This window comes from Gymnoscopelus braueri (genome assembly GCF_963280865.1).
Source record: "Gymnoscopelus braueri genome assembly, chromosome: 17".
Classification (NCBI taxonomy): Eukaryota; Metazoa; Chordata; class Actinopteri; order Myctophiformes; family Myctophidae; genus Gymnoscopelus; species Gymnoscopelus braueri.
Genome location: NC_137617.1, coordinates 6920055 through 6992143, shown reverse-complemented (window position 1 = coordinate 6992143; position 72089 = coordinate 6920055). Strand labels below are relative to the sequence as shown.

The following is a 72089-nucleotide window of genomic DNA, read 5'->3' as shown; positions in this document are numbered from 1 at the left end:
ATAACACATTGGTTCTCAAACTTGTTTTGTCTCAGGACACCCCTGTAAATAACTTTTTCATCCACGGCACCCCTGAATTACATTGTTACTTTAGAGCACCTTACTGTACCTTTATGTGATATTACAGTACGTAAATAAAGTACACAAATATGTAAATCTTTCCCCCTAAGATACAGTATGTCACAAGGTGAACTTGAGAGATTAGGACAGATTGTAAACAACTTTATTTAACTTTGTTTAACCACTTGAACCCCAGTATCCCTATTCTGGGTGGAACATTCACCAAAAATAGCCAATCTACAAGCTCACAACGCGTCCCGCTCCCAACGGGATGCTTTGTGAGCTTGTAGATCGGCTATTTTTGGCAAAGAGATTTGATGTAGATCAAAAAAGAATGCACAAAGTACAGTGAAACTCAGGTCCGTTTTACTTAACACATTGACTGCCAGAGTTTATTCATAATGTACTCACCCCTGTGCCAGCAATTTGCGTGTTTTTTAATTTTTCTTTTATTTTGTAATTTTTTATTCAAATAAATTCTCTGATTATGGTGTTAAGCACATACGACAGTTCCACCAGTAGAGAGCAGCAAATCCACACATTGATCACCTCGCTCGCCCCCTCCCAAACAGGCCCACGTCATATCCGGTCATTCACAGCATGTTATGTTTTCGACAATCCCTGATCCGCTGATCGGCCTGAAAACGATCTGATACACTACGACGATGACTGTTAGTCACCCGGACCAAAGAAAATAGAAGTTGAGCTGTCCGAAAAAAACGTGTTTTTCCTTATTCTGGCCGAAAATGACCGGAGAAAAACAATGTGACCCGGAAATGAATTTTTTTTTTTACATCCGGCTCCGGGTGAGTGTGACGTAAGTGGAAAACGAAAGTGTTGATGAGAAATAAACAGAGCCGTGCGATCACAGATTAAACAATGAAAATTCAAAAGAACGCATCAATGCGTTCTTTTGAATTGCTGGCACGCAAGCGATGGATTTGAAAGAACGCATCGATGCGATCTTGGCAATCAATGTGTTAAGTACAGAGCAGTGTTAGGCAACAGGCCTAAATTTGCAACCAAACTGTAGATCCTTTTAATCAAAACGTTTGCGAAGCACTCTACCATCATGTCAAAATATAGAATTTACTGTAAGAATGTTTTTATCAATGTTAGGAGTGCTTCACAGGCATGTGTTTCATAAAGTCTCTCTCCATATCTAAATAGAGACCTTAGAGCTTCTATTCAATGAAAGAGCTTGTTTAGCTCTGTTCAAAAGGGAGTATGTCTGTCTGTCTCCCCAGGTGTTCTTTTTTTTGTACTTAATCCATTAAGACTGGGAACGCACCTGTGTCATTTTAAGATTTCTTTGGGTATTCAAAAATAGCAGATATACAAGCTCATAGCGCTGCACCGAGTGCCGCGCTATGAGCTCAGATCTTCAATTTATTGAAAAATCGCTGAAGATTTGCGCAAATCTTTCAATATATATGTTTTAAAGCAAACATTTTTAACTCCGATCTATGCTTCTGGGGGTCCCTGGAACAACATATTTTAAGATGGGGGTCCGTGGCCAAGTACATATCAATTTGGGGGTCTTTTACGTGGAAAAGTTGGAGCAACACTGCATAATAGCAACATACTGTTAGGATTTAGAAAACATTTTTAGAATGTATTTGGCCGTGGACCCCCATCTCAAAATGTTTTGCTCCAGGGACCCCCCAGAAACAAAGATTTGAGTTACAAATGTTCACTTTAAAAATATATATATATTCAAAGATTTGCACACATTTTCAAGATATTTCAAAAATAGCAGATCTACAAGCTCATAAGCTCTGCACTCTGCACTATGAGCTTGTAGATCTGCTATTTTTGAATAGCAAAATATATCTACAATGACACAGATGTGTTCCTGGATTGAATGGGTTAATTAGCTAAACATCCTCATTCATTGGTGTGTCCTTCACTAAATGATTACCCCAAGTATTTCTATCTGTACCTTTGATTAGAAATACTCTGTTACAAGTAAAAGTCCGGTAATCAAAATGTACTTGAGTAAAAGTACAAAAGTATTTTCATCAAAATATAAGTAATACATAAGTTCAAAATGTATAAATAAATTATAAAAAATATTTTGAAAATATCAAAAGCTCACAATGCGTCGTGATGCGACACATTGTGAGCTTGTAGATCGGATATATTCAAACGGCCGAAATGTATACAGGACTGAAGTGGTTAATATATGTTTTGTGATAATAATCTAAATCAGCAAAGTAACCAGTAACTAAAGTTGTCAAATAATTGTAGTGGAGTAAAAGTACAATATTTGCCTCTGAGATGTAGTGGAGTAGAAGTAAAAGTATTGGAAATGGGAAATACTCCTGTAAAGTAAAAAATCCTCAAAAGTGTACTTTAGTATAGTACTTGAGTAAATGTACTTGGTTACTTTAAAACCACTGCCAAGCTGGCCCGCTGGGCTTCAGTTGCCACTCTTGCCCACGGCGTGTGTGTTTCATCACCGAGTGTGTAACTTCCTCAAACAAAGCTGACCTGTTGGGCTGCAGTTTAGTTTGTTGTCACTATGTATCAGCGCTGGTATGTCTTCTATCTTCTATCTCTATCGTATGTTCTGGTCATGAACTTGACCGTTTGTTTTATGTTGTTTTAGTCCCTGTGTCCCTCTCCCTCGTGTTGTCTGTCTACCCCTGGCTGTGTGTGTGTGACTGGACCACGCAGAGAAGTGTGTCCGTGGGCATTAACTGTGCGTTTTGCCGTTGAATGTCGCTGTGGGTTTAAATCTGTCTGTCTCTGTTTTGTCTCATTGATTTTAAGCACTATTGAATAGTGGGCTGAAACTGTCGCTTGTGTTTCCAGGGCTTGGTGAAGAGGAACACAATGCTGCTGCTTTGCCTGGGTGTAGTTTCACCTCCTGACCATCAGCCCTGGTTTTGGGTTTAATTTTGGTCCTTTTATTATGTTGTGTGAAACCCCCGGTCGCCTCTATCACGGTCTATTACCTGTGATAATTAGACATGTATTTTAATTAGTGCTGTCAAACGGTTAAAATGTTTAATTGCGATTAATCTCATGCTTTGGCATAGTTAATCGTGTGATTAATCGCAAATAAGTAATCCGCTTTTTATCTGTTCGCAATATACCTTAGAGGTATATTTTATACCCCTATTAACATGGGAGTGGAAAATATGCTTGGTATATACAAAAGTATGTTTATTTATTATTGGAAATAAATTAAAAAGCCAAAAGAAACCATCAAATGGTACTGCATTGGCATAGACATAAGCTGCAGCAGATGGGTATTATGATCTGTTTAATTTACTAATAAGAGTACTGTAGTGTCCACCTTTATGCTTATAATTTTGTATTATATATATATATTTTTTTACATTAACACTAAATGATGGACCTCATATACAGGATTCTACAAAATAAAACAAACATAAATTGAGCAGAGGATATTGTGGCCTCCCTGTCACTGTAGCATTTAGCTCCCTATTGAAAGTAGCTGAAGAAATAAATGTAATACCTAATGAGTTGTGGGGTAACAACAGTAAAGGTACTGTAACATCTACTGTACAATGACCATGGAAATCAACAACACATAACAGCAAACCATAAGGAGCATGCTCACAGACATAGAGAGCTGTGTCCTAAACTACGGATACTCCAAATGGCAAAAATAATAAATATGCGATAAATTGCGATTAAAATAATTAATCGAGATTAACATAATGGTGAATTAATTAATTAAGTTAACTTTGACAGCCCTAATTTTAATCCAATGTATTAGACTGTGCCGCACTAATGTATTGTTCCCACTCTTTTTAGTTCTGGTCCTGAGGCCCCAAGTCAGGACCAGGTGATGCCCGCTTCAGTGGTGGTGGAATCCCCTTTTCTTTTGTGTTCTGATTAGAATATTTTACAATGTTCTTTGTGTGTGCTGTGGCTTGGGGTGCCACTGCCCTGGGCTGGTTAACCAGTTCTCCCTTCCCCTTGGCAAGCCTCAGCATCGACCCATTGTAGAGGTGCAATGTATATTGTTGTTTAAACACAGTCATTGTCATACCATTTTAACCTATTCATTGATGCATCACTGTTGCTATTCCCTTTTGTAAATTGAATAAAAGTGAATTCTATTTTAGTACCTTATCCACATATCTGCCGTATTAAGTACAACAAACTGTGTGAGGAGTTATAGTGTGTTCTCAGGTGGTTTACTTTAGATTACTAAAACTATTTCCCAGGGCACAATCCCCTAGGTGGCGCACACACACACACACACACACACACACACACACACACACACACACACACACACACACACACACACACACACACACACACACACACACACACACACACACACACACACACACACACACACACACACACACACACACATACTGTACATCCATGCACCGTTTCTGTATGAACTCTAGACCCAGACCGGATCAGCAAACTGATCCCAGTCTATTATCATTCAGTAGCGAGCACTGCCAAACCCATCCCAGTGAAACAGCTGATATATATTATTTGTCACACAGACCGCTTTCAAGAGGCTACATTTGTACTTACTGTAAAGGAGTAGTTCACCCAAAAAATGACTTATTTTCTATCAATTACACACCCCACAAAGCCTTGAATTCATGGAGATTTATTTTTTTGTCGCATTCCTAAGCCAATATTTTGATGACCGCCGGAAAGATGCTAATGTCTGGTAGGAGACAAAGAGTCTCCATTGAGTCTCCACCGGTCATCTAAATATTGGCTTAATGCAACAAAAACTAAAACATCTCCATGAATTCAAGGCTTTGTGGGGTGTGTAATTGAGAGAAAATAAGTAATTTTTTGGGTGAACTACTCCTTTAATGAAGACATTTTAAAAGGTTTCATCAGCATCATCTTATGATGATATAATATACAGTCATATACAGTTCTATTGTACAACGTAACACCAACAAACATGTTTGGTTTTCTTGTTCAGTCCTTACCTGTCAATGAGTTATGTCTGTCAACGATTGTTGTCTGTAGATTGAGATTTAGTCTAGTTGTTTAGTAGATGAACTGTAGTCACACAGCATCAGATACAAGTTTCTATTTCCTGTTCAGAAAAAGTGCCGGTTTGGGCGGCGAGAGAGAGAGAGAGAGAGAGAGAGAGAGAGAGAGAGAGAGAGAGAGAGAGAGAGAGAGAGAGAGAGAGAGAGAGAGAGAGAGAGAGAGAGAGAGAGAGAGAGAGAGAGAGACAGACAGACAGACAGACAGACAGACAGACAGACAGACAGACAGACAGACAGACAGACAGACAGACAGACAGACAGACAGACAGACAGACAGACAGACAGACAGACAGACAGACAGACAGACAGACAGACAGACAGACAGACAGACAGAGAGAAATGGTAAACACATGCTGCACTACTGATGTTCAAGTTGCTAAGATTCTACAGAACAGCACGTGTGTGCACACACACACACACACACACACACACACACACACACACACACACACACACACACACACACACACACACACACACACACACACACACACACACACACACACACTCTCTGCAGCTCCATTCCATCTACACGGCCTCATAAATTTAACTCCATAATTCATTAAATTGTTTTTATTCATTACCGTCCTCTGTATTTTAACCATGTTAGATCCATCAGAAACACCCGTCCTTGGTTCTGGTGACTGACATTGTCCTTCTAATATGTGAGGAGACCGTGTTTTTTAATTACTTTTTAAATGTATTATTATTTATTTCTTTGGGTTTTCTTTTTTAATACAATATACAAATTAAATTAAATAAATGAAAGAAGTAAGGAGGGCAGTATGAGTCACCAGAACCAAGGATGGGTGTTTTTGATTAATCTAACATGTTAAAAATGGAGTTTGAAGTTATGATGGGTTTGTATAGGTAGGGGCCGTGTCTGATAAAATGAATATCAAATATCTAAATGCTGAGTCAAGCAGCTTAAAAACTGTCTGGGGGGCTCATAAAAGCCTGAGTAGACGATAAAATGACCCATTTTTGTTTAAGTGAAATAGTGAAAGTGAAAGTGAAATAAATAAATAAGTAATATTTCATTAGTGCACTGTTCCCCAGTTTTGGAATTAAGTTTTTTCTTCATTTTTTCAGTTTCAGATTTTTATATACTAAGGATGAAAAGATTATTGATAGATATTTGATTTCCCCTATATTTTGAAATTGACAAATTATAGATGTGAACACATCTGTGCACTTACAATTCATAAATAAAAACGTCTATTCTCCCAACTCTTTCTAACTTTCTCACAGTACCAGAAGTCCCTTTGCGTACCACATTTAAACATATCAGAGGATGTAGAATTAAATGTATTAACAGTGTACATTCTGTACATTCAATACATTCTTGTTATTAATTTGTCTTGAATTAGTCTTACATTTTCATTAGTGGATTTTCATTAGTGGTATTTACTATTTGGCATACCACTAATGGAGTTGTCATTGAAAGATTAATGTGTCAGATAGAAGGTGATACAGGGACAATAAGTTGGATATTAATAAGACGTTCAGATGGAGAGGCCTTTTATATTAGCAGCAGAAGGCATAAACACAATTATGAAAGCAGTTCACGAAGCTTCATTCCATAAGCGTTAAACCAGCTGGAATGTAATCACTGTACACAGATCACACTGAAAAGTTGACACAGATCTGATCTACCAGCAGGTGTGTCTTGCCTATGAATTTTAGACAAGTCACCAAAACAGGAGTTTCATACATGGACTGCCCAGGGAACCGCCCCTCACACACAGTGATGTGAATTTCCATTGACTCTCATTGATCCTTCTCATCAAGCTAAGAAGCTAAGTTAGCTCCATTGAATCATGTTGATGTTTTTAAATCAAAAATATCAATATTCAAGTATTTAGTATGATAACATTTAAAAGTTATATTATAAGTGATTCTGCCACCCATCAGTATGTAACTCAGACAGCAGCTCACTGGGTTGTGCCTCACAGGCCTCAAGGCCTCGATGTCTGCCTTGTTGTTCTAACCTCATGTCACCAGGCTTTCTGCAGTGTTGTGGAAAGATTAGTTTCTATTTACTGTTCAGAGCTCTGATCCGGTCTGCCCGCCTACTGTATCCTGTAATTTGCACACACACACACACACACACACAACACACACACACACACACACACACACACACACACACACACACACACACACACACACACACACACACACACACACACACACACACACACACACACACACACACACACACACACACACACACACACACACAGTACATGCATCACCGTTTCCCTATCCGTTCTACAGACACAGAGTGGATCAGCTCCCTGCAAAGCAAACTGGTCCCAGTCTATATTGTTCAGTATCACACACTGCCACACCCATCCCAGTGAAACACCTGATATACTGTATTATTTGTCTTCACAAACGGCTTTCAATAGACTATGCATTTGTATTAAATTAAGACATTTTAAAAGAGTTTATCAGCATCATCTTATATACTAGTATAACATACAGTCATATCGAGTCACATACAGTTCTATTGTACATTGAAACACCAACAAACGTGTGTTTGATTTTCTGGTTTTCTTACCTGTCAATGAGTTCTGTCTGTCTACGGTTCTGGTCTGTAGATTGAGATCTAGTCTATTCTTGTTGAATGTCTTGTAGTTGAACTGTAGTCACACTGCGTCAGATACAACTTTCATGTCCCTGTTTGGAATAAGCCGTAGAGAGAGAGAGAGAGAGAGAGAGAGAGAGAGAGAGAGAGAGAGAGAGAGCACAGCTGTGTGTGCGGCTCTATGTGTGTATTCACATACAGTAGATGCAAGTTGATACTTGATAATACAAAGGGGAGAGGAGACAGAGAGAGGTTGTCAAACTGGTTTCCTACCCACACAGATTAAACAACAACTTGTCATGTTTACATATGACACGACATCAGTGGTCGAAAAAGTACTAAATGTTTTTACTTAAGTAAAAGTATCAATACTGCAGTGTAGAAATACTCTGTTACAAGTAAAAGTCCGGTAATCAAAATTTACTTGAGTAAAAAGTACTAAAGTATTAGCATCAAAATATACTTAAGGTACCAAAAGTAAAAGTACTCATTATGCTCATTAAGTTGTCAAATAATTGTAGAGGAGTAAAAGTAGGCTACAATATTTGCCTCTGAGATTTAGTGGAGTAGAAGTAAAAGTATTGAAAATGGGAAATACTCCAGTAAAGTAAAAATTCCTCAAAAGTGTACTTAAGTACAGTACTTGAGTAAATGTAATTAGTTACTTTACACCACTGCACGACATCGTGTTTGCATGAAAAACAAGCAAAATATATTTTAATTAACAAATTTTTAGAATTTGTCACCTGATCATGTCTCCACCAGAGCATGTCCATGATGGTCACTGCTTTCATCATGTGTGTCCGTGTCTCTGTGTCGTCTGCATTGTGGCCATGTTGTTTTCATCAGTAGTGGAAGAAGTACTAAATCACAGTACTCTACTCCTGGTCAAACTAAGTTGCTCTGTCAAATTTCTACTTTGTAATTTTGTACTTTGTACAAAAATGTGTCATAAAACTACTTAAAGGTTTAATGACATTCACTTTTACACCACATTCAAAGTCTTTGTCCTGGTCCTTCAAAAGTGTACAAAAAGTTTTAAGTGAAAATTCCATTCCAGTGATCCACTGTAGGTGTTTTTGTCTCACATTTCTAAAGCCTTTTCAACTGCAATGAAAAAATAAATCTTTGCCTGCGGGTGTCGCTGGTGAGGGATTTTGCCTGTCAATCATCGCCTCTGCTCCGCCCCCCCCCCCAAAGGAAAGGATAGGGGAGGGGAGGGGCGAGGAGGAGAGTGGGCGGGATTAATCGACAGTGACCTCACTGTCGAAGGGCCAAGCCCAGATTACTTTTCAGCCTAATTATTCAGAAAACCCCAGACCACAGAAAATCCACTGAATGTTCAAAGTTCAATCTTTTTTGGTGTAATTGAGGTCATAAAACCCCCCAAAAAACATGAAAAATAAAAAAAGTGAAAATGAATGTCATGATACCTTTTAAGTATTCAAAAGTACAAATCACAAAGTGTATGTCTTTTTTACCCAGTTTTCCAAAAAAAATAATAATAGTGAAAATAGCAGATCTACAAGCTCACAACGTGTTGTGAACTTGTAGATCAGCTATTTTCACTATATTTGAAATAGGCCTTAAATGGTTAATTCATGTGCTTTTTCCCTTCCTACAAATGTAGTGGAGTCAAAAATACCATATTTGACTTTGAAATGTAGTGGAGTGAAAGTAAAGTAAAGTACAGATAATTTTTTTTTAACTTAAGTGCAGTTTTCAAGTAAATGTACTTTGTTAATGTCCACTCTAATGGGGCCCATGACTGCTGGGGCTCCAGGGCTTGCCTAATGGGTAAGTCCAGCTCTGCTACCACTGTTTATGGTCCGGCGGCTAAGCGTTATATTGTGCACTTTACGATAAAAACATGGTGATTTCTCCATTTTCGGTCCTGACTATTACACAGAAGTCTGTGACTGGCACGGTTGGCCATTTAGGTCGTCAGTAATTCTGTCAGAGAGGCCATGGCCACTCTGGCCACAACTTGGGGGTACCACGTCCGCACACGTCATTGGCTGATTCTGTAATTAAGGAAGATGTGTATAATATGTATATATGTATGTAATTATGTTCGCTAAAATGTTATCTTATTTAGTTCCCTGGATACCACATACATGTAGCTAAGTACTGTAACTGACAGCATGTTGTAAACAGTACCACTGTATTCTCTATCCTTGAAAATAGACACTGAATCATGACCTAGGTGGTCTAGAACATGAGTTAGTGGTAGAATAAGAGACACTGAATGAAAGAAAGTCTAAATGAATGAAAGAATAACATACATGTAGACATTATTCATAATCCTTTTTTTTACTGTACTTCAAAGAAAACATACATTAAGATAAATAACAATCATAGAGAAGTTACATACGCAAGTGGTGTGCATAATTTGAGAATTCTGTGTGAAACAGTAAAAAAAAATCAAACAAAACGTTTCTTCCTACAAATAACCCAAGAGATCACAAAACACACACACACACAAAGACACACACACACGCGCACGCACGCACGCACGCACGCACGCACGCACGCACGCACGCACGCACGCACGCACGCACAGACCAAAAAGCGTCATATATGTACATAATTGTTCATAGTTTCTAGGTTTAGATTACTTAAGATACATACACCTCCTATACAGTAAATATCCTGCTTTAGTAACATGGGATTTTCCAAACATTTCCTCTCAAGGGTGGAGCAGCAGAGCAGCAGCTGTAGCAACCGTATAAAAAGTCGAATATTTCACAAATACCACACGTACATTCTATGAAAACATGAACTGTGTTTGTATGAACTGTGTGGGATTTCAGAATGATCCCATGCCATCTCACACTTGTTGTACATGTTGTATGTATTTCCTGTCAGTATCCTGCGTATGAAATGTGCAGCTATACAATAAAAGTTTGACTTGCCTTGACTTTTTAATACACAAAAACAAAATGCTACTTACAACTAAAATGTACATCAAGACTAAACATTAGCATGAGAAGACAATACTCTAAGTCTAGGCTTTCATGAGAGTGTACAAGTGTAACCAAATGGACCCTTATATGTCCATTTGGTTATATTTGTACACACTAAGAGTTAAAGGTAGGGTAAGTGATATGTTTTGGTTAAAACAGAAAGGTTTTTGTTAAAAGGTTAAAGCACTATATTCTGATAGTAATCATTGTTATAAAGTGTTTGTTCGGTAAAGTGGGTCTCCCTGTCTCTCTAGATCTTTAATAAACAGAAAATACATTTTCAGGTAGGTGACAAAATCAGAAGAGAGTACTCATGTATCAGCTTAATTTGTATAATGTTCCAGTTCCAATTGTGTGTGCTAATTTCTTTGTGTCATCACTTCCACTTTCACTTGTGTCATCATGTAAAGTGTCTTGAGACAACTTGTTGTGATTTGACACTTTAATAAAATTGAATTGAATTGAATTGAATTGAATCACTTCCAATTTCACTACAGAGCAACATGTTCACATACAAAGAAAAACACTGGACTACACTACAGTGCTTTTAGTGTAAATTAAAAAAAACTGTCTTAGTTACAACTTCAGACAAGACAACTGGTATGGTACTGGTAGACAATACTGTAGCCTACTTCAAGTATTTTCTTTGAGCAGAAGTAAACAGTTAAACAACAAAGTGCTTTTAACACTAGTGTCAATTAAAGACAAAGACTGGCTCAGAACTTTAAAATAAAATATGTCAGCGAGACGGAAATTATTTTTATTACTCCACAGTGCTCTCTACAGATCTGGAGGATTTGCTTACCATCAACCAAAATCTGTAGAGGGCACTGTGGAGTAATAAAAATAATTTCCGTCTCGCTGACATATTTAATTTTCTGCCCAAAAAGTGTATTTTACAGAGTAGGTGGGGTGCTGAGAGGCCCGCGCATTCAGAGAATAGACTTTCAACAACACAAAACAGCCTTTGCTTCGGTGAGTAGCGAAATGGTTTAGTTTATTTTCACTACTCTTGAGCGCTGGCAGGGCAGTGGAATTCCTTGTACATGCGCAGAGCGAGGGGTCTTCCAGGGCGTTAGAGGGAACTCACTAACGCTCTGAACCAGGGCTAAGGCAAAACCTGCCTTCCCTGAATTAGGGTCTTTGGCCCCATATGTATATTTTAAGATGATGATCCCACGTGCTGTCCAGCCTTTCTGCTTCAATGTCACTGTAAGATGTGCTACCATGTGTTTTTAGTGTTTTGAGAATGCTTAGGTCTTTGGTGTTGGTAATAACCATGTTGGTACCGCTGGCCAGTGTACTATCGGAGCCATCCCCACCTCTCCCAATTCCAGCGTCTCAATGTCCTTATTAATCTTTCTGAGCTTTAGTTTAGCCCCTCCCCACTCCCATGCCTCTTGCACCACTGCTTTAGCTGGTTCTCCCCTAGGTGTCCCCTGAGTTTGCAAATATATTGCATAGCCAACTTTAGCCTCCGACTCTCCAGTGTGTCTCTCCCATTTCAAATTGTAAAGGCAGAATCTAGGTTGTACGGAGGGCTCCACAACACTCTCAATGCCTTTGCTTGCAGTACATCTAGTTTCCTCAAATGAGTTTTGGCTGCTATTCCATAACACAAACATCCATAGTCAGCACCCCACAAACTTCCAGAGAGACTCATCACATTAATCACCTTTTCACACTTTCCTACAATACAGTCTACGTGCTTATTCCATATCATCAAAATGTACTCCTGATAATTTAAAGTCCTTAACCCTCTCTTTTTCCTGCCCATACATAAATAAACCCTCACCCTTATTTGTCTTCTTACCAAACACAGCTTTTTTCCACTGAAGACTGTCAAACGTATACTGCAGCTCACCCTTTATATACCCCATGGCCCCTCCCACCAGACAGACCAAATAATCAGGGTGATCTACAATATGTCACTTCTGTTCACTAGAAATAAACCGGCACAAAAATACATTATGTACATTTAATTTAAGTCATAGATATTTGAACTTTCAGTGTCCAGTGTCCCTCTTTGACACATTCAAAACCTTGTCCACAGACAGTTGGTTTGGCCCAACTTGGTCCCAATCAGTGGTTGGCTACAGGTGTGTTTACGGGCAAACCTATATAATCACCTGAACCACCTGAAGAGCCACTGTGAGAGATATGATTGTGATTGGTTTGTTATTGTTTTCTTGAATAAATAACTTTAAATGTTGTCGTTTCTGTTTCTGTCTATACACTACCCAGCAAGTGTGCACCCTTGAAAGGCATGTGCCATGTACAGCAAAAAACAAAACAAAACATTGACAGTGACAGTGTGTGGTCACACTGTCACACATTACATAACACATTATTTTAAACAATCTGTATCATGATACAATCTAACTAGAACTTCTGCAGTGGTTGGAGGTGGACTCCCTGCCCTGATATTTAGATCCTGTGGTCAGGTAGGACACCTACTGGTTGACAAGAGGTACTGCATACAACTCAAAGAAAAACTAGCATTCCCAGACATGCTCTCCATTATAGTTCAACAGTCAAAATGTCAGCTCTCTCATGGGGGACCAGCGCTGGAACAGATGTCCTGACTCCTGGCCCTCCCAGCTGTGCACACATCTGTATCTGAAGTGTTAGCAAACACATACCATGCTTGAAAACAGTGCTATCAAAGCTACTCATCTAGTAAATACACTATTCCCAACTGTAAACACAACAACAAACATAGCAGCAGCCCCATAAACTCATATACAGTAATAGTTAATAATACTATGGTGTTAATGTAGCAGTAAAACACTTTTAAAGATGTTTTGGGTCGAAGCAAATGTCACCTATTACAAACTACAACTCCTTTATACCAGAAGGTGTACCCTGATGAAAACACACACCTTTATGTCTGTTAATTGACCAAATCTGTGTGTCTATTAATCATTGATATAGATAGGAAACAGATTAGAACAAAATCATTTCCAGTATTGTACTTTTACATGAAGCAGTGATTTATTTCCTGATAGATGAAACAGAACACTGTACATTAATATACAGGATTCTACAAACAACATGGAACACTAAAAGATAAACTTGAGCAAATGTAATAATGTTGAAATACATTTATCTCTTCAATGAAAGCTAATTGTAAATGTATAAATTATAACATGTTTAGATCAGAGCCTGACCCAGTGACCCATGTGGGATTTTTTAGACCAATAGAGATTTAAGAAAGGGAAAATATTCACCAGCAACATGTCATCCTTCACTGAAATAGCAAACATCAGCCTGATGATATACTGTATCAGTCGGGCTCTAGTTTAGATACATGTTCTTCCGTACTTAGAGCTGATTCATTTACTATACAACATATAGAAATAAATACATGATAAAATAAATGTATACATTTCTTTTTTAAAGAAAAATATAGAAAAACAAAGAGAAAACAAAGGTGTTAGTCATCATCAGCAGATACATCAAGATATCAGAAAGGCCCAAATCAACATGGACCAGACAGACGTCCCTGTCTCTGCTCCACCACCCAGAGATGTTCCAGGATGAAAGGAGTGAAACATCAGTGAAGGCTGATGACCCTGCAGCACCATGACACTGGAGGAGGTGTGTCAGGCAGCAATGCCCAGCAAGTGGTCCTACTTGTGCTTACATCTAATTTATTATTATAATATGCACCAACCAATGTAGACATATGTTCTTATTAACCCATTAAGACCTGAGGCCGATTCTACAAATGTCTTCTAAATCCTAATAGTTTTCTGACAAAAAAATGTCATGTGAAGGAACCCCCAAAATTATATATATTTGGCGACGGACCGCCAGCTCAAAATATTTAGTTTCCAGGGACCCCCCTGATTCGACAGAATCAATAAACCGAGAAGAACAACAATGCACGTGACATAGTGTAAGCTTGTAGATCTACTATTTTGGCATGTGACACTGGCATGCATCAAAGTATAAATCAAGCCTAAAGTTTCATCTATGAAACATCTTCATCTCTCACACTCATCACATCAGTGTCTGCCTGGCTGGGAGCTATACTCATGGTGTCATATCCTGAAGGTTGGTCCAGGATGTCTCTTCAGCCAATCAGAGACCTTGGCAGGTGACCTGCAGTATGAACTTCCTGTTTCAGACGGTGTTACACCACTCACTGGAACAGAAGACAACAGACAGCAAGACATTTACAATGATAATAAAAACACACCTGGATGTGAAAACCCTGCAGCCCAGCACAACATCTCTACATGTCTCTGTTCCTCACCATGATGTCATTTTGACCTTTGACACACAAAAGTTTATCATCTTTTCAGAGCAGACTACTGATCATTCCCTCCCAGTTTCATGAAAAGTCACCCACCCATTCTTCTGAAATGTGCACATGCACGCACGCACACACACACACACACACACACACACACACACACGATTACAAAATCATCGCTGTCGAGCAGAAGCCGTATTTCCTTATTTCGACTTTTTATGTTATTAGTGAAAATGGTCTGTCTGTGAGTTTTATAAATATCGATCCAATCAATGAAAAGTATTTACAAGAGATTTTTGTGACTCAATAACTACTTAGATCAGTGGTTCTCAACCTTTTCAGGCTGTGACCCCCCAAAATAATCATATTTGAACTGGGGACCCCCCACCCTGATAAGCACTTAAATGTAGGAGTTGAGGCATTACATTTAGTTTGACATATGTGAGCGGGTACAGTGCTTTAAGTTTAGGCAGCAAGGGGGCATTTTTCATTTTTCATTTTATTACAGATTGTTGAAGTACAGAATATAAGCTTTCATATGATGTATCATTCATTGAAATTGGAACACATTTGAAGAATATGTGGCCATTTGAATCTTGTCATCTATAATAGTCCAAACTGAGATAATCCCTTCTAAAGAATGTCCACTTCTAAGCACCTCTCAGCTCCAGGTAATGGGCGTGAACAATGGGTAATTTATTCAACCTAGCCACTCCTCTAATCACTCCCCCATTTTCGGATTTTTACTGTGGAAAGTAACTAAGTACATTTACTCAAGTACTGTACTTAAGTAATTTTTTTTAGGTATTTTATACATAGGCTATTTGAAAATAGCCGATCTACAAGCTCACAATGCGCATTGCAACGTGTTGTGAGCTTGTAGATCAGCTATTTTCAAACATTTGAGTACTTTTACTTTAGGTACTTTAAGTATATTTTGATGCCAATACTTTTGTACTTTTACTTTGATTGAACTCAAGTAACATATTGAGCACAGGCCTTTTACTTTTTATATTGTGGTATTGCTACCACCAAGTGCTTCTTCCACCACTAAATTTGACCCACTGGTAGTCGACTAGTCGAGGTTTACCTATTAATCATAAAGACACGCACCAGCTAGGTCCGGGATTAACTCCAACCTGGTGTTTGCACTCTCCATATACAACCCGTACATCTACATAAACATTCAGATTTCAAATATAAAGTGCTTACCTCATGACCACGGATGTTACCATTCACTTCGGGTGGGTCTAAGTACCCGTATCTTCCATATTGTTCAATAAAAAGCATTTTAATCCGATCGGCGGCCATTTTCTCATAGAGTTATAACGTATCAGGAGTGCAATACACCCCCCAACCGATACGGCCGCGTAGTTGGAAAAAAAACGGAGATGGTCATCAATTGGATCAAAGTGCTTTTTATTGAACAATACGGAAGATACGGGTACTTATGAGGGCCCGTACATAATTATAACACCCGTGGCCATGAGATAAGCACTTTATATTTGAAATCTGAACGTTTATTTAGATGTACGAGTTGTAAATGGAGAAATGCAAACACCAGGTGTATGTTCTGCCATGACTCTTGGCGGCGAGCTAACAATGCTAAGCTCCTAGCCTCGTTACTCCACCGTTGTTTTGTCCACATCTTCAGTGAAATACTTCCATACGAAAGTCGAGCGGCCTGTTGTTTAGCTGGGGCTGCCCTCACCTAGCTGCTGTGTTCGCTACAATGTTATATTGTTTATACAACTAGATTCTGTCCCGAAAAAGACTAACGCAATACTGGCCGCTTCCTAGCCCTGGTCCAGAGCGTTAGTGAGTTCCCTCTAACGCCCGCCCTGGAAGACCCAGGGCTCTGCGCTTGTACAAGGAATTCCACTGCCCTGCGAGGGCTGCAACAGTAGTGAAAATAAACCAAAACCATTTCGCTACTCACCGAAACAAAGGCTGTTTTGCGTTGTTGAAAGTCTATTCTCGGATGTGGGAAGCCTCTCAGCACCCCACCTACTCTGTAAAATACACTTTTTGGGCAGAAAATAAAATATGTCCCCGTCTCAAATTATTTGTATTTACTCCACTGCGCCCTCTACAGATCTGGACAATTTGAACTTACCATTTACTTTTATTTTATTTTCTGCCCAAAAAGTGTATTTTGCAAAGTAGGTGGGGTGCTGAGAGGCTTCCCACCTCCGAGAATAGACTTTCAACAACACAAAACAGCCTTTGTTTCGGTGAGTAGCGAAATGGTTTTGTTTATTCTCACTACTCTTGAGCCCTCGCAGGGCAGTGGAATTCCTTGTACAAGCGAAACTGATGGGCGGGATTAGGCTTGTAACCGGAGAACAATGGGCCAACGACCAACCAAAACCACTCATGCTAATGTTGTCCCTGCAAGTTAAAACCACTCTCCGCCCCCACAAGACCGACAGAAACACACAGAAACACTGCTGTGTTTGTAATGTAATTTAAACCACTTAATGATTCTAAAACAGATATCTGTTGGGATTGAAAGCTTCCTCAACATTCGAACTGTGTTAATATGAAACAAAACCATTATTTAGCTAGTTTCTACTGTTTTTCAACTCGCGAGTTGATGCCCGAAACACCAGGCCTGCTCACATATGGGGACACCCCTGGGGGTCCCGACCCACAGGTTGAGAACCACTGACATAGAGTACTGAAGTCCTGACGTCACTCCCGTTACCCCTGGGTCACAGAGGTATTTTTAGTACTGGAAATCCCATAGAGAAATCTTAGATTGCATCATAAGAACTGTGTTCCAAAAATAGATATCACCTCAGCCATTTTGTCAGGAATGTGACTTTGTGTCGTGTATGATGTTGAGTTACATTTGATATCGTCTGTGTTTGGAGAAAAACATAAAAAATTACCCTTTGGATAAATTAGTACCTTTTCACCGTCAGTTGATGCTTCATATCCATAAGAGTAAAATCACAGAGGGGATTTCTTTATTTTTTTAACACAGTTCTTATATGACACAATCTAAGATTTATAGGATTCCTAATACAAAAAATAACTCTGTGACCCAGGGCGATAGCGGCATCTAGCGGCAGTAATGTCACACTTCGGTGCTCTATTGGATCCATTGAAATACATTTTATTTTTTCCCATTTCCTGAAAAGTAACAGTATTGAACATACAAGGTTTACACCTGACATGATGTACTTGATATTGATACTCACTGCTTGGAGGCTGAAACTGCTTGCTGTTCCTTCTTCTGACAGCTGGTAGGGATGATTCTACTGGCTCCTTCACCACAGACTTGAAATAAAATAAAATATAACAAGAAATAAGAAAGAAATAAGAATGTAAATGTGTGATTAATGTCAGACTAAAGTTTCATCTATGAAACATCTTCATCTCTCACTCTTACATCAGCATCAGTCTGGGTAGGAGCTTCACTCATGGTGTCATATCCTGAAGAGCGTGTTCCACCACTCACTGGAACAGAAGACAACAGACAGCAAGACATTTACAATGATAATAAAAACACACCTGGATGTGAAAACCCTGCAGCCCAGCACAACATCTACATGTCTCTGTTCCTCACATATGAACCATGATGTCATTTTGACCTTTGACCTTCAGAGCTGCCTATACTGATCATTCCCTCCAAGGTTCATGAAAATGCGGCCATCCATTATCATGCAAATGTCTACACACACACACACACACACACACACACACACACACACACACACACACACACACACACACACACACACACACACACACACACACACACACACACACACACATACTCACTATCGGGAGGAAAGTCCTTGCTCTGTGCATCCTCTTGGTCAATGTTGCTCCTTCTCCTGACAGCTGGCAGGGTTGGTTCTTCTGGCTCCGTCACCACAGACTTCAACATCCTCTCTATGATCTCCTGCTCTCTGTTCTTCCATTGAACTTCTGTTATTCCTTTTAGTCTTTCAAACAGTGGCATCTGTCCAAAATGTCCTCTGTTCCTCATCACCATGTCTTCTATTTTCTCCATCAGCTCTTCTACCTCTGAAATGTCCCACTCGTTGAACTGGAGAACATGGTATCTGTAACCACATTTCTCCAGGATTCACCTCAGAGGTTCTCCTTCAGACTCTATGTACTCCTCAACACGTCTCCCTCCCAGCCACCATCCCTCTGTGAACAGAACCAGAGTGTGTCTCCAGACTCTGTCCCCCAGCAGCTCCATGTGTTCCTCCACTGATCTCCTGTCAGCTTCAGAGAAACTGTAGCTGACATCAACAGTCAACAGGACAGCATGGGGTTCAGGAGAACACAGAGTCACACCGTGTAGAAGGATGTCTTTGGTCTTCTGTGATGGAGGTGTAGTCGACCAGTCTGGACAGTTCACCACACTCACTTTTCTTCCAGCAAATCGTCTCTGTTTTATGACACATTCTGTCAGTTTAGTCTGGGTTTTAAACTCCTGGAATATGAGTTTTACTGTATGTTAGTCATTATAATCAAAACAGTCACTCTATTCTGTCTTCACTGGAGTTCCTCTTCAAGCTTACCAGAAATGAACTCTCTGAATGTATTATTCTCCATCACTTTGCCTAACAGTGCCACAGTAATAGTAGCAGATTTGCCCGAAATGCCCCCTATACCCGCATATCAGTATAAATACCTCGAAAAACGTAGTGACACCCACAGTCACGAAACTAGAGGGAGCGTAAACAACAATCTGGTACCACCCACCCATAAAACAAACATGGGCAAATTCTCCTTCTACAGCACAGCCACCAAGGTATGGAATAGTCTAACCCCATCCCTCAAAAAATGCAGTTCGCTGGGCTCATTCAAAACAGCCCTAAAAACGAATCTTTCTGGAGTCCAAAAGAGGAGCTAGTACCAGTTTCCCTGTAGACAGACGACCCTCCCCCTTTTTTGTATATATTTTTGGGCGGTGAAACCGCCCCTATAAGTGAGGTTTGGATATTTGTACAACAAATCCTGCGCTGTGATTGGCCAAAAATGTACCCCGCCTAACCCTGCACCGTGATTGGCCAATCACAGTCTATTCAGGACTGTGATTGGTCCATCATAAAGAGTGTTTCAATAAATGTATTTATTTTTTGTACATGATTGGTTGACTCCATTCAGTATTGTGATTAGCTAGCAAGACACCGCCCACTTCACACAGGGTGTGATTTTTATGCTTTTATGCTTTTTTTGTACATAGTTTTTTCCACTATTTTTATGTTGATTTTTGAACTGTTTGGTTGCTACTATATATGTCTATGAAATTAATTCAAGGACCCCAACGGAAACAAGTCCGCAAGGACTTTTTTGGTCGGACCTTTTAGACAAAAGTATTGTAAATGTAACTGTGTTGTTTTACATTCTTTTACCTAATACAAATTTCAATCAATCAATCAATCAATATGGGATTAATATCATGCCATAATCTGAGTTATGAAACTGAAAAAAGCTTGAAACTCTGTGTTTGAAAGCTTGACGTACAGGTGTGCATAAGTCAAATTTTACCTTCTCCAAAGAATATATTAAGAGCATTTTATTAAACAGAGAGCATCATTATTCAACTTTCATTTGTAGTTGAGTAATATTTAATCAGGAGTATCTTTACTTTGATTCAAATACTGGGTTTGAGTACTGTGTCCAAACCAACACAGTACTCAAAGCTACTGAATGTTAGTAAACAGAATAAATAACGGTGACAGTTAACTAGGGCTGCAAACAGTATGAATTATTTCCGTATTTATTATCGATTACATTATTCAATTCATCAAATAATGAAGTTGTGCAGATTTGTTTCAATATAAAGAAATAGTATACGTCACTGCATTGATTAACCATTTAAGAGTTATTTAATACTTCGTCACACAACAATATTGTGCAAAGATAGTGAAAATAGCAGATCTACAAGCTCACAACATGTCACGATGCGACGGGTTGTGACCTTGTAGATACATGTATAATTTTTTTATAGTTTTTAAAAACGTTTTTGAAACTTTAAACCTATAAAGACATGCTCAAAATAGGTAATGATTGTTAATTTATTGTTTTATTAAATACATTGATTAGTTTGCTGCCCTACAGTTAGCTAGCACACAGTCTTGCATTAAAGATTACAGACATGATGAGAATCTACATGTGTTGGACTCCATGTTCATTTAAAAATGAACGTCTTTGTTTATTGATCACTGACAGTTCATTGATCACATGATCAATGAACATTCATGACAGCAGATACTTTTACATTATCTTCAGAAAACATATTTGATCGCTTTACTGTTTTCTTACTTACTTTGAGTGAGGTCATTCATACATTCAACATCACATTCATATAATATTACTCACCTTGAATGGAGTTTGTTTAAACACAGCCTCCTGCAGTATGTGATTTCCAGCGTTGCTCCTCTGATCCTGTTCTCCACCAACCAACATCACCTTCACATCTGGTAGACTCTGATGTTCTCCTGACACACACACACACACACACACACACACACACACACACACACACACACACACACACACACACACACACACACACACAAACACAAACACAAACACAAACACACACACACACACGTTCAATTTGCGCTGATTTAGGATTGGATTCAGAGATACATATATGTATAACAATTCTGACTAAAGTGACCACAGAACAGTAAAAAAGAATGTATCAACTAAAAAAAGTGCTCCTCGGAGCACAGGTCTCCGCCAGGTCAGGTAGGATAGTGTGGGGCAACAATGTTTGGAATTCGCCAATCAGGCTGGAATGTGAAAAATCAGGCGGATCGGACAGATCCGTCTTGATCAGTTGACTATAGAGATCATGTGTACCGATTTGCGTGATGTTTGGATAACATCTGAAGGAGTAATATTAAAAAAAAATGTTTTATATAAGTTGGCCTCCTGGTGGCGCTATAATAGGGCAATGTTGAAAGGGTGGCATTTGTTTGTCAACGTAGTGCAAATGTGCGTGCGAAGTTTCACCGCAATCGGACTCTGCGTTCATGATTTGCAACATTTTGTTCAAAACGGGCCACTCCTGCAAACTTTAGATGTCAATCTTAGCCAATCAGGATGGAATATGAAAAATATAACAGATCCTTCTTGATCACATGACTATAGAGATCATGTCTACCGATTTGCGTGAAATTTGGATAAAATGTGAAGGAGTAATATAAAAAAAATATTTTATATAAGTCGGCCTCCTGGTGGCGCTATAAAAGGCAGATGTGAAAAATGCAGGGCAAAGGTTTTTCCCTGACCTCTAGGGAGTGCACATACAAAGTTTTACACAGATCGGTGCAGTTATAGGTAAAAACAGTCATCAGCATGTTATAGCGCCACCATGAGGCTGATTTGAAAATGTTCAAGTGGCATTTCTTCCTCGGCATAGTGGGAATGTGCGTGCCAAATTTCACGGAAAGTGCAAGCTGTGTTCATGATTTGAGGCATTTTTTCAAAATGGAGCACTCCTGCAAACTTTGGAAGCCATTTTTAGCCAATCAGGATGGAATATGAAGAATCTGAAAGACCCGTTTCGTGTAATGACTATAGAGATACTGTGTAATGATTCGTGTGACATTTGGGCAAAATCTGTAGGAGTACTGTCAAAAAAAATGTTTTGTAAAAAGCGGCCTCCTGGTGGCACTATAACAGGCCCATGTGAATAATCTGGGCCGTAAAGGTTCTGAATTGGCATCCAGGGAGTGTGTGTGCACAGTTTCGCTGCGATCAAGCCAACGGTGCCGGAGATTACCTGTTCACAGACGGACACACACGGACGGACGGACGGACGGACACACACACACGGACGGACGGACAGGGTGCAAAACATACTCTCTCAAGAGACAATAATGTAAAGTTATACTGAATAATGATCAACTATGCAAATGAGTTGAAAATACATAAATTAAATCACCAATGTGTCAATCTATTGGTCATTAGATCAGTTCAATGGAGGAAGTGATGACACTTCGCTACATTTGTGGTCATGTGTTTGTTCTGTCTTTGGTTTGCATCTGGTCCTAATGATTGGTTCTTTTCTGTCCTGTGTAGGAGGAGAAGGCCAGCCTGCCAGGGGTGTGTCTATGGGACAAAACACACCTGACTCCACTCGTCCCTGGAGTATTTAAGCAGGCTGGCCAAGGCCATTTTATCCCTCTCCTACCAGGCAACCGTTTTGTTTGGTTGCTTTAGCACTTGCAAATACACTACACTTCCACACATCCATACATGCACTACACTACTGATACCACTGACTACTCACACTACTTTGTATATTGTTGTAAAGTTTGTTGGTTTAAGTTAAAATAAAATAACTTTTAAGTTAAATCCTGTGTGTCGTCTCCCACTTTTTCATGATTTGAGTCAGTTCATGTCAGGAAGAAGTACTCAGATATTTTACTTGAATAAAAGTAGAAATACCACAGTGTACAAAAAGTCCTGCATTGAAGATTTGACTTAAGTGAAACTTCAAAAGTATTAGGATCAAAACACTAAAAGTAAAATGACTCATTATGCAAAATGGCCCATATCAGAATAATAAATATTACTTTATTGCATTATAATTATTGATGCTTTAATGTGTGTCTGGTAAAGGAGGAGATTATTTTAACTACGTTAATAATGCTACCCCTCATCATTATACTGTAGTCCTATCTTATCTTAATCTAATAATGCTCCTAATGTATGTATTTCTTATCATATATTATTTATCTCAATTTACATACAGTACTTGAGTAAACGTACTTAGTTACTTTCGATCAATGGATCCGTTATAACAGGGCTCTTCAATGTTTTTCAGGCCAAGGACCCCTTAGCTGATAGAGAAATGAAGCAGGGACCCCCAATACATATATGTTGGATTCATGTTAATGTGTACTTTCAGACATTTAACCATTTAAACCCTCAATACTGAGTAAACTTGACCTGTGACTCTGTACTTGGTCATCTCTTTTTTCCCCCTCTGTCTACACCAAACCTCTTTGCTGAAAATAGCCGATCTATAAGCTTGTACAGTAGATCTGCTGTTTTTGGCTAATGTTCCCCTCAGAATAGGGACGCTAGGGTTCAAGTGGTTAGTGTAAAAAAAGGTTCCAATAACAGAAACATTTGGCCCCCTATAGTAACTCTGAGGACCCCCTGTTGAAGACCCATGCGTTATAACATTACGTTTATTTGTACAGCATCTTTTTATATAGAATGTGGCGCAATGTTGAGAATTTACATTATTAATCAATATAAACATGGTCATGGACAGAGACTGACACGCACGCACGCACGCACGCACGCACGCACGCACGCACGCACGCACGCACGCACGCACGCACGCACGCACGCACGTACGCACGCACACACGGTCGCATGGTTGCACGCACGCACAAACGCACGCCCGCACACACACCCACATTTGATAAACATCACCTTCAAACAGAGCTTTCAGAGCAGTCCTTTGTCTCTGTGTCTTGGTCAGGAATGTCTGGACATGTTCCTCTGTGATCTTCTTCCTCTCTGACAACGTCTCTGAAACATCTCCATCATCTTCATAGTGTCCACCTCTGTTTCCTGTCACCATCTCCTCTATCTTCCCCAGCAACTCTGTGACCTGAGTGTCATCTGTCTTCTGATTGTTGAAGACATGATACCTGTTCCTACATTTGTCAACAAGCCAGCGGAGGTCTTCTCCTTCAGCCTCAATGTGCTGCTCAATGCTTGTGTCTCCCAGACAGTCTCCATAGTTGAACAGTACTATAGCATGACTCCACATGCTCTGTGACAGGAGTGGCATGTGTTCCTCTAATGCTACTCTCTGTGTTTTGGTGAAGGCTCTATTAAGAGGAACCATCACAAGAACAGCATGTGGTCCAGGAGGACAGAGAGACACACTGTTCTGGATCTCCAGTTTGTCCATCTCTGAGGTGTCCTGTAGTGGACTGTTGTAGTACCAGCCTGGTGAGTCCACCACTGTCACATGTCTCCCTGATACTTCATCATGTCTGACCTTACACTGCACTGACCTCTGATTAACTTTAAAACCACTTCCTCCCAGAATGGTGTTTCCTGCTGAACTCTTTCCAGAATGCTGCCTTCCCAACAACACAATCCTGAGGTCAGTCAGTCCTGTCAGAGAAAGACATTGTTTACTTTGACTTTGACTTTGACTTTAAGCACTTAAGACATATCATTATTTCATAATTCATGACATGACAAATAGTGAAAATAGCAGATCTACTAGCTCACAACACAATGTGACATGTTGTGAGCTTGTAGATTTGTTTGGAAATTTCCACCTACAGTATAACGACATGCCCAAATTAGGCATGCCAAGATTTATATGATTAAGAAACAAGGCTACAATGTCGAGGTCTATATGTTGTTCTTAATATCTAATCTAATCTGTCTAAATATCTAATGGAATTTCAAAAACAAACAAACAATTACAGCATAAACATGTCTTCAGTGTACAGTGCAGAACAAATGTCCACCAGGAGACATCATAGAATAATAATAATGTGCATTACTACCTAGACTAGACTCATGGAACTGTGTGTGTGTGTGTGTGTGTGTGTGTGTGTGTGTGTGTGTGTGTGTGTGTGTGTGTGTGTGTGTGTGTGTGTGTGTGTGTGTGTGTGTGTGCGTGTGCGTGCGTGCGTGCGTGTGTTTGTGTGACAGACATGAACTCATAGACCTCCTTACAGAGAATAATGAAATGTTATTTTGACAGTAATACAAAACATACCAGTATCTTTTGGAAGTCCAGTTGTTTGTATCTGAGCGTCTGCCCGTCTCCTTTGTTCTGCTCTTCTGCTGATAGTTCTCTCCATCTCCTTCAGTTCCTCTGACACGTGTTTTTCTGTCTCATATTGACAACCATTACTAGCCACCATCTGATCTATCTTCTCCATCAGCTTTCTGACCAGACTTCTATCTCCTCTGTCAGTAATGTTAAGAACATGGAAGCGACCTTCACATTTCTCAGTAAGATATCTTAAGTTAGGATCAGATTTAATGAGATCAGGTCTCATTTTGTTTTTATCAGCTACAGTGAACACTACAACAGTGTGTTTCCACACTCGGTCACTGAGGAGAAGACTCAAATGCTCCTCTACTGACATAGCTGTTCCTACATATGTGTAGTCCAATGGCATCACTAGGACGAAGGCATGGGGTCCTGGAGGACACAGATACACACTGTGTTGGATTTCTAACTGAGTCAGTCTTAGGGTTAGATCTAGGGGATAAGGTGACCTCCATGCTGGAGTGTCAACCACAGTGACCTGTCTACCAAACACTACCTCTTGTCTCATGACACTCTTGACTGTTCTTCTGTTTGTTTCAAAAACATCTCTGCCCAGGATGATGTTTCCTACTGAACTCTTTCCACTGGGTTTACCTCCACGTCCTCTTCCCCCGATCAGAACAATTCTCAGTTCTGTTGGTTCGCTGTTCTTCCCTGGTTGGAAAAATAAATATAATATTCATAAAGATCACAGATGTAACTAAGGGCAGGTACACACTGTAGGACTTTTAAAGTGGTCGGGGGTCGTCTGATCGTTAAGCATTTCACACTACAGGAGTCTATTTCTTGAAATCGTCTCTCACATATCTTTGTGGTTTTCACACTATACGATTGATCACCGACTAGGGATCACACACTGTAGGATAGTTCACTAGGATGCTAAAAGTCAATTCATTTTAACCGACGTCTCATGAAAACGTGCACAGCTCCCGTGATATGCGCGAGACCGAGACAGGACGCTATTGATTGTTGAAATTAAATAATTAATTCTCTATTTCTCTGTATGTATCTCTCTCTCTCTCTCTCTCTCTCTCTCTCTCTCTCTCTCTCTCTCTCTGAAACAAGTCAACCAGCTTAAAAGTGCGCAATGAAACTCAGTAACAGCGTTTCCATGTCCGCTTATTATAAGCGACTTTGGGCTTGTTTTTCTGTAGAGTTGCTTGTAAATATTGGTTGTTGCGGGGTGCGTTTTTGGGGCTTATTTGTGTAGTTGCTTATTTGGCCTTGTTTCCTAATGTTGTTTAAACCAGTGGTTTAAACAACACATAATATGTATTTGTCCGCAGACCCCCCCTTCTGAAAATATGTTGTGCCATCATAGACCCCCATACAAGATTTGTGTGGATTTGGAAAATATTCCACAATTTTCTCAAGATTTGTCTTTGAAAATAGCTGCGACGCGTTGTGAGCTTGTAGACCGGCTATTTTCAAATATCCAATGTATTTGTAAATAGGTTTAAAGTGCTCAAGTGGCCTTTTCTTGGGCTTGTTTTCATAGACCTGGTTGCTTATTTCTCTCGCAACATCTGGCAATGCTGTTCAGACACAGCGTGTGTCACACGCATGCTGCACTCACAGACACACACACACACACACACACACACACACACACACACACACACACACACACACACACACACACACACACACACACACACACACACACACACACACACACACACACAGAGCTCGCTCTCTGTGTCTGTCTCTGTCTCTCTCTCTCTCTCTGTACAATTCCTCTAAAATAAACAGCCCACCAGGCTCGCTCACTCTCTCATTTTGTTTTATAATGTTAACTTAATACAGGACTGGACGGTAATATTGCGGTAGGGACTGTTTGTTGTGGTCAGATCCAGCGACGCTCCCCTAGCCACGGTGGCTGTAGCGTGGATCTCCTCGCAGACCCTTTCATACTGTATGATACTGTCTGATCTCCTGTCTGCGACAAGGCCGAATAACTAACCAGATAGATATTTGAAAACGGTCGCAAAGCCATCCCAGAGCGGATGATCGTGGCCAGATCGTGTCGCTGTGCCTTTCACACACAGCGAGCATTATCTCGCCGATCAAAGGCCGATCTGCGTCAGATCGGGAGGTTTTGTCGGCGAGCGCCAAAAAAGGTCGCAGACAGCATTATCGGACCAAATATCCTGCAGTGTGTACCTGCCTTAAACCAGTGTCATTTTGCTGGTTTCATGTGTTTTAATAGAACTCACCTCTGATGGAAGCTGAGGTTCCACTGGCCATCCTGTCTACAGCTGTTGTTTGAACTGTAAAACAGTAACATACAGTAAGTCACAATAATCTGCTGTTATTATAGTTTTGTTGTCATTAGTGTTATATCACACATTTGACAATATAATGAATTACTAAAAAACTATTTGACCAGCGGTTCTCAAAGTGGGGTCCAGGGACCATCTGGGTTCCTTGAGGGGGTTCCAAATAGACCCTTACAGGTCTGTAATTCTGAGAGTGTATACTAATGGAACCAAATGGACTCTTGCGGGTCCATTTGGTTCCATTTGTACACTCTCAGAGTTATGGGGGTCCTTGATATTGAAAAAGTTTGAGAACCACTGCTATAGACTAACAGACTGTAAATGTGTCTCCATCAACCAACATGTAATAGTTCTCTGACAGACAGAATGTCAACATTAGTGTGTTGACACTACTGATTGAACTATTTAGAGCCTGGATTCACACATTCAGCTTCAGCTAGACTAATTATTACACTTACAGTACAACAATTTAGACTGAACTGACCACAGAGCTGTGTGCGTGCATGTGTGTGTGTGTGTGTGTGTGTGTGTGTGTGTGTGTGTGTGTGTGTGTGTGTGTGTGTGTGTGTGTGTGTGTGTGTGTGTGTGTGTGTGTGTGTGTGTGTGTGTGTGTGTGACGTCATTGAAATAGTGCTGCCCCTGTGAAAAATCCTTAATACACCACTGGTTGTGATATAATTGTACAGAGACTACATAGATGTGATTATTCTTAGTTCATAAATGATTATACCACAGCTATCAGATTGATCACGTTTGATAGAAGTAGACAATACGTCAAAGAGGTTACATTTACAGTAGAACAGTGATAAAAAATCTGCTATTTTCACTAGTTCCCAGGGAGACATCAAACTTGTTTTTGGGTCTGGAGCTAAAACGTTTGTGAACCACTGGTCCCTACTGGGCCTCGGCACAGTAAGGGTTACTAAGATGTGATTGGACACTAGCCTGCATTTGAAATTAGCAAGAGGTCAAAAGGTCAATAGCGACATCAACTTCAACAGTTGTTCAGGATTAGATATATATATAAATATGCTCATAAAAACCATGCAGCCACAAGACACAATAAAATAATAAACATTTCAAATCAAGTCAGATCAGATCAGGACAATGTCCAACAGGTAAAGTGGCAGGTAGCCTACAATAAAACAAGATTAAACATCAACCAAACTTCTCTGGCCTGAAGGTATTATAGTATTATATTTGTTTTATACATTGTGCTAGCAGTAGGCTACTAATCCTTGTAGGGTTGGTTTTAAATGCACGTGTCCGGGAGGCGATCAAATGGACCTATTCAAATCGTTTTTACATTCACCCTTCATTTTGAGTCAAAACCATAAGGCCCAGGTTCAAATAAAATAAAAGAAAAGAAAAAAAAACGTTTAAGAAAGTGTTTTGACTAATATTGCTTGAGAAATATAGAGACGTTAGCCATTACAATAAAAATAATTAATCTGTGTAATCTGTTTATTTGTTTTATATGCCGCGGAGAGGGATGAAGTGGTTCGAACTTTTAAATTCGGCTCTTCACCTGCTGTCCACCTTTACAACACTTACAGTATGTAACTTATAGTATTTATTGATTTATTTATTGATATAGTCAGATATCAATTGTAATTCTATGTTAAAAGATGTCCATTTCTCATATTGAGGATGCTTACTTGCCTACAAGGTGTGCCGTTGAAGTTACAAGTCCTGACTAAACTTCAGTCCTGCAGTGTCAGCCTGCACTGAGAAGTGATTCCTGCAACAGTAATCATTAACCTGCTGAATAGACTGGAGGAGCCAGCCCTATCGAAGGTCTTGAAGGGCGGATCCAAAGCCTTGCGCTCGGTACCAGCGCTGCTTCCTATTGCTTCACCAATCTATGTCCCCGCCTCCCCTCCCCCCCGGCCTGTGCACGGAACACACTGACGTCACCAAATTTAGAGCGACGCCCCTCTGCACTCTGATTGGTTAGGAGATAACAAGGTTTAGAAACCACCGCTGAATTAGCCTGGTATCCAGCCTGCTTCGCTACGTTCGGCGGACTTTTTTTTCTCTCTTCGCTTCTCAGTCTGGAAAGCCTCCTATCTCCAAGGGAGGCGGGACATGCCAAAAGGTTCGAATCGAACCTGGGGCTTCTGATTGGTCTGTGGTGCGGGGCGGGACCAAAAAAAACAGTGTGATCGTTGTGATTCATCATTCGTTTGAACAACATCCAATCAGAAACGACGTTGCCCAACGTAACATATGTAGTTCCAGTGTAGTTCTGCAAAACCTCCCAATGGGAGGCTTTCCAGACTGAGAAGCGAAGAGAGAAAATAAAGTCCGCCGAATGTAGCGAAGCAGGCTGGATCCCAGGCTACCGCTGAATGACTCTGGACAAAGTCCCCAAAAGTAGACTGTATGGTGGGTGATGGCAGAGTGGATGGTAAGCAGTCTCACCTGGCCTGAGTTTAACTAATTAGACTCAGAGCTGGGTGTGATCACACTATTATAAGCACGTGAATGTAGGTTTTTGGTGCTGTACAGAAATACAATCCCTGTTACACACACCTCACAATTCAGGGTCCACATACTTCGAAGACTGCATTCGAAGGCCAATTGCATCACAGTGGCATGCCAAGGCTCGTCCCATTTCATAGGCTCCTTCAAATGCAGTCTACTTTTAACTAATGTTCATCTGCATCTGATCAGAACGTTCAGGATAGCCCACTTCCCAGAATGCATTTCACATCAGCCACAGCAGCAGCAACAGGAGAGCAATGCGGAGGACAACAAGTAGTGGTGTTTTTAGCAAAAAGCATTTCTGGAGGGAGGGAGTTGGAGGGGGAGGGGGAGGGGGGGGGGGGTTTGTATGACCTCATCAGCCTAGAGTCATAATGTGAAACCACAACAATGCAGCACTGTCACATCTTTAAATTTTTTATAACGGTCCTATTAATGTAAGGGTACATTTAAACATGCATTTAAAAGTGCTACAAATCAGACACTGAACATTCTTCCTCATCAGAAGAACAGGAGAGGACCAGAGCCATTCAACAAAATTGCTCTTCATTGACAGCAAGAGCACTTTAATTAGAGTTTACTTTTACAGGCTATGGTTTTAGCTGACTGGAAAGGGTGTCATCAAATCACAATGGATTTAAATGAACACGGAGGATTTTACAGTACATTTGATAGACATCTCCTAAAGTTTCAGATATGATACGCAATTAAAAACAAATGAAATTGCACCATTAAATAATTCTTAGCTTTGACATTTTTTTCATACCCCCGTGTGTGTAACGTGCCAATGTCTGTGAGGACAGCTGCCGTTTTCGCTGGCAAGGGTAGACGGATGAATTAATTAATTAATTCCTGGCAGTGAATGAGTTATGTTAGGAGTGCTGTAGTACATTTTTGCTTCTTGTTTTCTATGGGGGGGGGGGGGGGGGTCACTGCACGCAGGCACCGGACAGCAGCACTGTTCCTAAATCATCCATGCCGTGATTAGACAAATCTATCAAAAGCAGCAGAGACCACTGCTGCTATCTGTTATCTGGCATGATGCCAGTGTCATGATAATAAAACACCACAGCAAAGCCATCTGACTAACGTGTCACGTTCGTCACGTTTACTCTAGGAGCATTACCTCTAATGCAAAGTCAGGCTGCATAAACACAGGTAGGCCTACCATAAACTGATCCACAAAACAAAACAATGCAATTACTTTCACAAACATCAAAACATGCTATTAATTGCGCAGTGCGCACAATGCAAAAGAATGCCATGACATGGCAACAAGGTTTAATTCAATGACACAAACCTATATAGCAAGCAACTGCACCATATAACCACACACATCACATTTGAATTCCTGGCTATTGCAACAAACAGCTCCATTGCTCACAATGATCCAAACACACATGACAAGTCACAGTTCTAAAAATCAGTCTGATTAAGACGACTGAATATTTATCTGCTCGGCGGCAGGCAGCATCATTAACAATTACTGGACCTTGAGCTGCTGCGGGCGAGTTGTTTAATCATAATAAACCAAGCACGGCCTTGCGCTCTGGGGATGAAAGCGCTCATGCATTGTCATGTATGTCCAATGAGTTCAATGTGAAAACTTTTTACCTAATGACACGGCCAAAATATGGACGCCAGGTTGAGAAGTAATGGGCTATGTGCGTAAAGCTGCAATCCATAACTTGTGTGAATGAAACATTTGAACCAATCTATCATAATACAATATAATTAGCACATCTGCAGTAGCTGGAGGTGGACTCCCCACTCTGACATTTAGATCCTGTGGTCAGGTAAAAAAAAATAATAGTAAATAATGTAGGTCTACTTACTTTTGTCCTACAAGTATTTTTTTGATGCCAATACTTTTGTACTTTACTCAAGTAGGCTACAGGACTTTTACTTGTATGGTCAAAGTACACATCCAGCAGTTTGACTGGCTCCCCCTGGAGGCTAGGATTGATCACCAACTCAACATGGTCCACAACATTTACCACCAGAGAGTGGGCAACACCAGAGCCACTGCTGCCCACCCGTTTATACCCGATTAAAAAAACAGTGTTTTTAAATGTTTTCATGTCAAGGACACTCAAATTAATATTTGGCTGCGGACCCCATTTGAAAAGATTGTGCCAGTGACACCCAGAAGATTTGTGTGGTATGACATTTTCAAATTTATATACAAAAATAATATCTACAAGCTCACAACGCAAGCGACACATTGTGAGCTTGTGGATCTGGTATTTTTCAATTAAACATTGTTAAAATGTTGATGTTATATTATGTACTGTTGGAGGGAGGGGACCCAAGTTCAGTGGAGCCTCAAACTGGAATATTTCAACTCCAGATAAACCACCCTTTTTATGAAAATGTTAGTCTAATGTCTTTGTATGCATTTCCCCATCATTTCTTGTTTTGTTTTTATTGCCTGTTTGAAAACCAACGACCACAATGGAAATGAGTCTCGACTTAGTGTTTATCCTCGTTTAACACATGCATTTATGTTAAATCAAAATCAGTCATAATTAACAAGCAAGCGAGTCGCGCTGAAGACCGGAGGAAGTGTGTGGAGCAGGAGGTCTCTGAGCTGAGGAGGAGACTGGTGACAAGCTCCCTCTGTCTCTCGGTCCGTTCTGCGGCGGCCGAGATGGTCTCGTGGCCTTAGTGTTCTTCCACGGCGCACAGACAGCAGACACACTGCTGGTCGGTGCGGCAGAACACTTTCCTGATGTGGTGGTGACGTGGGCAGATGTGCTCCTGAGACGCGGAGGCTTGGACCAGCTGGTGTGTGTTGAAGGCAGGCAGCTGATGGTGAGACTGGCCGTCACAATATGACAGCAGACACTGGAGACAGGCTTTCACAGCCTTCAGTTTCATACTGGTGCATAGGTCACAGGCCACGTCTGCAGCTCCAACAAGGCATTCAGGAGGATCAGCCTGGGCTTCTGTCTGCTTCAGTCTGTGCATAACCTGTGGAGTTAAAATAACACATTAACATTCATTTTGCAGCTGGTCGGAGAACACAAACCATTTGGTTTGGTAATCAGTTACAGAATCCGAGGAGTAAAAAAACTAAAACAAAAGTAGTCTGTGGTATCTGGGTCATAAGGGAACCGGCGGAAATACGAGTCCATTTCCGGAGGCGGGGAATAAAGAATCATCGTTCAGAGACCGGAGCTTTCCTTTCTTAACAATTCCATTTTATTGTCAGAGTTCTCAGCATCCCATACATACAAGTCAATTCGACATACAGTGCATAGTCCATAGATCCATTTTATCCTGTTGGACGCGACATCTGTGTGTAGCCGAAAAACACAGAGTCCTGTCTGCTTCCAATACAAGTCATTTTATACAAAACAGTTCAGTACAGCTAACTACCTCCTGCCTGTCACCGTCAATCACAAATAGGCTCCTGTCTAAACAATAGCTCGGACCGCCTTCTCCTCTCAGGGCACTGATTTATATTAAACCCTGTTTGTCTTAACTCATCTTGGCTGGCTTGACTGAAGAGGGCAACTGTCTTTGTGAGAACCAAGCACTCGGGGTGTGGTATTTTGGATTCACACCATATTTGGAAGTGTTACCTTGACCAATTCACTGCAGCTGGCAGTCACCACTAGAATCTTCCCAAATAGCCTAGTGACGTTTTGGTCTCCTCTTGTTATTAGATACTTTAATGGTTTGTGTTTATAATATATTAATATCATAATAATTTCATATTCCATAAGCACAGGACCCGATATTCACGACAAGTCACAGTACAAGAATTCTTCATTCACACTGGGAGGCAAAAAAGCAATGCAGTATAAAAAATACTGTCATTAAAAAAAAGGAAAGAAAAAGAGGCCGGTATTCAAAATGATACTTGATTAAAGTACAAAAGTATTGGCATCGTAAACATGGGGTCGTAAAATGACATTACACCTTGAAATGACTGTTTGAATTGGTTTTTTTGACAGCCTGTACCAAATTTTGTAAAAAAGTGTGTGTGGCATACACCAATGTATAGTATGAATGTTTCTTGTATGTTTAAGAGCCTTATTGTGTCTTGGAATGAGCAGAGAATTTATATTTTAGGAACAGACCTATCCCACTTTTCACCACAAGGTGGCAAATGTACCAAATGCATACAAATCTGGGCCTATGCAGTCAGATTCGTGGCAGCCATTACTGCTGCTCACAAATGTGTCCTGTAGTAAATTGTTCCTCAAAGTGGGGTCCAGGACCCCTTGGAGGGGTACCAGGGGTTCCCCAGTAAAAGTAGTTAACATAGCATCACAATCATCTTAACCCTTTTATCCATCATTTGTTGGCTATCCAAAAATAGCAGATCTACAAGCTCACAGCGTGTCACTTCCCTACCACGCTGCGACCTTGCACATCTGCTATCTTTTGAAATATTTGAAAAATATTGAAAATATTTGGTCATTTTTGGATTTTTTTTTATTTTTTAAGACAAATCTTCTCTTCAGGGGGTCCCTGACACGAAACATTTTCAGATGGGGGTCCGCGGCCAAATATCAACTTGGGGGTCCTTGGCACGAAAATGTTTGGGAACCACTGCTGTAGTGTGTTTCACTTACAGTATTTGTGTTGCTCCCTTTGTGTTTAAAGTTCCTGTTGTAGTATTTAATGTGTGATTGTACTATGTCCATTGTGGTATAACAATGTAGTATGAACCTTTTGGGTCAATATTATCATATCATCATAATCATATAATATGTAGAAGCAAGTGACTTCTGATTGATTTCATGATAATGCAAATAATTCATGTTTATTTTTCATAAATCATATATTTTTTTACACAACACATTTTTCTTGTAACATACAGTATATACAGTGTGTACATACACTTCAAAGATCAGATGTACAACTTCACCAACATGTTAATTTCACTGTCCTGCAGATTGCACCAACCATTAGTTAATAAAATAAGTACATAAACCATAAACATAACTAATAACAAAACTGTTACAGTGATAGTCAGTACACATTCCTCACTGTCTGTCATTTACTCCACATACAAACATGAACCAGATGGAATGTAATCACTGTACACAGATCACACTGAAACCAGTTGACACAGTTGCTACAAAATGATGTAATAACTGATGCAACTCTGACTCTCACTCAGGTGTGCTTCATCATCCTCAAGGCCTCACTGTCAGCCTCAGTCTGCCTTGTTGTTCTAACCTCGTGTCACCAGGGATGGCCTGCTGGGCCTCAGTCCAGGGACCCAGGATCTCACTGGGCCCCTGAGCCAGAGCCTTTCAGTCACATTTCTTGTCAAAGGGCTCAGTCATTCATGTTGATAACAGAGCCCCAAAAGTCCTACTGAAAACTGAAGGAACAGCCTAAACATTCACTATGAAGATGTCACAAGAAACAAACCATTTAATCAAGTGTTAATTAGTGTGAGCCTGATTCATACTTTGTCATAACTTATGATGGTGTCAAGTATCAAAAATAGCTGATCTACAAGCCCATAAGGCGTCGCATATACGACATATTTTTGTCATGTGACACCTGTAATGGCTATTTCAGAATGCCAACCTGTTCTAAATCAATCTATGTATCTATCTATATTTTGGCCCTAGAATAGTAGCCACACAGCAGGGTTCTTTTCACAGCTTCTGTTCCTGTCATTCAACAATTGATGCAAAGGTCTATTTCCACATTATGCTCTGTGTCAGCATGTAATTTGTCCTGTGATACTATACATGGTCATTGCTAATTTAACCAGTCAGCTCTATGGTACTGTTACTTAGTATAGACTGTTTATATTTATCTACATTTAGGGGAGAGAACTTGGTGTATAAAAGGTGTCGCATATGACACTTCAGGAGGCTTCTGCCCTACGGGGCCCAAGCTCTGGCCAGGAGGCCAGAGCTCTGTCTGATCTGTATGCTGTTTGCTCTGCTGACATCTTCCTAATAAATGATCTAAAACTTCACCTGAATGGAATATTATTATTAATATTGCTATAACATTTGGCGACGAGGATGGGATCAATATTTCATATTTCATAACTAATTATGATTATGGATACTTGATCAAAAGAACTTAAGGGTGAAGGACTTTTTGGGAAAAAGATTTTCTCAAAGCAGATCCGGACCAGATCCAGACGATGGAGGACAAAGAGGAGCACTACAGAAGCAAGCTATGCAGAATCAACTTCTGATGATCTTCAACAACTACACGATTGGAACCTCGCAGGCAGATCTACTCTGTCTGTGATGATAAGGAGGAAACCACAAGTTTCAAGCCACAGAGGGAAGGAGCAGAGCATGCGTTTTCCACAGCAGAGCATGCATGGTCACCAGCCATGAGAGCAGCACCAACAATGTCACCATGCAGCAGCAGAGGTGACGAAATCGACACCATACAAACAACAAGAGACTTTGCCACAGCAGGAGGACAAGGCACAGAGAGCCACAGAGAGCATTTGAGAGCCACTGAACTGGGACCCACCAGCCCAATGGAGATCACTGCCACAGAGAGACATGCTGCACGGCAGAGCCACTGGACACTGGAACCACTAGCCTGTTTGGAGATCGCTGTCAGACACATAACCAAATGGACCCGTACACCAAGTGAAGATGGAGGAAAGAGCCATGAAGACTGGAAAACTATATTCAATATCTAACTGAAAATATTTGTTCATACTGCCTAATCTCTGGCATATCAACGTCTGGGGTGAGATAAACTAGGTCGTGAAAAGCGAGCCCTCCGTGAAATTCGGTAAATACCTGTACTCTTGTGCAAAGTTGGTGTAAGCCAAATTAGGTCGTGAAAGACGAGCCTTCCGTGAAATTCGGAAAATACCTGTACTCCGGTGCAAAGTTGGTGAAAGCCAAACTAGGTCGTGTAAGACGAGCCGTCCGTGAAATTCGGTAAATACATGTACGAACTGTACAAAGTCCTTAGAAGGAAACTGTCAAAATCAATCCGTGAAAGGCGGTCCGAATTGGTAAATGAATCTGTATGGAGCCCTCAGTCTTGAGAAACAGAGATTTAACATACAAACAGAGATAGATTTGACATTATGAGTGAGAGGCTTTCAAAGCTTTCGAACCTAAAACAACCAGGTCTATTATTCTGTAATATGTTTCATGTGATATGTTTGATATCTATCTGAATTAATTAATAGAGGAATTTTAGATAAAAGCTGATATCTAAAAAAAAAAATAGTCACATGGGCATTGGCCATAAATGTGGAAATATTTGTTTTGACTGCATAGTCTCTGGCCTTTTAACGTTTAGAAGGGAGAGAAGTGTTTAGACACGCGTATCGCCCCAATTAGCCAGCGTGCTAAGGGCCCTTTGCCTTGAAAAACAGAGATTTAACGTCCAACCAGATAAAAGATTTCACATATACTAAATTCTAGAAAATGAGAGAGAGAGAGAGCTCTCAAACCCAAACAAGTAAGATCTACTTTGGATATTATTATTAGGTTAACGGCAGAGTCAGTGATGCCTTCTGTGTCAGGCAATTATGCATCAGTTATAAGTCGCACGTCCTGTCTCCTGATATTTTTGTCTGATTGATCATACAGTAAATGGTTGAGTAAATATATAGCTATATCAACATGTAGGTAGGAAAATGTCTATTGATTTGGCATTCTATGTCGTATGTACATGAATATGCTTATTCATGTACAAAAACAAAAAACTCTGGACTGTAATGGCTATTTCAGAATGCCAACCTGTTCTAAATCAATCTATGTATCTATCTATATTTTGGCCCTAGAATAGTAGCCACACAGCAGGGTTCTTTTCACAGCTTCTGTTCCTGTCATTCAACAATTGATACAAAGGTCTATTTCCACATTATGCTCTGTGTCAGCATGTAATTTGTCCTGTGATACTATACATGGTCATTGCTAATTTAACCAGTCAGCTCTATGGTACTGTTACTTAGTATAGACTGTTTATATTTATCTACATTTAGGGGAGAGAACTTGGTGTATAAAAGGTGTCGCATATGACACTTCAGGAGGCTTCTGCCCTACGGGGCCCAAGCTCTGGCCAGGAGGCCAGAGCTCTGTCTGATCTGTATGCTGTTTGCTCTGCTGACATCTTCCTAATAAATGATCTAAAACTTCACCTGAATGGAATATTATTATTAATATTGCTATAACACACCATCATACAACAGAGCATAAATAATGCATTTAGTTAATATGTTTTCATAGTTAATTGTGTGCATGTGCTCTGTTGATCCTGTTGACGTACAGTACAGCTTAATGTAGTTATTGTGCTGTTGGCTGCAAGACAGTTTAACAGTCAGTCAGTGAGGGGGGGTTAAAGCCCACTGCCCAGGGGTCTATTGCATCATCGTCTATAGGTGTCACCAGGCTGTTCCTTTGATCAACACGGATCTGTCCCATTTTCCATATTCCATCCTCATTGGCTAAGGTTGGCTTCCAAAGTTTGCAGGATTGCTCCGTTTTTGAACAAAATGCCTCAAATCATGAACACATAGCTTGCAATTTCCGTGAAATTTCACACGCACCTTCCCACTAGGCCGAGGAAGAAATGCCACCCTTTTCACATTGGCCTGTTATAGCGCCACCAGCAGGTCTCGTTCGTTCGTTCGTTCGTTCGTTCGTTCGTTCGTTCGTTCGTTCGTTCGTTCGTTCGTTCGTTCGTTCGTTCGTTCGTTCGTTCGTTCGTTCGTTCGTTCGTGTAGGGCTACACAGGCAATTGGGACATCAGCCAAGAAGTGGTATCATCATCCAGTTCAATGAGGCCGCTGACTCCATGTGGTGATTTGAAGATTGGGCATTCATCGATAATATGTTCAACAGTCTGTGGTTTTCCGCATTCACAGAGATCAGTGACAGACACTCCAATCATATGCAGGTAGATTTGGGTCTTTGCTACTCCAGACCGAAGTCTGTTGAGGTTGACCCAGGCATTCCGTGGTAGGTCACACCCAGGTGGGTTGGTTGAAGGAGAGTTGATGAACTTCCTCAACGTGGATGTTGACTTGGACCATTGCTTGTTCCAGCAGTCAAGGATCCATCCAGGGTGTGGAGGGCTCGTGGTAAGGAGTCTCCTAGCTTCGGTGGAGAAGTGTTTGCGTTTGAGTCTCTGGTGGCCATATTCAGCAGGCGGGGGAATCAGGCTTGTTGGCTCATCTGCACACTTGCAGGCCAGCTTCAAGGTCAGGAAGTTTCGACGGAGCTCTGGAGGTGGAATGCCAGACAGTATGGGGAGGAACTCGACAGGGGTTGATGGTAAGGCACCACTAATTAGCCTCATGGCGGTGTTCAGCACAACATCAATAGAGGCTGTATGGCTGCTGTGACTCCATGCAGGGGCGGCATACTCAGCCGTAGAGTATGCCAGGGCAAGGGTAGAGGTGCGCAGGGTGGTGAAGTTTGCACCCCACCCAGTGCCAGCCAGTCTCTTCAGGAGGTTTACACGGGCAGCGGTCTTGGCAGCAACTTGTTGAATGTGTGGCTTGAAAGTGAGGCTACGGTCAAGTGTGACACCAAGGTATTTGGGGTTGGGGTCATGCCTGACGTTGGTGCCATCGAGTGTAATGTTCAGCATGGTATTGGCACATCTATTGGCAAGATGGAACACAGAGCATACTGTCTTGGGCAGGCTTAGATTGAGGTGCCATTTGTGGAAGTACCCGCTCAGTAGTGAGAGATCTTTTCCTAGGGCATTCTCAACCACACTAAAAGCTTTGTCACCAAATCCAATGGCTGAGTCGTCGGCATATGTGTATTGCGAGCACTCTCCAACAGGCATGTCAGCGGTGTAGATGTTAAAAAGTGTTGGGGCAAGAACAGAGCCTTGGGGGAGCCCGTTCCTCAGTCTCTTTTTCTTACTGCGTTGGCCATTTGAGGTTTCCAGTACAAAGGTACGGTCCTGTATAAGCAGCATGATGAACTTCACGAGCTTAACATCGGGCAGAGTCTTCAGGAGCTTGAGGTAGAGGCCCCTGTGCCAGACTGTGTCATACGCCGCAGTGAGATCGATGAAGACTGATCCAAACTTTTCTTTCCTCTGGAAGGCGCTTTCGATGTCATGAACTAGCCGGGTCACTTGATCTGTTGTTGATCGACCCTTACGGAAACCAGCTTGGGTGTGGGGAAAGTTCTCTTCAATGATGTTGTTTATTCTTGATAGAATGACCCTCTCAAGCAGTTTGTAAAGATGTGACAGAAGTGATATTGGGCGGTAGTTCTTTGGTTCATCTGGTGTCTTATTTGGCTTGAGTATGGCCAGCACCTTAGCCTGCTTCCATTTGGATGGTATGGTCAGGTTTTCCAAGCAGTTGGAGAGGAAAAGTTGGACCCAGGTCAATGCCTCATGGCTCATGTTCTTGAGGAACTCTGTGTGGATGTTGTCGTTACCAGGAGCCTTATTTTCCTTAAGGGATTTCAAGGCTGCAACGATTTCTTCTGACAAAATGGGCTGGGAAAGGGGGCTGGGCTGAGGAACTGTTCTGGTGAGTTTCCTGATATCTGTGACTACTTCTCTGGTGAAGGCTTTTGCCTCAGATGAGCGGTCTTTCCATCTGCCGTTATCAGCAAGTACAGAGGCTATTGCATTTGCTGCTATGGGGCATGGTCTAGCTGGGCAGCTTCGCCCAGTTAACCGGTTGATCGTATTCCAGGCCTTACGACTAGAATGTGTGAAGTTGATGTTGTTAACTTCCTCCTCCCATCTAACCCTTCTCTTCTGCCCGAGAAGGTCCAGCAGTTGGTCACCATAGAGAGAGCGTTGGTCAATGTCGGTGGCATTCAGGTAGTCCTTGTACAGTTTCTCACAGTCTTTATCCCAGCAAGGTACATGTGGGTCCCTGCGGCCTCTTGGGATGGAGAGCTTAGCAGCCTTGTTGAGCAGGATGCAAAAGGCGTTGTAAGCTCCATTCACATTGGATGATGGGTCAGGTAGGCTTGCTGTTAATTTCCTGGTGAGTTCTGAAAACTTTGGCCAGTTAGCCTTCCTGAAATTCCATCTTCTTCTGTTGAGGCTAGAGATGGCTAACTTGATGTCACTGGAGATGATGATGGGCGAGTGACCAGATCTAGGGAACTTCTGTAGAACCATTCTGTTGCAGCGTCTGCTGATGTTGTTGGAGACAAAGGACAGATTGGGGCATGTCCAGGTGCCGTGTCTACCAGAATAAAAGGTTCTGGGGTCCTTGTTGTCGAAAAGCAGATGAAGGTTGTTACTTTCTGCCCAGTCGCTAGCAACAGAGCCATTTCTGTCAGTGTTCGAGTACCCCCATTTGATGTTTCTACAGTTAAAGTCACCGCAGACAAATGAGTTCACAGGGATGGTGGGGAGGAAGGATATATCCAACTCAGCAGGTGGTGGTTTGTAGATGTTGCAAAAGGTGGTGCCCAGAGCTTCCATGGTACACCATTCAATGGCAGAGTTGGCTGGAGATTGCTGGAGGGCTCTTGCATTTATTCCCTGTTTGGTGTAACAGGCAATGCCATGTTTGTTGTGACCTATGAAGCTGATGAGGTCGAAACCATCGATGAGTAGCTTATCTTCGGTGACACAGTGGGTCTCTTGTAGCAGCAGTATGTTCGCCTGATGTTGGTTGGCAATGTGCTGGACCAGCAGGTCTAATTTAGTAAAACACATTTTTGGGAAAAAATTACTCAAATCATGAAATCACATGCACCTTCCCACTAGGTCTAAGAAGAAATGCCACCCTTTTCACATATTTTCCTATTATAGCGCCACCAGGAGGCCACAATAACCTACCTGACCTGGCGGAGACCTGTGCTCCGAGGAGCACTTTTTCTAGTTTTCATAATCATTTTTATTGAGTGAGAAAGCACAGGTTATAACAAATCATATGTGTTTCTCTGAACAAACATTTCAAGTCGCAACAAGGGTTTTGTTTGTCAACATGATTTACCAAATAATATTTGGACAGTATTATATATACTATAGTAAACATTGAATTACTCAATTTTTTTTCTTACTTACAATCTTTCTCTTTCTCTCTTAATTGCGCATGCGTATATCTGCACATACACACACACACACACACACACACACACACACACACACACACACACACACACACACACACACACACACACACACACACACACACACACACACACAAAACCACAACAACACACTCATACTAGGTTCCTTAGGGTTTGAAATTGCTGGGTGACTCTGCAGATCCATTCCATCTACAAGGCCTCATAAATTGAACTCCATAGTTCATTAAATTGTCATTAGTGTTTTCCAGGTTTGGAATGAATGTGCTTCTTTATTTGTCCAACTTTGCAGTTTTTATAATATGGATGAAAAAATGATTTGCCCTTCTGTTAATCTTATTTCCCGTATATTTTGAAAGAGACAAATTATAGATCACATCTATGCACTTAATAAAAACCTCTCAATTTGCTCCGTCTTCCTAACTTTCTCACAGTACCAGAAGGCATGTACGAGGGAGTCCCTTTGTGTGACACATTTTAAACATCTATCAGAGGACGTAGAATCAAATGTATCTCTAGTACCCATGTGAAAAAATTGGGGCAGAGGTTCTGCTCTGGCATCCAGGGAGTGTGTGTGCACAGTTTCGCTGCGATCAAGCCAACGGTGCCAGAGATTAGCTGTACACAAAATGACAGAATGACGGACGGACACACGGACACACGGACACACAGACACACGGATGGACGGACGGACGGACAGGGGGTAAAACATACTCTCGCCATGCCTTTCGGCCTGGCGCAGACAATATTTTTTTTGGGTGAACTCCTCCTTTAAAGTGTTAAACAGTGCTATCAAAGCTACTCATCTAGCAAATACACTATTCCCAACTGTAAACACAACAACAAACATAGCAGCAGCCCCTTATAGTCAATTAGAGTAATAGTTAATAATACTATGGTGTTAATGAAGCAGTATTTTTTTTTTAAAGGTGTAGGTTGAATCTTGTGCATCTGAAGCATGAATAACATTGTAAGGTTGAACAATTGTTAATTGTTGAACAATCAAGAAGTTTAACTATTGACTTGTTTCTAACACCAGAAGGGGTAATGTAGGCTACTTTACTTCATTAACTGACCAAATCTGTATTTTAGTAAATATTGTTGACAAGAAAACATATTAATAATTACAAATAATTAGTATTTAAAAAATATATTTCCAGTATTGTACTTTTACATGAACCAGTGATTTATTTAGATGAAACAGAACAGTGTACATTCATATGTGGGATTTCTGAGACAAACAGAGATTTAAGAAAGGAAGAATTCACCAGCATTACAGCAACTTACCAACTATCAGCTGGATGATATAGTGTATTGGTCACTGTCAGGCTCTAGTTTAGATACATTTTCTTCTGTTCTTAAATCTGACTCATTTACTATATACAACATATAGAAATATATATATATGATAAAATAAAAAAATCACCTGTACAACAGAAAGTTTTAACTGATTCGAAAGATTCAATGTACACTGCAAAGAACCAACAATGCACATGACTAGTTGTGAGCTTGTAGATCTGCTGACACTGGCCTGCAACAAAGTATAAATCAATCCTAAAGTTTAATCTATGAGACATCTTCATCTCTCACACTCATCACATCAGTGTCTGCCTGGCTGGGAGCTATACTCATGGTGTCATATCCTGAAGAGGGCGCTATTGGTCCAAAATGTGTAGTCAGCCAATCAGAGACTTTGGCAGGTGACCAGCAGTATGTTTCACTCACTGGAACAGAAGACAACAGACAGCAAGACATTTACAATGATAATAAAAATGTCTCTCGAACTACAATGTCATTTTGACAAAGTTCCCAAAAGTTCATCATCTCTTCAGAGCACACTACAGATCATTCTCTCCCAGTTTCATGAAAATGCACCCATCTATTCTTGTTATTTTATGCACACATGCACATTGTAATACATGATTTATGTCCACATAAGAGGATAAAGGTAAGACTCACTACTTGGTTCTTGTGGCTCCATCATCACAAACTTCAACATCCTCTCTATCACCTCCTCCTCTCTCTTCTTCTATTCTTCTGGTGTTAAAGTTCTCCTTCCTGTCAGTCTTTCAAACAGGGTCATCGGTCGTGTCTCCTTGTCACAATATCGACAGGTAAGAGAGGGACAATTCACAGACAACAACATAATAGTGTTTGTATGCATTTTTGTGTGAATTTGTTATGCTATGTTGATGAATTGAATACATAGGCCCACAATGGAAACAAGTCCCCAGGACCTTTTTGTGTTATCCTTTTAGCCTAAATGTCTTACTGTACCTCTGTGCTGTTTGTGTTTACATTTCTGACTAATAAAGTATTCAATTAGCCAAAACATAATAATAGTTACATAAAAAGAAACATCAACTAAATGTAATGTAATATTAATAAAGAAAAAGGAAAACATATTACTGTTCTTATAATGATCATGTATGATGGATAAATAACATCAATAATGATACAAAATAAATCTGTTACAATGATCATGTGCTGTATGAAAAAAATACAAGGTAAAGAAATAATAATTAAATTGTGTTTGACTTAAGTCAAATTAAGTTTAATCTATGAAACATCTTCCTCTCTCTCACTTACATCAGTGTCTGCCAGGCTGGAAACTTCACTCATTGTGTCAAATTCTGAAGAGTGTGTTCCACCACTCACTGGAACAGAAGACAACAGACAGCAAGACATTTACAATGATAATATGAACCATGTCATTTTGACCTTGACCTCTTCCACACAAAAGTGTATCTTTTCAGGGCAACCTGATCATTACCTACAAGTTAAATGAAAATACACCCATCCATTCTTATGTAATTTGTATACACACACACACACACACACACACACACACACACACACACACACACACACACACACACACACACACACACACACACACACACACACACACACACACACACACACACACAAATGACCAATAAAAAGTATTAATGATCTTGTGAGTAAATATTAATAATAACTACCCATTTAAACGGTTATATTTGTTTCCATTTCCTGAAAAGTAACAGTATTGAACATAGGATTGAACAGGATATTGATACTCACTGCTTGGAGGAAGCCAGTGACATTTACAATGATAACTAGAAAAAGTGATCCTCGGAGCACAGGTCTCCGCCAGGTCAGGTACGTTATTGTGGCCTCCTGGTGGCGCTATAATAGGCCAATATGAAAAGGGTGCCATTTCTTCTTAGGCCTTTCACAGCAATCGGACACCGCATTCATGATTTGAGGCATTTTATTCCAAAAATGTGTTTTGCTAAATTAGACCTGCTGGTGGCGCTATAACAGGCCAATGTGAAATGGGTGGCATTTCTTTCTCGGCCTAGTGGGAATGTGCGTGTGAAATTTCACGGAAATTGCAAGCTGTGTTCATGATTTGAGGCATTTTGTTCAAAACGGACCAATCCTGCAAACTTTCGAATTCAACCTTAGCCAATCAGGATGGAATATGGGACAGATCCGGGTTGATCACATGACTATAGAGATACTGTGTATGTACCAATTTGCATGACGTTTGGATAAAATCTGTAGGAGTAATGTCAAAAAATGGGTTTTGCACAAATCGGCCTCCTGGTGGCGCTATAACAGGCCCATGTGAAACATTTGGGGCAGAGGTTCTGAATTGGAATCGAGGGAGTGTGTGTGCACAGTTTTGCAGCGAGTGTCCCAACGATGCCGGAGATTAGCTGGTAACACACGGACAGGACACACACACGGACGGACGGAAAGGGGGTAAAACATACTCTCTCGCCATGCCTTTCGGCCTGACGGAGACAATAAAAACACACCTGGATGTGAAAACCCTGCAGCCCAGCACAACATCTCTACATGTCTCTGTTCCTCACATATGAACCATGATGTCATTTTGACCTTTGACCTCTTAAACACAAAAATTCATCATCTCGCACGCACGCACACACACAAAAACAAAAAAAACACACACACACACACACACACACACACACTTACAAAATCATCGCTGTCGATCAGAAGCTGTATCTCTGTATTCTGACTTTTTATGTTATTAGTGAAAATAGTCTGTCTGTGGGTTTTAGAAATATTGATCCAATGAAAGTATTAACAAGAGCTTTGGTTGTACAAATACAACCAAATGAACCCTCACGGGTCCATTTGGTTTCATTTGTACACTCTCAGAGTTAAATGAACACTGATGATTTTACTGTGTAGATGGGGTTCCAGAGATAAAAAATGCCATCAAACAGACAGTGGTCTAATGCATATCAATATGTGGCTCCTTGAAGTTAAAATGGTTGAGAATCACTGCTATAGCTATAATAATCTTCCCTTCTGGGGGTCCCTGCCATATCTTTTCAAATGGGGGTCCACAGACTAATATCTATAGTTTTGGGGGTCCTTGACATGAAAAGTTTGAGAACCACATGCTAGTACAGTCATGGTTTGCATTAAAGATTATAGACATGATGAGAATCTACATGTGTTGGACTCCATGTTCATTTGAAAATGAACATCTGTGTGTTTTGATCACTGACAGTTCATTGATCACATGATCAATGAACATTCATGACAGCAGATACTTTTACATTATCTTCAGAAAACATATTTGATCACTTTACTGTTTACTTACTTTGAGTGAAGTCATTCATTATAACATCACATTCATATAATATTACTCACCTTGAATGGAGTTCGTTTAAACACATTCTGCTGCAGTATGTTATCTCCAGCTCTGCTCCTCTGAGCCTGTTCTCCACCAACCAACATCACCTTCACATCTGGTAGACTCTGATGTTCTCCTGACACACGCACGCACGCGCAAACACACACACAAACACACACACACACACACACACACACACACACACACACACACACACACACACACACACACACACACACACACACACACACACACACACACACACACACACACACACACACACACACACACACTAGTTCACTTTACACTGATATAGGAGTTATTACATGCATGTATAACAATTCTGACTAAACTGACCACAGAACAGTACAAATAATGTATCAATAATTTGAAGTTATAAGGAATATTATGTGATACATTATGCAAATGATAGAACATACATAAATTAAGTCACCAATGTGTCAATCTGTTGGTCATTAGATCAGTTTAATGGAGGAAGAAGTACTCAGATTTTTTACTTGAGTAAAAGTAGAAATACCACAGTGTACAATACTGTTAAAAGTAAAAGTAAAATGACTCATTATGCAAAATGGCCCATATCAGAATAGTAAATATTAGTTTATTGCATTATAATTAAAGATGCTTTAATGTGTGTCTGTTAAAGGAGGAGATTATTTTAACTACTTTAATACTGCTACCCCTCATCATTATACTGTAGTCCTATCTTATCTTCATCTAATAATGCTCCTAATGTACGTATTGCTTATAATTTATTATTCATCCCAATTTGCATACAGTACTTGAGTAAATGTACTTAGTTACTTTCGACCAAAGGATCCGTTATAACAGGGGTCTTCAACGTTTTTTAGGCCAAGGACCCCTTAGCTGATAGAGAAATGAAGCAGGGACCCCCAATACATGATACAATTATGCTGCAGATTAAACCTTTTCATAGATATCATAGATAGCTTCATAGATTAGTTTGACGGCACTATCATCAATGTTGTGTAAATGAATGTTTGTTTATACATTATCTTATCTATTAATATGTTGGATTCATGTTAATGTGTATTTTCAGACATTTAACCATTTAAACCCTCAATACTGAGTAAACTTGACCTGTGACTCTGTACTTGGTCTCCTCTTTTTTCCCCCTCTGTCTACACCAAACCTCTTTGTCTAAAATAGCCGATCTACAAGCTTGTAGATCTGCTGTTTTTGGCTAATGTTCCCCTCAGAATAGGGATGCTAGGGTTCAAGTGGTTAGTGTAATTTTTTTTCCAATAACAGAAAAATTTGGCGGCCCCCCTATAGTAACTCTGAGGACCCCCTAGGGGTTCCGGACCCCCTGTTGAAGACCCATGCGTTATAACATTACGTTTATTTGTGCAGCATCTTTTTATATAGAATGTGGCGCAATATTGAGAATATATATTATTAATAAATATAAAAATGGTCATGGACAGAGACTGACACACACGCACGCACGCACACATGGTCGCACTGTCGTACGCACACACCTACGCACAAACGCACACACACACACACACACACACACACACACACACACACACACACACACACACACACACACACACACACACACACACACACACACACACACACACACACACACACACACACAGATAAACATCACCTTCAAACAGAGCTTTCAGAGCAGTTCTTTGTCTCTGTGTCTTGGTCAGGAATGTCTGGACATGTTCCTCTGTGATCTTCTTCCTCTCTGACAACGTCTCTGAAACATCTCCATCATCTTCATAGTGTCCACCTCTGTTTCCTGTCACCATCTCCTCTATCTTCCACAGCAACTCTGTGACCTGAGTGTCATCTGTCTTCTGATTGTTGAAGACATGATACCTGTTCCCACATTTGTCAACAAGCCAGCGGAGGTCTTCTCCTTCAGCCTCAATGTGCTGCTCAATGCTTCTGTCTCCCAGACAGTCTCCATAGTTGAACAGTACTATAGCATGACTCCACACGCTCTGTGACAGAGGTGTCATGTGTTCCTCTAATGCTACTCTCTGTGCTTTGGTGAATGCTCTATCAAGAGGAACCGTCACAAGAACAGCATGTGGTCCAGGAGGACAGAGAGACACACTGTTCTGGATCTCCAGTTTGTCCATCTCTGAGGTGTCCTGTAGTGGACTGTTGTAGTACCAGCCTGGTGAGTCCACCACTGTCACATGTCTCCCTGATACTTCACCATGTCTCACCTCACACTGCACTGACCTCTGATCTGACTGACTAACTTTAAAACCACTTCCTCCCAGAATGGTGTTTCCTGCTGAACTCTTCCCAGACCGACACCTTCCCAACAACACAATCCTGAGGTCAGTCAGTCCTGTCAGAGAAAAAGATTGTTTACTTTCACTTTGACAGCTTCTTTTTAACCACCTAAGACATTTAATTATTTCACAATTCATCACACAACAAATAGTGAAAATAGCAGATCTATAAGCTCACAACACAATGTGTTGTGAGCTTGTAGATTTGTACGGAAATGATCACCTACAGCATAACAAAATGCGCAAATTAGGCATGCCAGGATTGATATGATAAGAAACAAGGCCAAAATGTCCAGGTCTATATGTTGTTCTTAATATCTAATTATGAAATTGCTGAACATATTAACAGCAGAAAGGTGTGTTCAGTGTACAGTTCAGAACAAATATCCAGCAGGAGACATAGAATAATAATAATGTACATTACTACGTAGACTAGACCCATGTAACTGTGTGTGTGTGTGTGTGTGTGTGTGTGTGTGTGTGTGTGTGTGTGTGTGTGTGCGTGTGCGTGTGCGCGCGCGTGCGCGTGCGTGCGTGCGTGTGTGTGTGTGTGTGTGTGAGCAGGACTGATCAGCTTCATCTATCTAGTACACACTGCCAGTAGAACCAGGAAGTACCTCCATTTATTTTCACATATCTCATTGTCGGGTGGAAACCTTGTATGTCCAAAACCATTACTTGTCATCAGTTTTAGTTTGTAGTTTTAGTCATAGTCTTTTGAATAAAATTCCATTTAGTTTTAGTCATATTTAAGTCATTTGAAATGTTTTAGTTTTAGTCTAGTTTTAGTTTTAGTATCATAGGATTTTAGTTAACTAGATCTACAGTTAATTTAGACGACAAAAATATGTATTTTAGTGGGCTGTGATAGCGTTGTAATGCCTGATTTATACTTAGCTTTGTGCCGAAAATAGCCGATTTACAAGCTCACAACAAGTCTGTGACGTGTTGTGAGCTTGTAGAATGACATAATAAAATGACATGAAAGAACACCAGTCCCTCCATCTAACATTGTAGTCTTTTTATTTATTTATTTTGTTGACGAAATTGTAAATATATTTGGTCCTAGTTTTAGTCATTATAGCTTAGTTTTTATTTAATGTTTTTTTTTCTTTTTTCGTCAGTGTAAAAGGTAGTGGATGAACATTTTTCGTCATAGTTTTAGTCGACAAAATGAACACTGCTTGATATGAAATAGAAAAAACAGCCTGTGTTCCAATGTATTTACTGTAATGTAATTATTATTTAGTCACAAGCTCTTGTTAACCGGGAACGCATCTGTCATTTTAAGATTTCTTTGGCTATTCAAAAATAGCACAGAGTGCCGCACTATGAGCTTTTATATCTTATTTTTATTTTATTTTTTTGTGAACATTAAAGTTGTGCAAATCTTTGAATATATATACATATTTTTAAAGCAAACATTCTCATATCTTTGCTTCAGTGAATTCTACACGTGTCTTCTAAATCCTAACAGTTTTTTTTTCTTTTACTTATGTTGCTATATATCAGTGGTTCTCAAACTTTTTTCATGTCAAGGACCAACCAAAATAATATGTATTTGTCTGCGGACCCACCCACCCACCCCCCCATCTCAAAATAATTTGTTCCAGGGACCCCCAGAAGAAAAGATTTGAGTTAAAAATGTATATTCAAAGATTTGCAAAAATGTTCGTGATTTTTCAAAAAATTGCAGATCTAAAAGCTCATATAAAAAGTTGAATTATAGAGATATGAGGTTTCTGCCCAACAGTAGCAATATGTTGCACGCACGCACGCACGCACGCACGCACGCACGCACGCACGCACGCACGCACACACACACACACACACACACACACACACACACACACACACACACACACACACACACACACACACACACACACACACACACACACACACACACACACACACACACAAAATAATTATTAAAGTAAAACAAAACATACCAGTATCTTTTGGAAGTCCAATTGTTTGTTTCTGAGCGTCTGCCCTCCTTTGTTCTGCTCTTCTGCTGATAGTTCTCTCCATCTCCTTCAGTTCCTCTGAGACGTGTTTTTCTGTCTCATAGTGACAACCATTACTAGTCACCATCTGATCTATCTTCTCCATCAGCTCTGTGACCTGACTTCTATCTCCTCTGTCACTAATGTTAAGAACATGGAAGCGGCCTTCACATTTCTCTGTAAGATGTCTTAAGCTATGGCTAGATCTAATAAGATCTCTCACAGGTCTCATTTTGTTTTTATCAGCTACAGTGAACACCACAATAGTGTGTTTCCACACTCGGTCACTGAGGAGAAGACTCAAATGCTCCTCTGCTGACATCCCTGTTCCTTCATATGTCTTGTCCAATGGCATCACTAGGACAAAGGCATGGGGTCCTCCTGTAGGACACAGATTCACACTCTGTTTGATTACTAACTGAGTCAGTTTTGGGGTCAGATCTAGGGGTAAATCACTCCTCCATCCTGGAGTGTCGACCACAGTGACCTGTCTACCAGACACTACCTCTTGTCTCATGACACTCTTGACTGTTCTTCTGTTTGTTTCAAAAACATCTCTGCCCAGGATGATGTTTCCTACTGAACTCTTTCCAATGGGTTTATCTCCATGACTCCTTCCCCCGATCAGAACAATTCTCAGTTCTGTTGGTTCGCTGTTCTTCCCTGGTTGGTAAAATAAATATAATATTAATAAAGATCACAGATGTAACTAAACCCGTGTCATTTTGCTGGTTTCATGTGTTTTAATAGAACTCACCTCTGATGGAAGCTGAGGTTCCACTGGCCATCCTGTCTACAGCTGTTGTTTGAACTGTAAAACAGTAACATACAGTAAGTCACAATAATCTGCTGTTATTATAGTTTTGTTGTCATTACTGTTATATCACACATTTGACAATATAATGAATACTATTTGACCAGTGGTTCTCAAAGTGGGGTCCAGGGACCCATTGGGTTCCTTGAGAGGTTCTAAATGGACCCTTAGGTCTGTAACTCTGAGAGTGTACAAATGGAACCAAATGGACCCTTGTGGGTCCATTTGGTTCCATTTGTACTCTCTCAGGGTTATAAGGGTCCTTAACATTAAAACGTTTGATAACACATTGGTTCTCAAACTTGTTCTGGCTCAGGACACCCCTGTAAATAACTTTTTCATCCAAGGCACCCCTGAATTACATTGTTACTTTAGAGCACCTTACTGTACATTTATGAGATATTACAGTATATAATAAAGTACACAAATATGTAAATCTTTCCCCATAAGATACAGTATGTCACGAGGTGAACTTGAGAGATTAGGACAGATTGTAAACAACTTTATTTAACTTTGTTTAACCACTTGAACCCCAGCATCCCTATTCTGGGTGGAACATTCACCAAAAATAGCCAATCTACAAGCTCACAACGCGTCCCGCTCCCAACGGGATGCTTTGTGAGCTTGTAGATCGGCTATTTTTGGCAAAGAGATTTGATGTAGATCAAAAAAGAATGCACAAAGTACAGTGAAACTCAGGTCCGTTTTAAGTAAGTACAGAGCAGTGTTAGGCAACAGGCCTAAATTTGCAACCAAACTGGAGATCCTTTTAATTAAAACGTTTGAGAAGCACTTTACCATCATGTCAAAATAGAGAATTTACTGTAAGAATGTTTTTATCAATGTTAGGAGTGCTTCACAGGCATGTGTTTCATAAAGTCTCTCTCCATATCTAAATAGAGACCTTAGAGCTCCTATTCAATGAAAGAGCTTGTTTATCTCTGTTCAAAAGGGAGTCTGTCTGTCTGTCTCCCCAGGTGTTCTTTTTTTTGTACTTAATCCATTAAGACTGGGAACGCATCTGTGTCATTTTAAGATTTCTTTGGGTTTTCAACAATAGCAGATATACAAGGTCTCTGAGCTTAGATCTTCAATATATTGAAAAATCGCTGAAGATTTGTGCAAATCTTTCAATATATATGTTTTAAAGCAAACATTTTTAACTCCGATCTGTGCTTCTGGGGGTCCCTGGAACAACATATTTTAAGATGGGGGTCCGTGGCCAAGTACATATCAATTTGGGGGTCTTTTACGTGGAAAAGTTGGCGCAACACCGCATATAGCAACATACTGTTAGGATTTAGAAAACATGTTTAGATATGTATTTGGCCGCGGACCCCCATCTCAAAATGTTTTGTTCCAGGGACCCCCCAGAAACAAAGATTTGAGTTACAAATGTTCACTTTAAAAATATATATATATTCAAAGATTTGCACACATTTTCAAGATCTTTAAAAAATTGCAGATCTACAAGCTCATAGCGCTGCACTCTGCACTATGAGCTTGTAGATCTGCTATTTTTGAATAGCCAAATATATCTACAATGACAATGATGTGTTCCTGGATTGAATGGGTTAATTAGCTAAACATCCTCATTCATTGGTGTGTCCTTCACTAAATGATTACCGCAAGTATTTCTATATGTACCTTTGATTAGAAATACTCTGTTACAAGTAAAAGTCCGGTAATCAAAATTTACTTGAGTAAAAGTACAAAAGTATTTTCATCAAAATATAAGTAATAAATAAGTTCAAAATGTATAAATAAATTATAAAAAATATTTTGAAAATATCAAAAGCTCACAATGCGTCGTGATGCGACACATTGTGAGCTTGTAGATCGTATATTTTCAAACGGCCGAAATGTATACAGGACTGAAGTGGTTAATGCATGTTTTGTGATAATAATCTAAATCAGCAAAGTAACCAGTAACTAAAGTTGTCAAATAATTGTAGTGGAGTAAAAGTACAATATTTGCCTCTGAGATGTAGTGGAGTAGAAGTAAAAGTATTGGAAATGGGAAATACTCCAGTAAAGTAAAAAATCCTCAAAAGTGTACTTAAGTACAGTACTTGAGTAAATGTACTTAGTTACTTTAAAACCACTGCCAAGCTGGCCCGTTGGGCTTCAGTTGCCGCGCTTGTCCACGGCGTGTGCGTTTCATCACTGAGCGTGTAACTTCCTCAAACAAAGCTGGCCTGTTGGGCTGCAGTTTAGTTTGTTGTCACTATGTATCAGTGCTGGTATGTCTTCTATCTTGTTGTTTAGCGAGCAGCCTGCATTGCAGTATGTTCTGGTCATGAACTTGACCGTTTGTTTTATGTTGTTTTAGTCCCTGTGTCCCTCTCCCTCAGGTTGTCTGTCTGTTGGCTGTGTGTGTGTGACTGGACCACGCAGAGAAGTGTGTCCGCGGGCATTAACTGTGCGTTTTGCCATTGAATGTCGCTGTGGGTTTAAATGTGTCTGTCTCTGTTTTGTCTCATTGATTTTAAGCACTATTGAATAGTGGGCTGATACTGCCGCTTGTGTTTCCAGGGCTTGGTGAAGAGGAACACAACGCTGCTGATTTGCCTGGGTGTAGTTTCACCTCCTGACCGTCAGCCCTGGTTTTGGGTTTAATTTTGGTCCTTTTATTATGTTGTGCGAAACCCCCGGTCGCCTATATCACGGTCTATTACCTGTGATAATAAGACATGTATTTTAATTAGTGCTGTCAAACGGTTATAATGTTTAATTGCGATTAATCTCATGCTTTGGAATAGTTAATCGGGCGATTAATCGCAAATAAGTAATCCGCTTTTTATCTGTTCACAATGTACCTAAGGGCGGATTCACACTATGGTCCCGGGTGCGCACCCTGGACCACTTGGTTGATGTAGTGATAGTGTGAACGTTGCGTATCGTTCCCCGAAACGGATCACCGTACCGTACCCGAGACCGCCTCCGGAGGTAATCTCGGATCCGGATCATGCGTACTCAGGTACGGAACGATGCAATGTGAAGCCATCCGTACCAACAGGAGGAAGTGGACTGCTAATCATATATCATTTATATATTTTTATAATGACACATTATTTTTTTTGGGTTATACCTTCTCATAGTTCTACTTGAATGTTGACAAGAAATAATAATCCCGCTAGTGTTTGAGTACCGCGAGCCGTGGAAAAACATAAACAAAAAACACATGTGTAATGAACGTGTATATAAGGATAAATATACTAAGGATTAGTCCGTGACGTCACTGCTAAAATACCAAGGATGCGTCCGTGACGCCAATATCATATTAACAGAGACAACGTTACATTTCGAGGTTTCAAAGACCAGTGCACACACTGCTTTGGTTGTGTATTGTTGATCTGTTGTTATTATAACTCAAGACAACGTCAGGAACACAGTCAAACTTTATTATTCACTCTACACTCTGACAAGTGACTTTCTTCTGTGAATGACATTCTGTATCTCCCAAAGCCCCATAGTCCACAGCGCCCCCATGAGGCACATATTTACCATTACTGTTAAATGAAATGGTCTCAAGTGCGGAAGAATCTTGGCCAATGTGAATACTGTCCAGCTGGGAGAGGCCAATCGTACTCGGGAACGGTTTGAATCAATCGGACCCAGTCTGAATCCGCCCTGAGAGGTATATTTTATACCCCTATTAACATGGGAGTGGAAAATATGCTTAGTATATACAAACGTATGTTTATTTATTATTGGAAATAAATGTTAAAAGCCAAAAGAAACCATCAAATGGTACTGCATTGGCATAAAAATAAGCTGCAGCAGATGGGTATTATGATCTGCTTAATTTACTAATAAGAGTACTGTAGTGTCCACCTTTATGCTTATCATTTTTTATCATATATATATTTTTTTACATTAACACTAAATGATGGACTTCATATACAGGATTCTACTAAATAAAACAAACATAAATTGAGCAGAGGATATTGTGGCCTCCCTGTTACACTGTAGCATTTAGCTCCCTATTGAAAGTAGCTGAAGAAATACATGTAATGCCTAATGAGTTGTGGGGTAACAACAGTAATGGTACTGTAACATCTACTGTACAATGACCATGGAAATCCACAACACATAACAGCAAAACATAATGGAGCATGCTCACAGACATATAGAGCTGTGTCATAAACTATGGATACTCCAAATGGCAAAAATAAATAAATATGCGATAAATTGCGATTAAAATAATTAATCGAGATTAAGCCTCAGCATCGACCCATTGTAGAGGTGCAATGTATATTGTTGTTGAACCACAGTCATTGTCATACAATTTTTAACCTATTGATGCATCACTGTTGCTATTCCCTTTTGTACATTGAATAAAAGTGAATTCTATTTTAGTGCCTTATCCACGTTATCTGCCGTATTAAGTACAACAAACTGTGTGAGGAGTTATAGTGTGTCCTCAGGTGTGTGTGTGTGTGTGTGTGTGTGTGTGTAGAAATAGAAAATAAGTAATTTTTTGGGTGAACTACTCCTTTACAGTAAGTACAAATGTAGCCTCTTGAAAGCGGTTTGTGTGACAAATCATGTATATCAGCACAGAGACCTTAGAGCTCCTATTCAATGAAAGAGCTTGTTTATCTCTGTTGAAAAGGGAGTCTGTCTGTCTCTCCCGGGAACGCATCTGTGTCATTTTTAATTTCTTTGGCTATTCAAGAATAGCAGATATACAAGCTATATACAAGCTAAATAGCGCGGCACAGAGTGCCACGCTATTTTTGAATATTTTTGAATAGCCAAAGAAATCTAAAAATGACACAGATGCGTTCCCGGTCTTAATGGATTAAGTACATTAAAGTCCCTTTTCAACAGAGATAAACAAGCTCTTTCATTGAATAGGAGCTCTAAGATCTCTGTGCTGATATATATTATTTGTCACACAAACCGCTTTCAAGAGGCTACATTTGTACTTAATGTAAAGGAGTAGTTCACCCAAAAAATGACTTATTTTCTATCAATTACACACCCCACAAAGCCTTGAATTCATGGAGATTTTTTCTTTTTTGTCGCATTCCTAAGCCAATATTTTGATGACCAGCGGAAAGATGCTAATGTCTGGTAGGAGACAAAGAGTCTCCATTGAGTCTCCACCGGTCATCTAAATATTGGCTTAATGCAACAAAAACAAGGCTTTGTGGGGTGTATAATTGAGAGAAAATAAGTCATTTTATGGGTGAACTACTCCTTTAATGAAGACATTTTAAAAGGTTTCAACAGCATCATCTCATAATGATATAATGTACAGTCATATACAGTTCTATTGTACAATGTAACACCAACTAACATGTTTGTTTTTCTTGTTCAGTCCTTACCTGTCAATGAGTTCAGTCTGTCAACGATTGTTGTCTGTAGATTGAGATGAAGTCTAGTTGTTTAGTAGATGAACTGTAGTCACACGGCAATACAAGTTTCTATTTCATGTTCAGAAAAAGTGCCGGTTTGGGCGGTGTGAGAGAGAGAGAGAGAGAGAGAGAGAGAGAGAGAGAGAGAGAGAGAAATGGTAAACACATGCTGCACCACTGATGTTCAAGTTGCTTCAAGTTACAGAACAGCACGTGCGCGCGCGCACACACACACACACACACACACACACACACACACACACACACACACACACACACACACACACACACACACACACACACACACACACACACACACACACACACACACACACACACACACTCTGCAGCTCCATTCCATCTACACGGCCTCATAAATGTAACTCCATAATTCATTAAATTGTTTTTATTCATAACTGTCCTCTGCATTTTAACCATGTTAGATTCATCGGAAACACCCGTCCTTGTTTCTGGTGACTGATTGTCCTTCTAATACATCAGGAGACCGTGTTTTTTCAATTACTTTTTTCATTTTTTATTATATTTTTTTGTTTTGATTTTTTTTTAATACAATATACAAATTAAATTAAATAAATTAAAGAAGTAAGGAGGGCAGTATGAGTCACCAGAACCAAGGACGGGTGTTTTTGATGAATCTAACAAGTTAAAAATGGAGTTTGAAGTTATGATGGGTTTGTAGGTAGGGGGCGTGTCTGATAAAATGAATATCAAATATCTAAATGCTGAGTCAAGCAACTTAAAAACTGTCTGGGGGGCTCATAAAAGCCTGAGTAGACGATAAAATTACCCATTTTTGTTTAAGTGAAATACCCCTTTAAGTAATATTTCATTAGTGCACTGTTTTCCAGTTTTGGAGGGAAGTTTCAGATTTCTATATACTAAGGATGAAAAGTGTATTGTTAGATATTTTATTTCCCCTATATTTTTAAAGAGACAAATTATAGATGTGAACACATCTGCGCACTTACAATTCATAAATAAAAACGTCTATTCTCCCAAGTCTTTCTAACTTTCTCACAGTACCAGAAGTCCCTTTGCGTGCCACATTTAAACAGAGGACGCAGAATCAAATGTATTAACAGTGTAATACTTTCTTGTCATTAATTTGTCTTGAATTAGTCTTACATTTTCATTAGTGGATTTTCATTAGTGGTATTTACTATTTGGCATACCACTAATGGAGTTGTCATTGAAAGGTCACATAGAAGGTGATACAGGGACAATAAGTTGGATATTAATAAGACGTTAAGATGGAGAGGCCTTGTATATTAGCAGCAGAAGGCATAAACACCATTATGAAAGCAGGGGCCTGTTCCTCAAAAGGTGAATTAAATAAGCCTTAAGCCAAATCCAGGCTTGACAAAGTCGGGTCCGAAAAGCCTAGTTTATTCCGTTCCTCGAACGCCAAGCCTGCAGGCTGAAAAGGAGCGACTTTGTCGAGCTAGGCGGTGTACTGCGACGGGGGCCGCAACAGGACGCACGGGACGGACGGACAGACGGACGGGGGGGGGTTGACCGCAACGGGATGAGCGGGGGACGGGAGACCACTTTGGTAGAGATTTGGGTTGTGTAGTTACCTTGCCATCATGATGTAACTCCAAAGGTGGACAAGAAATAAAAAATAATTTCTCCATTGACTAGAAATTGATAATTTAAAATATGCTCCTTATTGACTTACAAATAGGCTCCTTTAAACCCGTAACTAATAATTTATATATATATATATATATATATATATATATATATATATATATATATATATATATATATATATATATATATATATATATATGTATATGTATGTGTTAGACATTTTTTATAATATTTTAAAAAAATGTGGTAATATATTATCAAACATCTAACAACAATATGAACTATAGTGTTAACAGAGTGACAATGACATATCACATGAGTCATTGTGAAACAATTATGATTCATGGTCACACACTATTTCAGTAATATAATTACATTGATTATATCTTATTGTATTGATTTCATTTTATTTGAATGCAGGGTCACAAATGAGTCCATATACAAACACATGTGTTGAATTAACTGTGGAAAAACTTGAAGAACAAAGACACTGGATTAAGTAAGCTTGGCTGTTAGCCTGCTCCTAACCAGGCTAACTTCACAGCGCCATGGTAACTAAGCTAGGCTTGCTTCAATTCTCTTTTGTGGAATCGGATAAGGCTAAACTTAGCCAGGGTGAACTGGCTAAACTAATCTTCAGGATAATTCAGCTTTTGTGGAACCGATTCAGCTCTAATCCTGGCTAAATTAAGCCAGGATAGGTGGTAAAGCCAGGCTTTAGCTCTAATTCACCTTTTGAGGGACAGGCCCCAGTTCATGAAGCTTCGTTCCATAAACCAGCTGGAATGTAATCACTGTACACGGATCACACTGAAAAGTTGACACAGATCTGATCTACCACCAGGTGTGACTTGCCTATGAATTTTAGACAAGTTTTAGGCCAAACCAGGAGTTTCACACATGGACTGCCCAGGGGGGTACACCCCCGCATTCCTAAACCCCCCCACTCCTACACACCCCCATTCCGAAACCCCCCCCCCCCACTCCTACACCCCCCCATTCCGATTTTTTTTTTCGGAATGGGGGGGTGTAGGAGTGGGGGGGTTTTGAAAACTTGGAATAAATAAACCCTGCCATTCCGAAAAATAGATATAAATCCTATCTTTTTTTTATTATTTTTTTGTGGGGGGGGGGGGGGGGTGCATATGGGGCACCCCCCCCCCCTGCAAAAAAACATTTTTTTTTTATTATTATTATTATTAAAAAATAATTTGTGGACATAATTTGTGGACTGAAAAGTTTTTTATTTTTTTATTAAAAAATAATTTGTGGACTGAAGTTGGTTTGCTTCCACAATCCATAATGATGCAGAGATATACATCTTATCTATCTAACTTCTTTTTTTTTTTTGTGGGGGGGTGCATATGGGGCACCCCCCCCCCCTGCAAAAATAAATAAAACAAAAAAAAGTTAAAAAAATAAATACATTTTTTAAAGTTTTTTTATTTTTATTTTTTTTATTAAAAAATAATTTGTGGACTGAAAAAAAAAAAAAGTTAAAAAATAATAAATAAAAATAAAATAAAGTTAAAAACAATTTTTTTTTAACGTTTTTTTTATTTATTTTTTTTATTCAAAAATAATTTGTGGACTGAAGTTGGTTTGCTTCCACAATCCATAATGATGCATTTTCGAACTAAATTAATTAGGCTATCTGCACTTCCACCATGGACAGACAGCTAAAACAACTCACTCACATGATTCACTTGAGCTGAGCCCTGATTCAATCAGATCTACATCCTCTTCTTGCATGACATTCTTGGACGTCGGCCAGCCAGAGGCGGGCCCCGGACTGGGATGCAAGTCAAAAAATATTTTTAAAAAAAACAAATAATAATAATATATATTTTTTTTTATTAAAAAAAAATGTTTTTCACCGTTTCAATTGAAACGGGTGAAACATAGGAAAGGCCGCCACTCTATCTATCAGTCATGAATTAATTTTCTCCCCCATACCGACGTAGTCGATCCTTCATGGCACCAACGTCAATTTCCGATCCATCGACCATATCTGCAGTCTTCTGGCGCGGCTGTTCTAAATCTATCTAGATATCTATCTATCTTTCTATCAAACTATCTATCTCCAGCAATGTACCGCTCAGCAACATAATAGCAAATAGCAGATCTACAAGCTCACAACAACTGTTATTGTGAGCTTGTAGATCTGCTATTTTCAAATAATGTATGCGTTTGTATAAAATATGTCTGAATTGGTTAGTGATTCATATATATCTGCGATGTGTAGGATTATTATAATTATTATTATCATATTACAATTAAAGTAAGCGCATCGGGAGTGTGATTGAGTGCGCTTCCACGGCCTGGGTCTGTCTGTCTGTCTGTCTGTCTGTCTGTCTGTCTGTCTGTCTAATTACAAAATAATTTGTGGACTGAAGTTGGTTTGCTTCCACAATCCATAATGATGCAGAGATATACATCTTATCTATCTAACTTTTTTTTTTTTTTGTGGGGGGGTGCATAGCAGATGGGACTTATAAGGGCCCAAATGTGTTCTAAGAGCAGCATTCAATTTCATTGGTCCTCGTGCCTATTCAATTTCATTGGTCCCCTAAGCGGGGTAGGGGCGGGGTTAGAGGTGGGAGGCGGGTTCAAAGGAATTTTGAACTGTGCAGCGGCAGCCATCTTGTTTCACCCTGCTGCAGCTACTGTTAACTGCCTACTGGTCCTCTTCTCTGCTCCTGATAAATAAAGCTCCTGCTCCCATAAGGTAAATATTTTAAACATTAATAGGTTTGATTAAGCTATGGTTTGCTAGCTAACTAACTAAGCAAGGTGCTGATTGTTTTGATTAGCCTAAGCTAAGGTTTTCTAGCTAACTAACTTAGCAGGGTGCTCATTTCAGCTTAGTTAAAAAAGACAAATAAGAGCAATAACAAGACAGAAATTAGCTGTTGGTTTTACATGTGCCACTCTGCCTTGAAATGCAATGTTATTTAATCATTTTCAAACATAGCTAGCAAGCTAATAAGGCAACTTCTGCTACAAGGCAATACTGTGCCCTAAGAGCAGCAATTTAACTTTGTTCTATGCATACCATCTAAGCTGCACTGAGAGCAGCATTGACAACGTGCCCCCAAAGCAGCAATTTAACATTGGTCTATGCATATTATTAAAGCTGCTCTGAGAGCAGCATCGACAAAGCAGCAATTTAACATTGGTCTATGCATATCATTGAAGCTGCTCTGAGAGCAGCATTGGCAAAGTGCCCCAAGAGCAGCAATTTGATATTGGTCTGTCTATATTAATTAAGCTGCTCTGAGAGCAGCATTGACAACGTGCTCCCTGGGCAGAAATTTAATATTTCTCTATGCATATCATTTAAGCTACTCTGAGAGCAGCATCGATAAAGCAGCAATTTAACATTGGTCTATGCATATCATTTAAGCTGCTCTGAGGGCAGCATTGACAAAGTGCCCTAAGAGCAGCAATTCAATATTGGTCTATTCATATCATTTAAGCTGCTCTGAGAGCAGCCTTGACAACATGCCCCCAGAGCAGCAATTTAACATTGGTCTATGCATATCATTAAAGCTGCTCTGGGAGCAGCATCGACAAAGCAGCAATTTAACATTGGTCTATGCATATAATTTAAGCTGCTCTGAGGGCAGCATTGAAAAAGTGCCCTAGGAGCAGCAATTCAATATTGGTCTATGCATATCATTTAAGCTGCTCTGAGAGCAGCATCGACAAAGCAGCAATTTAACATTGGTCTATGCATATCATTTAAGCTGCTCTGAGGGCAGCATTGACAAAGTGCCTTAAGAGCAGCAATTCAATGTTGGTCTATGCATATTATTAAAGCTGCTCTGAGAGCAGCATCGACAAAGCAGCAATTTAACATTGGTATATGCATATTATTTAAGCTGCTCTGAGGGCAGCATTGACAAAGTGCCCTAAGAGCAGCAATTCAATATTGGTCTATGCATATCATTTAAGCTGCTCTGAGAGCAGCATCAACAAAGCAGCAATTTAACATTGGTGTATGCATATCATTTAAGCTGCTCTGAGAGCAGCCTTGACAAAATGCCCCCAGAGCAGCAATTTAACATTGGTCTATGCATATTATTAAAGCTGCTTTGAGAGCAGCATCGACAAAGCAGCAATTTAACATTGGTCTATGCATATCATTTAAGCTGCTCTGAGGGCAGCATTGACAAAGTGCCCTAAGAGCAGCAATTCAATATTGGTCTATGCATATCATTTAAGCTGCTCTGAGAGCAGCATCGACAAAGCAGCAATTTAACATTGGTTTATGCACATTATTTAAGCTGCTCTGAGAGCAGCATCGACAAAGCAGCAATTTAACATTGGTCTATGCATATTATCAAAGCTGCTCTGAGTTCAGCATTGACAAAGTGCCTTAAGAGCTACAATTCAATATTGGTCTATTCATATCATTTAAGCTGCTTTGAGAGCAGCCTTGACAACATGCCCCCAGAGCAGCAATTTAACATTTGTCTATGCATATTATTAAAGCTGCTCTGAGAGCAGCATCGACAAAGCAGCAATTTAACATTGGTCTATGCATATAATTTAAGCTGCTCTGAGGGCAGCATTGACAAAGTGCCCTAAGAGCAGCAATTCAATATTGGTCTATGCATATCATTTAAGCTGCTCTGAGAGCAGCATCGACAAAGCAGCAATTTAACATTGGTCTATGCATATCATTTAAGCTGCTCTGAGAGCAGCATCGACAAAGCTTTGTTGTCACACTTATGTTCTTTTCTCACTTTAGCTATCTGGATGACTTGGCAGATGCAGGGAGATTGAAGGTCTCCCACTCAGCCTTGACTGATACAGAGGCATTGGAGAAGGGCCTGGGACAGCACATTTCCATTGATGAGGAAGGGATGTGCTCTGTGCCAGCAGAGTCAGACCTCAGCCACAACACAACAGACTGTGCCATCCAAACAGATATATTGAACCTTGTCTATTGCTCCATCTATCTAATTGAAAACTGAGGCCAATTCTATATAAAGTCTTCTAAATCAGCAGTTGTCTAACATTTTGTGCCCAAGACTCCCAAACTGATTTGGCCACGGAGCCCCCTTTGAAAATGTTTTGTGCCAGGGATCTCCAAAGGAGTGTAACAAAAAATAACTACTTTGCTACTTTTAGTTACTTTGTAGATTTTGATTACAAATATACATTAACCACTTCATCCCTATGTACATTTTGGTCTTTGAAAATAGCCAATCTACAAGCTCATAATGCGTCATATTGTGATGCATTGTGACCTTATAGATCTGCTATATTTAAAAAAATGATTTGTATAGAGGGTATGAACATGTATAAAGTGAATGGGAAATGGAGTGGCAAAGTGAGTTTAACATTGGTTAATGCAATCAGACTGTATTAAATCAGGGCTTTTCTGTTTGAATATATGGGCTGTCAAGGCCAGAATGTATTATTTTATTTTTATTTTTTTGCCACTTAGATGTTTTCTCATAACTTCCGGGTGATAATGTCAATGAGCATACCCTGTACACTTTGATACCAATACTTTTGTACTTTTACTCAGGTAAATTATTTAATTCCGGGCAACATTTTCCACCGTTGCTGAACACAGATGCTTTCCTGGTTTTAAACCAGCTCTACAGTCATGTCCCCCACTGGATGAAAACATTAGGGTTCAATTAATGTAGTTTCATTATTGTTGGTTAACTAATGTACAATAAATGATTAAGAATGTGATTTGCTGTGATTTGCTGTCATCTGTCTGCTGGAAGATATAAACTGAATAGCACAAAAACGCAAGAGTGTACTGTACAGTATGCAATAGGCCAGGGGAGAGGCCCCCAGAGCACTAGAAGGTTACATCTCTGTAACCCGTTTTGATAGAACGCTTGTGTTGTCTAGTTAAGATTTCTTCTTGTTGCCCTGGTCAAATAATGTCCCATGGGTTTATTTTTTACTTTATCTAACGCCTATCCCCAAACAGAACCATAAAATGGTTCCCACTGAACTCATTAAAGTGGTTATTAATATACAAGCACATCTTGACAGTATTTCAGGACATGAAAAAAAAAAAAAGTTCAAATAATTTATCACATCTGTATTTCTCTTTGTACTAAACTTTTAAGGTGTATATTGTTTTTTAACATTCTTTTTAGGACCCTACTGGGGTCTACTTAAGATTTCTTCTTGTTGCACTGGTCAAATGATGTCCCAAGGTGTTCGTAAACCCTTTTTTACACCTATCCAACCCACACTGACCCAATGAATTGATTACTTAGTCATTATTATTCAGATTCAAGCACGTCTTGACTCCATTTCAGTTTCAGAAACTAAACAAAAACAAAGAAAATGTTTTTAAAAAAAGCTATATTTCTTCTTCCCTGTTTTAGGATCCTAATGGTGTCTAGTTAAGATTTCTTCTTGTTGCCCAGGTCAACTGATGTCCCATGGGATTCATTTGGTGACGACTTTGAAATGTCCACACAAGGACGATGTTCCTATCTCCTGAACCAGACAACATACGAAGACTGAACTGACTTTTTTTCCTGCCATTGTTTCCTACCCCAAAACATTATACTTGGAATTTTTTTCCAAAAGTGTACAGAAGGTGTTAAAATTATGTTTTGTGGCCACACACACCTGTTCATTAAGTATAGAGGGTATGTGCGTGACATCATACCAGGAAGTTAAGCTGAAACACCTACTGCGTGGCAAAAAAAAAAAAGACTTTCTGGCCCTGACAGCTCATACATACAAACAAAAAAGCCCTTATTTAATGCAGTCTGATTGCATTAAACAACATTAACTCACTTTGCCACTCGATTTGCCATTGACTTTATGCATGCGCATACCCTCTATACCTGGTTTTCAGGTGGGTGGTGACCCAGCTGAACTTAGCCAAAAGGGGAGCTGTACTTGTGTCATTAAAGCTGTGTCTTTTGACTCGGAGGATGAAATAATTAACTCAATGCAATAATTGAAATAATTGACTCAATGCAATGAAACCATTTTATTATGAGGAGCCTATTAACATTAGGTGATTCTACAAATGTCTTCTTCTAAATCCGTATGTTTCTATGTCAGTGGTGCTCAAATATTTTCATGCCAAGGACCTCAAAAATTATATGCATTTGGCCGCCGACCCCCACTGAAAATATGTTGTCTCCACCAGGCCGTAGGCATGAGGGGAGAGTATGTTTTGCACCCCGTTTGTCCGTGTGTGTGTCCATCCATCCGTCCGTCCGTCATGTCCGTCTGTGAACACCTAATGTCCGGCACCGTTGGCTCGGCAGCTATGAAACTGTGCACACACACTCCCTGGATACCAAAGACGAACTTATGCCCCACATTTTCCAGATAAGCCTGTTATAGCACCACCATGATGCCGATTTCTGCTAAACAATTTTTTTTACGTTGCACGCAAATCGGTACACAGTATCTCTATAGTCATGTGACCAACATGGATGTGTCCAATTTCCCATATTCCATCCTGATTGGCTAAGATTGCCTTCCATATTTTGCAAGATTGGTCCGTTTTGACCAAAATGCTTCAAATCACGAACACAGCGTCAGATTTTCATGATATTTTGCACACCCATTCCCACTAGGCCGAGGAAGAAATGCCACTAGAATTTTCACATCAGCCTCATGGTGGCGCTATAACAGGCCCATTTGTGTTTTTAAGTATAACTGCACCAATGTGTGGAAAACTTTGTATGCGTACTCCCTGGAGGCCAAGGAAAAACCTTTGCCCTGCATTTTTCACATCTGCCCTTCATAACGCCACCAGGAGGCCGGCCTATGTAAAATATATTTTTTGATATTACTCCTTCAGATTCTAGCAAAATGTCACGCAAATCAGTACACATGACCTCTATAGTCACATGATCAAGACAGATCTGTTTGATTTTTCAGATTCTAGTTTTAAACAAAATGTCGCAAATAATAAACACACCATCCGATTGCGGTGAAACTTTGCACACACATTCCCACTAGGCCTACGAAGAAAGGCCACTTGAAAATCTTCATATCTGTATCATGGTGGCGCTATAACAGGCCCATTAGTGTTCTTAGGTATGACTGCACCGATCTGTGTAAAACGTTACAACATTCAATAGAATCCTCCTATTTTCCACACCAATATACATATCCACTTTCAATGTTTTTCTTTGTGATCCTCTGCTACATTCATTGTCTACAAATTACCTACTTAATTCACACTCATTATAGCAGCAACACTTTCTGCGCTCTGATGAGCACTTTTTCTAGTTTCAGTTATCTTTTCTTTTTTGGAGCTTCAGTCTTGTTTCCTTGAAAGCCTGCTGGATCATTTCGAACGTGAGGTCAGCCACTTTCGGTCCAAGACCATGTGTGACTTCATCATAAGTCTCCATGTTGATCTTGAAGACCCTTTGGATCTCCTCCAGGAAACTACTGTAAACACACAAGTTTTGACATCTGAGACCGGTTCATAATACTGTACACACAACACATCAAGGGTGTCCTGGGAGCACGTTGTCAATGCTGCTCTCAGAGCAGCTTAAATAATATAGATAGACCAATATCAAATTGCTGCTCTTGGGGCACTTTGTCAATGCTGCTCTCAGAGCAGCTTCAATGATATGAAGAGACCAATGTTAAATTGCTGCTTTGTCGATGCTGCTCTCAGAGCAGCTTTAATAATATGCATAGACCAATGTGAAATTGCTGCTCTGGGGGCATTTTGTCAAGGCTGCTCTCAGAGCAGCTTTGATAATATGCAGAGACCAATGTTAAATTGCTGCTCTGGGGGAACTTTGTCAATGCTGCTCTCAGAGCAGCTTAAATGATATGCATAGACCAATGTTAAATTGCTGCTTTGTCGATGCTGCTCTCAGAGCAGCTTTTATAATATGCATAGACCAATGTTAAATTGCTGCTCTGGGGGCATGTTGTCAAGGCTGCTCTCAGAGCAGCTTAAATGATATGAATAGACCAATGTTAAATTGCTGCTTTGTCGATGATGCTCTCAGAGCAGCTTTAACACATCCACCGCCAGAGGTTAATCTCATAATAATGTACTCACCTGCCAAGGTGTTTTTGTTGTTTTTTTGTTTTTTTCATGTCGCCATAGATCTTGTTAAAATCCTTAAGATTGAGCCGTGAACGGTCTGTTTACGTCCGCGAGATCTCCCTGTATCTCCCAGTGAAGACCGCATGTCAAACGGACTTCCATGACTGTAGTTAGAGCGGATTACGTTAAACAGTGAAATGCGAGGAGAAAAAACTACAGGAAGAGAATTGAGTTTCAGTTTCGTCTGTAGAATGGGAGCGGGCGTGATCGTCGAAACCGGATCCCAAATAATTCTATTTCCTGTCATCAAACCGGAAACGGAAGTGGATCAAAAAAATTCCGAAAGTGCACCCGGACCGCGCATGCGCGAAAAGACCGCAGCCCGTAGGACTACGGGCTCGGCGCTTAACCGTTGGATTTAACGGCCCGTAGAACTACGGGCCCGGCGGTAAAGGTGTTAATAATATGCATAGACCACTGTTAAATTGCTGCTCTGGGGGCATTTTGTCAAGGCTGCTCTCAGAGCAGCTTTGATAATATGCATAGTCCAATGTTAAATTGCTGCTCTGGGGGCACTTTGTCAATGCTGCTCTCAGAGCAGCTTAAATGATATGCATAGACCAATGTTAAATTGCTGCTTTGTCGATGCTGCTCTCAGAGCAGCTTTAATAATATGCATAGACCAATGTTATATTGCTGCTCTGGGGGCACTTTGTCAATGCTGCTCTCAGAGCAGCTTAATTGATATGCATAGACCAATGTTAAATTGCTGCTTTGTCGATGCTGGTCTCAGAGCAGCTTAAATGATATGCATAGACCAATATTGAATTGCTGCTCTTAGGGCACTTTGTCAATGCTGCCCTCAGAGCAGCTTAAATGATATGCATAGACCAATGTTAAATTGCTGCTTTGTCGATGCTGCTCTCAGAGCAGCTTTAATAATATGCATAGACCAATGTTAAATTGCTGCTCTGGGGGCATGTTGTCAAGGCTGCTCTCAAAGCAGCTTAAATGATATGAATAGACCAATATTGAATTGTAGCTCTTAAGGCACTTTGTCAATGCTGAACTCAGAGCAGCTTAAATGATATGCATAGACCAATGTTAAATTGCTGCTTTATCGATGCTGCTCTCAGAGTAGCTTAAATGATATGCATAGAGAAATATTAAATTTCTGCCCAGGGAGCACGTTGTCAATGCTGCTCTCAGAGCAGCTTAATTAATATAGACAGACCAATATCAAATTGCTGCTCTTGGGGCACTTTGCCAATGCTGCTCTCAGAGCAGCTTCAATGATATGCATAGACCAATGTTAAATTGCTGCTTTGTCGATGCTGCTCTCAGAGCAGCTTTAATAATATGCATAGACCAATGTTAAATTGCTGCTTTGGGGGCACGTTGTCAATGCTGCTCTCAGTGCAGCTTAGATGGTATGCATAGAACAAAGTTAAATTGCTGCTCTTAGGGCACAGTATTGCCTTGTAGCAGAAGTTGCCTTATTAGCTTGCTAGCTATGTTTGAAAATGATTAAATAACATTGCATTTCAAGGCAGAGTGGCACATGTAAAACCAACAGCTAATTTCTGTCTTGTTATTGCTCTTATTTGTCTTTTTTAACTAAGCTGAAATGAGCACCCTGCTAAGTTAGTTAGCTAGAAAACCTTAGCTTAGGCTAATCAAAACAATCAGCACCTTGCTTAGTTAGTTAGCTAGCAAACCATAGCTTAATCAAACCTATTAATGTTTAAAATATTTACCTTATGGGAGCAGGAGCTTTATTTATCAGGAGCAGAGAAGAGGACCAGTAGGCAGTTAACAGTAGCTGCAGCAGGGTGAAACAAGATGGCTGCCGCTGCACAGTTCAAAATTCCTTTGAACCCGCCTCCCACCTCTAACCCCGCCCCTACCCCGCTTAGGGGACCAATGAAATTGAATAGGCACGAGGACCAATGAAATTGAATGCTGCTCTTAGAACACATTTGGGCCCTTATAAGTCCCATCTGCTCGCGGACCCCCTGTTGAAGACCTCTGCACTAAATAATCACCATTAAGCATCTTCAAACTTATTTAATAAAGCGTTCTGTTAAAACAAACAAATTGTCCATAATTCACTAAATAATCACCATTAAGCCCTTATCAAACTTATTTAATATATCAATACTTTTTTTTTTTAATCAAACAATTTCGCGGACCCCCTGCAGTACCTCCGCGGACCCCCTAGGGGTCTCGGACCCCCTGTCCCCTAGGGGTCGCGGACCCCCTGTTGAAGACCTCTGCACTAAATAATCACCATTAAGCATCTTCAAACTTATTTAATAAAGCGTTCTGTTAAAACAAACAAATTGTCCATAATTCACTAAATAATCACCATTAAGCCCTTATCAAACTTATTTAACATGTCAATACTTTTTTTTTTTAAATCAAACAATTTCGCGGACCCCCTGCTGTACCTCCGCGGACCCCCTAGGGGTCTCGGACCCCCTGTCCCCTAGGGGTCGCGGACCCCCTGTTGAAGACCTCTGCACTAAATAATCACCATTAAGCATCTTCAAACTTATTTAATAAAACGTTCTGTTAAAACAAACAAATTGTCCATTATTCACTAAATAATCACCATTAAGCCCTTTTCAAACTTATTTTATATATCAATGATATAAATAGGTTACCATTGGAAAAAGACGTTCAACATAACATTGTTATATGAAGAACAGTTAGTTAGTGTGATTTGTTACAGTGTTCAATAAAGTTTTGAAAAGAAAAAAAGCCACAAGCCAATCAGAATGTGCCACGTCATCGTTCAGACGTACAGCCAATCATAGTGTGTGACGTCGGTAGCAAGCGCAGGACCCCGTGCATTTCATGTAGCCGAGCATATCCTGCACCCACACCGGGACCCCTTGGAGTTGTACCAGGGGGTCCCCAGCAAAAGCAGTTACATAGCATCACAATCATCTTAACCATTTTATCCATCATTTGTTGGCTATCCAAAAATAGCAGATCTACAAGCTCACAGCGCGTCACTTCTTGCCACGCTGCGAGCTTGTACATCTGCTACTTTTGAAAAAGTCATTTTTTGATATATATATTTTTTTTAACACAAATCTTCTCTTCAGGGGGTCCCTGACACGAAACATTTTCAGATGGGGGTCCTTGGCACGAAAAAGTTTGGTGTGTTTCACTTACAGTATTTGTGTTGCTCCCTTAGTGTTTAAAGCTCCTGTTGTAGTGTTTAATTGTACTATGTCCATTGTGGTATAATAATGCAGTATGAACCTTTTGGGTCAATATGTAGAAGCAAGTGAGTTCTGATTGATTTCATGATAATGCAAATAATTCATGTTTATTTTTCATAAATCATATATTTTTTATAATCAACACATTTGCTTGTAACATACAGTAAGGTCCTACACTTCAAAGATCAGATGTACAACTTCATCAACATGTTAAGTTCACCGTCCTGCAGATTGCATCAACCAACATTCATTAATAAAAAATAAGTACATAAACCATAAACATAACTGATAAAAAAAAAACGGTTAAGTGATAGTCAGAACACATTCCTCACTCTCTGTCATTTACGCACATACAAACATGAACCAGCTGGAATGTAATCACTGACTGTACACAGATCACACTGAAATGTTGACACAGTTGCTACAAAAATATGTAATAACTGTGCAAGCGCGCCCCTGTGGGGCCCATGCAGGCTATGTGTGGGCAGTGAGGGCTATGCCAAGCCCTCACCAAACCTGCACAGGCCCATAGCGGGTTTGCCCAAGTGAGGCCCACAGCTGTGGTCTCACCGTGGGCTTGCTGTGGGCA

The 72089-nt window shown here is 40.1% G+C and overlaps 1 protein-coding gene across 1 annotated transcript; it reads right to left on the bottom strand.

Moving 5' to 3' along the window:
- Window positions 1-18765: 18765 nt before the first annotated feature.
- On the bottom strand, window positions 18766-52245 carry LOC308104046 (GTPase IMAP family member 8-like). The gene is made up of 5 exons (XM_080454304.1): window positions 52200-52245; window positions 51386-52105; window positions 48785-49489; window positions 47145-47263; window positions 18766-19354 (listed from the first exon to the last, which is right to left on the bottom strand). Exons 1-5 carry the CDS (start codon window positions 52228-52230, stop codon window positions 18998-19000), a joined length of 1932 nt encoding a protein of 643 aa, XP_080310430.1. The 5' UTR covers window positions 52231-52245; the 3' UTR covers window positions 18766-18997.
- Between the last annotated feature and the right edge of the window lie 19844 nt (window positions 52246-72089).

Coding starts and splice junctions, on each gene's coding strand:
- LOC308104046 (XM_080454304.1), bottom strand. CDS start 52,230: ATGGCCAGTGGAACCTCAGCTTCCATCAGAG. Junction 49,490..51,385: donor TGGACTTCCAAAAGATACTG/GTATGTTTTGTT, acceptor TTTCTCTGACAG/GACTGACTGACCTCAGGATT. Junction 19,355..47,144: donor TTAAACGAACTCCATTCAAG/GTGAGTAATATT, acceptor CTCATATTCCAG/GAGTTTAAAACCCAGACTAA.